This window comes from Hydra vulgaris, chromosome 07 (genome assembly GCF_038396675.1).
Source record: "Hydra vulgaris chromosome 07, alternate assembly HydraT2T_AEP".
In the NCBI taxonomy this organism is placed as follows: Eukaryota; Metazoa; Cnidaria; class Hydrozoa; order Anthoathecata; family Hydridae; genus Hydra; species Hydra vulgaris.
Genome location: NC_088926.1, coordinates 33,855,183 through 33,927,271, shown reverse-complemented (window position 1 = coordinate 33,927,271; position 72,089 = coordinate 33,855,183). Strand labels below are relative to the sequence as shown.

General features: G+C 26.9%; 1 protein-coding gene and 1 long non-coding RNA gene across 3 annotated transcripts; both read left to right on the top strand.

Moving 5' to 3' along the window:
- The first annotated feature begins 14,572 nt into the window (after window positions 1-14,572).
- Window positions 14,573-22,851, top strand: LOC136082165 (uncharacterized). 2 transcript variants are annotated; one of them, XR_010639451.1, is made up of 5 exons: window positions 14,573-14,639; window positions 21,826-22,015; window positions 22,136-22,393; window positions 22,501-22,572; window positions 22,713-22,851. It is a non-coding gene; the product is annotated as an uncharacterized LOC136082165 (long non-coding RNA). The 2 variants fall into 2 exon arrangements; XR_010639452.1 differs by having other exon boundaries at window positions 22,136-22,402.
- Window positions 22,852-26,055: 3,204 nt separating this feature from the next.
- LOC136082712 (uncharacterized) lies at window positions 26,056-27,095 on the top strand. The gene is made up of 2 exons (XM_065802132.1): window positions 26,056-26,505; window positions 26,580-27,095. Exons 1-2 carry the CDS (start codon window positions 26,056-26,058, stop codon window positions 27,093-27,095), a joined length of 966 nt encoding a protein of 321 aa, XP_065658204.1.
- Window positions 27,096-72,089: the final 44,994 nt, after the last annotated feature.

The following is a 72,089-nucleotide window of genomic DNA, read 5'->3' as shown; positions in this document are numbered from 1 at the left end:
TAGAAAACAATACGTTCTAAGTAAGGAATGCTTAAAATCCAGTGCGGTATACCATAAGGATCAATATTTGGACCTCTGTTATGCTTAATTAATAAAAATGACGTAAGTAAACTTAATCCAATTATGTTTGCAGAACAACAAACCTATATAAAATTAGAAATCTATATTTTTCAACAATAGTGCTAAACAATTTTATAAAGACATGAATTTCAAATAAAGATAAATGATTGGTCTATGGCTTATTAAGCGTTAGAAAAACAAGATAGGGGAAGGCAGAGAAAGATGGCGAATGTTTTGAAAGCCCTAAGTTATTAATTGAAATAAAAAGTTCATGAATATGTTGTGTGGTCACGTGACCAGGGCAAGATGACTAATTATGCAATTTCTGACTCCAATTTTATAAAAATTTAAAAACTACCAACTAATCTGACTAAATAAACACAAAATAAACACGCTTTGCATGAAAATATTTCTAAAAAGGTTACACTCGAAGGCAAGGTATATACCTTGCTTTTGGTTAAAAATATGTATATACTTTTTTTTAAGCGCAAAAAGTGAACTTGTGCGTATAAAAATGCGTTAATAATATTTAAAAAAACCAATAGAGGTTTTAAAACACAAGATGGAAATACAGTTTCGATTTCAAAACCTTATCTAAATACTATACATAAACTAAACACAATTAAAAGCTAGATTTAAACACGGACGCAATGGAACGTCTTTCTGACGTTTAAACGTTTTGTATATTTACAAAATAAGTACCTTTATCATATCTATTTATCATATCAAAATAAAAATGGCTAAACATGTATGTATCTATAAAAATGATGAAAGAAATAATGCACAAACAAAGTGAAACAATTATGGTTTTTTTTTTTGTCAAATCGCAAGTAGTTTAAATATCAAGAATAAAACTTGGAATTTCAAATGGTGTTAGGACTGAACGTGCCCATCAAGTTGGTAATAGTGGTTCTAAACGAGAGCGAAAAATTGTGCTAAAGTTGCATGACTCCGAAGATTAAGCGTTAATAATGCAAAAGGCAAAGGAACTGATATATATACATTATTAAGGATTTCAGTGAAACAAAAATGAGAATTAATAAAGAACTATTTGAATAAGCAAAAAGTCATAGACAAAGTGGCTATATTGCAAAAGTTCTATATAATAAATTGATAGTACACGAAATTAGACAAATAGTTTTAAAGCAATTGAAAATTTGCCAACTATTTAGAATTTAGTAATTTTTTTTTTTAATGAGTTCTGGATAAAACTTTTTTTTTATCTTTTATGAAATGGCTAAAACTAATTTTGCAAACGAAGAATTTAAAAGTTTAAACTTTGATACTTTAAAGGATTTTCTAACTTTCTGACTTAATAAATTTAATGAAAACTTCATATTTTGATCCTCTTTATTTTAAAATTAAAAAGATTTAATTCTTTTTCTATATTACATTTAAACATAAGTACCATGCGTCAAAATTTAGACAAATTTAAACAATCTTTAGATATTATAAATTACTTCTTCGACGTCATAGTTACGTCAGAGACTTGGCATGAAGCAGATTGAATTCTAACTCTAATCATAGATTGCCAAATTACAAAGTAATTAGCCAGTCACGTGGAAATCATAAAAAAGGTGGAGTGCTAAGAGTCAACATACTTTAAATATATATATTTAATATAAAAAAACAAATATGTTTAGTCAATGAAAAATATAAAACTCTTTTTATTAAAATAAAGAACACAAATGTTATAAATGCTATGATTAGATGTTTTTGCAGTTCACCCTGTTGAAAAAATCAGATAATTTAAAACTTTATTCAAAAATATGCTAAGTTTAAACGCGCTTAATTATCACAACTTTCCAAAATTGTTTTTTGATTTGTTGTGCAAATACAACGTTTTTCAAGTTATTAAACCTACATGAGTGAATGAAACATCAAAACTGCAATAGATAATAAACTTATTAACCATTACTTAGAATGTCATATCAGTCAGGCATTTTTAAAACAGATATAAGCGATCTACATTAACATTAAAGTATTTCTTAAGTACAAATCAATCAAGTTTCCTCAAACTACCAAGGAAATTAAAAAATAATACAGAATTTTCAATAAGTTTTAAAAATCAAAATTATGGAATTCTTTTTAATAAGAAATACTTAAGTTTCAAGCGAAAAAAACACAATTTTTGCTCGATACACATTATTATGATTATCAATTCTAAGAAAACATATCTTGCGGAATATTAATTTAAAAACGTAAATTTAATTAAATAAATTTTATTATATTAAATGTAAGGTAAATTTAGCTTTTAATTTATTAAATTATATATGTATCAATTTCAGGTATATGAAGCCCTATGGATTTTTAGAGACTGTTATTCCGGATATCGAGGTCAAAAAAGGAGGGACTTTCTTCTATTTAAATAACTTTCTTGAGTTAATTAAACGGAGTTTTTAGGAATGAAACATGTTCTGAAATGCTAGATTTTCAATTTATTGTCGCTACAACAAAAAGCTGCTATTATGCAAAATTAATAAGTTAACGATGAAAATTCGAGCTTTCTTCAACATGTTAGGAGGGCAACTTTTGTTTGAACTTAAAAAAAAATGCTTTTCTAAAGAATTCAAATTCACCAATAATTAAAATGCATACTTCAAATTTTATTGTTTCAACTATATCCATTCTATTTCTAACTTCGTTTCCTTTTATCACTCACAATATGCATACTTTGAATATGTTTTGATTGTTAATGCAAAAGTTTAGCGTTTGTGTACTGATTTGTGGGCTCTAGATACTTACGTTCACAAGATAACATGACGTGTTTTTATTTATTTATTGTAAATATGGGTTTCGAATGATTTTTTGTTCATGTCCATTTTAGATTGCATAATGACCTCAAAGAAAAAGTTTATCTAAACCAGAAAAGAACACAGAACACTTAAAGCCGACGTGAAGGAGGTGTGTAACCCCCTCTTCCCCCATCAATGAATTTTTAGTCGGCAAATTTGACCGTTTTTGACAAGTCAGTCAGTCACTTTGTCAAACGAAGACCAAAAAATTGCAATGGCACCGTAATTGGCCAATCTGGTAAACTTCTAGAAAGACAATTGCCGACAAGAGCAAAAGTCCTTTTGCATAATCTATACATCAGACATGCAAAAACTTTCTCACAATCCTTAGACTGTGTAGAACCATCAATCAGAGTCATACATAAGATAGTAGCAGATGATTTGGTTAAAACATGGTCAAGGCGGGATTATCAACAATTTCATATAACAGCATTCTGAAATGCTTGAATAAATTGGTTACAAATACAAAATGATCAAAAAAATATGTTGATGAAAAGAGAAATTCATCTACGTTTCATTGCCAACTTGGTTCATTCCATGAAGTATTTGATCTCTGATAGCAGTCTTCATTAGGATGTTATGAACAGTACAGGATGCACTTTTTTTTTTTTTTAATCAACAATTACCTTATAAATAAATATTAAAAGTTTTTTTTTTTTATGTTTTCAATTTTATAATTTAGAGTAAAAAAAAGGTGTTTTTCTTAAATCACAAAAAAAGTACCAAGTAGTTTAACTGTATAAAAAGTCGTCTTATTTGCAATTTTTGAACCTTCTATGTTAAAGAGATGTTATTCTTCAATCTTTTGGAGTTTCGTTTATAAAAATATTTGCTAAATTTTGATAAAACATGCATAATTTGCATCAAATGCTGGCTTAACAATTAGGGAACGTCCATATATTAAGCTACGCTAATTTAGGTAGTAAACAAAATGGAGAATATCAAAAGTTTTCCCTTCTTATTTAATCAAACCAAATTTTTGTTTGTTTGTTTTAACCTAATGTTCATAATCATAACAGAATGGAAATACAACTCGTTTAGTTTAAATCACACAGTTTATTTAACACAATTTCTAAGCGAGCATTATCAGTGTTGAAGTGCCTTAAAGAAGTTCGTGACTCTAGGCTCGTCTTTAAATTATCCTGGCTAACCCAGCAAAACAACGACTGCGGCCTCTTCAGCTTCCAATTCTCTCATCCATCCGCTCTTCTCCTCAAAAAAACAAGATCAGTACTTCAGCACAATTTTTTTGATATGGCTTACTTAATAAATATTATTGTATTAGATCAAAAATCAGCTGGTACTAGATAAATATAATACGGTAATCCAAACAATAATGAAGCAACTGTCGAATCTTTTCTTTGTTATTTATATTATTTGTATTTTATTTGTATTTTACATATATTTAAAACAATTCTGTTTTCTAAATAGAAATAGAGCCATTTTTAAAGAATACATGGTTTCCATCTTGGTTACATTATTACATTATCAAGTAGAGAAACTATTTTTATATCTTAGGGTGGGTTTTTAAATCAGAAAAATAATGACACCTCCCACGTTACTTTTTTTTAGTGGGACACTAAAAAAAGTTTTTTTTAGTCAATTTAAAGAACGGTTACAGTTTACATATATTTTTATCCATTTTTAGAAATGTAGAAATTTTTCACCGTTTTTAGGAATGAAAAGTATCCTTCTCGCTATTCATTAAACACTTTTATGACATTATTCCTTTTTCTATTTGCGACACTATTATTTTTTTTTTGTTTTCATTTGCGGCATTATTTCTTTTTTTACTTGTGACACTATTCATTAAATTAATTTGCGACATTATTCCTTATTCTGTTTTTCAAAAATTAATAATGCGACAATTTGCGACACTATTCTTTCTTTACATTTTCGACCATCAAATTCGCCACAATGAAAAATTTGCCACAATCAAAACTTTGCGACACCATTCTGCCAATCCTTTGTAACGCAGCATAGAAAATGAACAGCGATTTGTTGGAGCAGCATAGAGAATGAACAGCAATTTGTAAGAGCAGCATAGAGAGTGAACAGATATTTGTAACAGTAGCATAGAGAAGGAACATTAAGAAATTTAATCCTTAAAGTAGCATGAACATTAAGGAATTTGGAATCAAGTTTCTTTTATCAAATAAATAGAAGCATATCTACATAACTTGATTTCTAGTTTCGCTGGAACCTAATTCAATTGAAGTGGAAACGAAGCACTTAAAATGCAGACATAAGTTTAGAAAATATGTCCACATTTTCTGGGAAGATTTATAAATGTTTATAGGCGTGTGATATAACTGCAACAGAATCCAAATCTGAAATGTGAATAAGGATTCCAAAACAAGAGAGAAGTAGAGCATAAACCATAATTGTCTTTGAACTTTAGTTGAAAGTTGATACACAATGGCTCACTCCCAGTGAAGTCTGATACATCATTAGACATCAACTCATTATGTTGGTGTTTGCGTCTGCGTCTAATTTTTTCATAGGCCAACTACTATAGACTTACTACAAGGATCTTTTTTATTTCTAATCACCAGAGGGTTTTGTTCACTTTGTTGAACCTTTCTGTAAATGTGCTCCAGATGATTATGATAGCAGTCTAGTGCTAATCTATTTTTTTAAACAGCGTAGTAACTTCTACTAACGTGTTTGACTGATGCGTTTTTTCATTATTCAACTCTTTCAAAGCTATCTTGAAGCTTAAAAGCATTTTTCAAATATAAAATTGTATAAACACTATTGACCTCAAGGAACTTAAAAAACTATTTCCGATACATGTACCTTGTAATTAGGAAAGCCCATTTAAAAAGCAGAACTTTTTTTCTGAATTATCATATCTGTGAGACATGATAACTCAGAGGTAATCATGTCTGTGAGAAACCTTCTAAAACCTTCACTCCTATTTCGAGTTTTAATTTCACTTTCCAGCAATATCTTTAAGTAGAAAAAATGCTACATTGTCGTTGAAGATAAATAAAGAAAGACGCAGCAGTCATACAAAACTCAACTGCTGCAATACTAACCAGATTCAAAAAATGCTGAGCTTATAAATGGTACAAAATCCAAAAAAGTGGTAAGATAATAAGTAAACACCGCCACTTTTAGTAGGGTTTGCTAATGGCGATCTTTCCTGTCTTTACTTACAGTTTTTTTTTAAACAGCTAATTTTAGGCGCATTGTAAAGTTTCAACGTTTTTACGAGTTTCGGACTGTGAAGAATCAGTGGCGCTGGGGTCTCTTTTTTGCTGATTCGCTGTGATGACCTCAATCAATCCGTTATTTTGAGGTATCTAGTTGGCAGGGTTGGTAAAAATATCTTGATGATTCTGAACCAATTTTTTACTAATAATACTAATGGAATGCAAGGTTGCTGCCTTTTTATTAAAATCTTCATCATCAATCAACAAATCTGGAGGATAGCAGCTAATTGGGAGCCCATTGCTGCTTGTGATAATGCAGATAGAATTTTTGCGAAAAATATTGTCAACATCGGTTAAAACGCAACAATATGTATTACGCAAACTAGTATTTATTTAATGCTGATTATGCTGATAAAAACCTTTTATTACCCAAACTTTTCAATGAAACGTTAAGACACAATATAACATTATTGTATAAACACAATATAGCATAAGTGAAAATCACTTGAAAGAACTTTCTTTTTTTTTTTTTTTAACCCTTTAAATATTATTACCTTGGGTATTAAATAAATTTAAATAAGAAAAACAAATAACTTTCACGTTTATAACCAAAAAATTTCGCTAGTGAAATTAAATGCATCTGACGAATTTTCTTTCTCTGACATGCATAAAAATTTCTTTTTTTTTCCTAAAAAAATCGAGATATCAAATCAGAATTAAAAGAGTACAATTTTTATAAGAACATTAACAATTTATTTTGTCAGAATTAATAATAGTCACTTAATGATAATATATAATTGTCGAAGCACAGTAAATATTATAGAGGTTGATAACAAAAAAGACTTTCCACTTATTTACACTAACATGATATCTATCAAGTTTGTAAAATACTGAACTTTCTTTTGCATTTTCCTCAGAAAAATGTTCCAAAATGTATAATTCAGATGTTTACTAAAAACTCTGTAAATCTGTAATTTATGAAGATATCAAGATAATTTTTTTTTTATTTTAAAGATTTTTTTTATCTATTTATGTCTGATAATAACAAAGACTAGTTACCTTTTTCTGCAAGGTGCCTCAATTATTTAGTTAATCATCTGATAATGAGACCGTCCAGCAGACTGAAAAATATTACTAATAATTAAACAATATAATTGCTTTAAAAACCTCCATAATACATACATATACATACGTACATACATATATATTTATATATATATACATACATACATATATATATATATATATATATATATATATATATATATATGTACATATATATATATACATATATATATATATATATATATATATATATATATATATATATATATATATATATATATATATATATGTATATATTTATATACATGCATTCATACATACATACATACATACATACAGACATACATATATTCATACATATACATATACATACATATATTCACACTTACATGTGTATATATATACATATAAATATATATATATATATATATATATATATATATATATATATATATATGTATATATATGTATATGTATATATATATATATATATATATATATATATATATATATATATATATATATATATATATATATATATATGGACGGTAGTTATATATACCTTTTTTTATACAACTACTGTCCATAAATATTTAAATGGTCATACTTTTCAATATGAGATATCAAAGTTTTACTTTATTTATTGTGAGAAAAACTGAAAACAAAATTTCACACCTTTTCCATCATTAGAAATAAATTTTTGACATTATTTTTAATTCATCCCATAAAATTCCGATAGGCGAAAGCTCTAGTGGTTAGGGAGGTCCAACCATTCTATTCAATATTAAGCAGCCGCACGCAGTGGTTAGCGCGCTTGCATCAGAAGAATTCCGTGGTTCAACGCCACCTCTGGGCAAGTTTTATAACATCGGTAAGGAAGGAGTCGTGAACTTTGTAACAAATGCTCTTCCGCGGTGCTCTGTGATAAGACTGGAAGGATTTCTTGGGGCACCTAAAATAAATAAATCAAAAAAATATATATTAGAATATTCTCTAACTCACCCAAATAATTTATACATTTACAGAACATATTTTGGGTTTAAAAAAATAATTACCATTAACCCAACTTCAAAATTTATAGAATAACATGTCTAAATAAACTACTTTTGTCGTTATCCCTCTATTTTTGCAATGTCACTTGTGGCATTCCGATTGAACCAGCTCCACACCTTAACACTAAATTTACCATGTTTCACAGTTAATACTACACTATTTTATCATATGTTCAACGATTTTTTTTTGGAGCTAACAATCTTCTCTTGAAACCAAGGATTTAAAACTTCGATATATTGATTCACGTTTTAATTCATTTATAGTCCATTTTTTCTTTACTTTTTTCTACTTTAGCAATTTTATTATTTTTATCAAAGTATTTTAATCAAAATATTACTATATTTATTAAATTATCTAATAATGCAAAAATAAACATTGAAAATTTATTAAACTAAAGGATTTTTCCAAACAGTTTATTTCATCGAACAAATCGAATGAAATAAACGGTATTGAATATATATATATATATATATATATATATATATATATATATATATTATATATATATATATATATATATATATATATATATATCTATATATATACATATATACATATATATATTTATATACACACACATATATTTATATTTGCATATGTATATATATACGTATGTATACATACAGTAAATAAATGTTTTGAAGTTTTTTTTTATTTTTTTATTTCGTGTTTTATATAAACATATATATACATATAAAGTTTTATGTATTAAGTCCCTAAAATATACGTTGTATAAGTTTTATACATACTAGAAATTTTGTACATGTAACAAGTTTTGTACATATTTTAACATATTACAGTTCATAAAATATACATAAGTTATAAGATGCATACATACGCGTTAATAAATCAATATATAAGTGTTTTTAAAAATACAAAAGAATGTTTTTATTATTTAAATTTAATAAATATTGTTTAACTGTTCTTTTACATACTTCAATTGAAGTTATGTTTTTCATATCTTTATTCAGGATATAATTCCACAAACGTGGTCCTCGACATGTAATTGAGAAGTCTGATTTTTTAAGGGATGTTGTAGGGATAAGAAAATTGCCAATGGAATGTCTTAAGGTGAAATTAAGGTGAAATGAGGCTGAAGATATGTTGGAAGCATGTTGTTATGAATTTTAAACATAAATATTAGACTTTGATAGATGTTTAGCTCATAAATATTTAAAACATTAATTTTGTTAAGTTAAGACTCGGCGCATGCATACCTACCTGTATTCAAAATTGCTTTTGTTTTCTAATAATTATTTTTAAAGAAGATGAATAAGTCCACACCTTATTGCAATAACTAATGTGGCTATGAATAAATAAAAAATACAATCTTTTTTAAGCACATTATATTCAAAAGATGCTTCATTTTAAAAAGGATTCCAAGAGCTTCTGAAAAGTTGTTTTCCATTAATTGGATATGATTTTTCCAATTTAAATGATCGTCAAATATTATACCTAGGATTTTCATAGAATGAACTTTTTTACTTTAATGTTGTTTATAAGTAAATTAGGAAGTTTCAAGGGTATATTATTAGATTTCGAAGCTTTTGTGTACAGAATGTATTTAGTTTTATCAATATTAACGGACAGTTTATTGGCTTTAAACCAGTCAGTGAGATTTATTAGCTTTGTTTTTACAGTAGAAAAAGCACATTTTAAATTAGACCCCAAAAAAAATATTAGAATCATCACCAAAATAAACAAAATTAAGGAATTTAGAGGAAAGTGGATGACATTAATATATAAGAGAAACAGCAGAGGACCAAGTTTTGAACCCTGAGGGACACCACTAATAACTTCTAACCGCGTACAAGTTAAATCATACGTCACACATTATTTACGATTTTGTAGGTAAGACTGTAGCTATTTTATATTAGAACTTTAAACTCCATAAGTTTTTAATTTAAAGAGGAGGATTTTGTGATTGACAGTGTCAAATGCCTTCGATAACTCAACAAAAACTTCAAGTGTATAAATATTGTCATCAAATCCTTTCAAAATATTGCTAGCCAAATCTTTCGCTGCATGCTCAGTGCAATGATTTCTCCGAAACCTAAACTTTTTAGGATATAAAGTGTTGCTTTTATCAATGAAAATATATATTCTATTATACATAATACGTTCGAGAATCTTTGAAAAACAGGAAAGAATTGACATGGATCTGTAATTTGATTCTAAAGAATCGTCACCGTTTTTATAAATTGGAACTATTTTAGCAAGTCTTAATTGATCAGGGAAGTCCCTGTTTTTTAATGAAAGTTTAAAAATAATGAAAAGAGGCGATTCAATGATATCAAAGACACTTTCCAATTTGTCTGAAGCAAGCCAAAAGGTGAACGAATTCTTAAATGAAAAGTTCCGAATTGTCCATAATAAAATCTGATTTTTTCACTGGAATGAAGACTGAAATGTTATGCTACTTGGGGAGATATCTTTGGCTAAATTTTCCCCAACATTTATAAAAAAAAGTTATTCAGTCTCTCAGTAATTCTTTTTTAATTAAAAATTTCACCTTTATCAGTTTTCAGTCGATTAGGGATGTTGCTAGACGTAATTTTTGTTTTCCCTGTTATTTCTTCTATTATAGTCCAAGTTTTTTAAGCTTTTCCAAATGATTTCTGGAGAAGACCAGAATAGAACTTTTTTTTAGATTGCTTTTTTATTTTTCCGAAATAGTTTTTATATTTTTATATTTAGCTTCGTTTTCATAGTTTTTTTTTTTTTAATTTTCGTATAGCGATTTTTTTTTTTTTTTGATGATTCTATAAGATCTTTAGTCATCCACGGGCTATGCACACTTTTTATTTTATAATATTCTGAATTTTAGGAAAAACTTTATCATATTGCCCTGTAAAGACGCGGATAAATAAAACGTATGCGCTACGTGTGTCATTGCAATCATTCAATAATTCCCAATAGGTTTCATGCAAAAGCTATCTAAAGATCGCAATCGATCTTTAGACAGTCTTTGTTTACACGCCTTATGTATACTGTAATGGGTTTTTTATTTATACAGCAATTAGTATTTGTCGTTAAAAAAACAGAAAAATGGTTTCTGATATCCGTTTTTATTATAGTACAGTTGATTGTCGAGTTACTATAATTATTAGTGAAAATATTATCTATGATAGATGACGTTTTTCGAGTTCGGCTTCGCGTCGGCTCGTTAATCATAGTGTAAGCACTAAATCGAGAAAGAGTATTTATAAAAATTTTCTCGTCATTGTCAGTGTTTAAATTTATCAATTTTAAATTAAAGTCTCCGAGTAAGTAAAGATATTTTTGAGATTTGAATTAATATTCGCCTTAAAAGGCGAAAATCAGAGACTATTTTCCTGTTTTTTTAACAACAAATACTAATTGCTGTATAAATAAAATTGCTGTATAAATAAAATTGCTGTATAAATAAAATTGCTGTATAAATAAAATTGCTGTATAAATAAAATTGCTGTATAAATAAAATTGCTGTATAAATAAAATTGCTGTATAAATAAAATTGCTGTATAAATAAAATTGCTGTATAAATAAAATTGCTGTATAAATAAAATTGCTGTATAAATAAAATTGCTGTATAAATAAAATTGCTGTATAAATAAAATTGCTGTATAAATAAAATTGCTGTATAAATAAAATTGCTGTATAAATAAAATTGCTGTATAAATAAAATTGCTGTATAAATAAAATTGCTGTATAAATAAAATTGCTGTATAAATAAAATTGCTGTATAAATAAAATTGCTGTATAAATAAAATTGCTGTATAAATAAAATTGCTGTATAAATAAAATTGCTGTATAAATAAAATTGCTGTATAAATAAAATTGCTGTATAAATAAAATTGCTGTATAAATAAAATTGCTGTATAAATAAAATTGCTGTATAAATAAAATTGCTGTATAAATAAAATTGCTGTATAAATAAAATTGCTGTATAAATAAAATTGCTGTATAAATAAAATTGCTGTATAAATAAAATTGCTGTATAAATAAAATTGCTGTATAAATAAAATTGCTGTATAAATAAAATTGCTGTATAAATAAAATTGCTGTATAAATAAAATTGCTGTATAAATAAAATTGCTGTATAAATAAAATTGCTGTATAAATAAAATTGCTGTATAAATAAAATTGCTGTATAAATAAAATTGCTGTATAAATAAAATTGCTGTATAAATAAAATTGCTGTATAAATAAAATTGCTGTATAAATAAAATTGCTGTATAAATAAAATTGCTGTATAAATAAAATTGCTGTATAAATAAAATTGCTGTATAAATAAAATTGCTGTATAAATAAAATTGCTGTATAAATAAAATTGCTGTATAAATAAAATTGCTGTATAAATAAAATTGCTGTATAAATAAAATTGCTGTATAAATAAAATTGCTGTATAAATAAAATTGCTGTATAAATAAAATTGCTGTATAAATAAAATTGCTGTATAAATAAAATTGCTGTATAAATAAAATTGCTGTATAAATAAAATTGCTGTATAAATAAAATTGCTGTATAAATAAAATTGCTGTATAAATAAAATTGCTGTATAAATAAAATTGCTGTATAAATAAAAAACGACTTATTAGTCGTTTTCAAATTGATTTTTACAATTTGATTTTTTACATTGAAATGTTATAAGGGTTCGGTGTCGTTAAAGCGAAACTTTTAAGAGCGAAAATTTTTAAAAGCGAAGGTCGGGAAAGCGTTTAAGTTAAAAGCGAATGGAATGGGTTAAGCAAGAAAAAAATTTTGATAACATTGGTAACGCCATTATTTTTATATAAAGGCCGTGGATAGAGTGCCGAAAGTCGGCACTCAAACGAAATTTGCTTATAGTGCCAGAAGCCCGTTCATTGGTTAAAAGAGTCACGTGTCAAAACTAATTCCGATTTTATATATTTTAATTTCCAATCATTGGGAAAATATTTGAAATATTTAATTTCATTCATACTTAAAAGATGTAAACTAGTTTTGCATGCAAAGAAATCAGTGAAATATGAAGATTTTTATTTTGTGCAGTTATGGATTCGTGACGCCAAAACAATTGAAGCTGCAAGAAAAACCATTCCAAGAAAAGCTGCTATAATAGCTCCACTGATAAAGTATTACTATATAAAATTTTGTTGCATACATGGTGGAAAGAAATTTACAAATAAAGGCAATGGAAAACGTCAAACTTCGTAAGTACTTTTTTTATTTTATAACTTTGTTATTATTAATAAAGAATTTGTTATAAATAAAGGTTTAAAAAATAAATTGATAACTTATTTATGCATAGAAAATAAACAATTTTCTAATTTAAATGCCTTATTTCATCAAAGGATAGCATATTTATTTCATGAAAAAATAACCGATTTTGAACATATTTATTATAGAACTTATAAGAAAGAGTGTCCATTCTTCTTAAGTTTTAAAGCATCAAAAGATGGGCAAACATTAGTTTTGCAAGATTTAAACAATGAACGAAATCATGAAGTATCTGAAGTGAGTTATAATTACTTATAACATTTATGACAAAATATCCTAAAATATGTGAATTAAATTCTTGAAATATCCTGCAAGTTGTTTGAAAAATTTTTGTGACTGACATTTTCTGGAAAGGTATTGTGGTAAGAAACCATATTAGATTATATGTTGTAGGTATTTTTCGATTATAACGAATAAAATAATTGCTTTTAAAAATAGATTTTGTATAAGCGCTAACCAAAACAAAGAAGACTTCCTAATTATGCTATTGCAAAAGCAGAAAACTTGTTACGCTTAAAAGCTAACAAAAAGCTGCTTCAACGTGAATTGTCAAAGGAAACTGGAAAAATGATAACTCTTCGTGACTTATCAAAAATTGCTGCTTCTACACACAAAAGTAATACACGAAATAATTTAACAAGTTTTGTTTCAAGTTTTGTAACAAGACTGTAAAGGAAAAATACAGAAGAAAGTCATAAAACAAAAGTTTTTTTGTAAAGAATTATAGTTATCATTATTTTCATTTTTTAATTTTCATATTGTTATATATATAAATATATATACAGGGGCGTCGCCTTGGGGGGTAGGGGGGAGTCTCCCCCTCCTAAAATCTAGAAAAGAGAAAAGTTGGGAATTTCCTTGCCACGAGTTGGGACAGTTGGGAAATCGGTGATAAAATCAAAAAATATTTTCTAGTTAAATAAAAGTAAAATGTTTGCGAAAATCCATCAAAGATCTAATTTTTTTTTGACTTGGACAAATAAACTTTACGTTTATTGAACGGCTTAAGGCTGTTTTCCACAAGACGAAATAAATTGCGAAGTCATTACGAAACGCCCTTTTGATTTCCACGTTGTTTTTTTTTGCGCAACTTTTTTTTTGTTATTAATAATAAAAATGGCAGCTGCAAGTTTATGCAATAAAAATACCAGCTGCAATTTTATGTTTGACTAAAAGCAGTTATTCATTTTTTTTCATACTTTCTACTTTGAAACGTGAATATTTATTTCCATGAACTGATTTTAACATTTCTGTCTTTGTATAAAAGGTATGATAGCATTCAAAATGATATGATTCATTTTTTAATATAATAATTTTATATAAAGCTTTTTATCAGAAAGTATAATAAAATAAATGCTAAACTCTGATATGAACGTTTTGCGCCTGTTATTATTTTCAATTATCAGTATACTAAAGTAGGATCAGAATTAGGTTTGTAGGAGTCATAGGCCTAATTAGAATATATAATAGGATTGTTAGTCTTATTCTATTATTTTAAGACTCTTATATCTTATCACATTTATTAAAAGTGATAACTTTTATAAACATTAAATTATTTAAAAATTACGGTAAATTATAGTACCGGCGTTTGTTTTCCAGCACTAAATATGAATAGCGAAAGATATAAATTACAATGTTGCGTATGCAAGCAGTATTTAATAACGACTATAAAACCAGTCATCAAAGATCATGGTGGTAGAAAGGTTCATATACAAACAGTGGGAGCCCCAGAGAATCCTTTTGTAGCCTCCTTAGCTTCAAAAAAACGAAAAATGGAACCTCAGAATGCTGGTATTGATGTCGAAGTGGATGATGAAATGCAAAGTAGTGAACATACAAAGTTAGACTTGATAATAATTGAAACATCGACTTCAACATGTGGTATATCCATAGAAGAAGAAACAACATCTTTTAATAAAAAATTTGAAGAGGACGCAAGTTCAAAAATTCAAGATAATGATGCAAAAGGGGAAAACCCAGGTTATGTTGTAGTCCAGGAACAAGCAGAGAAATTTACAGAGTTAAATTCTAAATCAGATCATTTAACCCAGTTTCATGACCGAGATGAAAAGGATGACATGAATATTATTAACTTGGATACTACTGAAGTAAGCAGTGAAACAACAAATTGGACTTCGCTCATGGGGAATTTGGGTGTTTTAATAGATTATCTTAAAGATTGTAATGATATTCATAAAAAATATCGTAAAGAAGAATTAGTAAATGAAAAATTCGCTGCAATTGAAATTGTGAATGCAACAAGTTCTGTGGTGGAAATGTCAAAAAATGCTTTGAAAATGGGAAACGTTTTTATAAAAAAACTCGATACCAAAGCTCAAAATATTATAATTGACAAATCAGATTCGTCAGCATTGATAAGCCATGACCTAGGTTTACGTCCACATACAATTACGAATAATCAAAAATTGTATTTAATCCAGTTAGGGCCACACCAACCAAAACTTGCTAGTTTCCCAAGTGACGGTAAAAATAGATTTAATCCTCAGTGGTACAAAGAGTTTGAACATTTAGAATACAGCACCCAGAAGGATGCCACATTTTGTTTTGTCTGCCGCTTTTTCCCCAAGGGTGTTGGAAAGAAGGGAAAAACTGAAGATGCTTGGATAAATGTTGGGGTGAGATCTTGGTCTAAGATGAAAAGCTATTGGAAAGACAAACTTGGAAAGCTTCAGGCGCACTTTACCTCTCAAGCACATAAAGTTGCATTAAGTGAATATTGTTACTTTCTAATGAGAAAAAGGGCATATAGATCACCTTATTGATAAATCCATTAAACTTGCTCTAATAGAAGAGCAAAAAATGGAGGTGCAGAATAGAAAAACTGTCGAAATTCTTATCGATACATGCAGGACTTTGGAAAGCCAAGGGCTAACGTTTAGAGAATCGGACAGTGCTAATCAAGGTAACTTTGTTGCAGTTGTTAATCTTATCTCTCACCACAAAACCACACTAAAAGCCTGGATTGAAGATAGAGCCCTTCGTCCATATAGAGTTACATACACGAGTCCGTCGTCTCAAAATGAAATGATTAGTTTAATTGCAACTGAATTAAAGAGTATTGCAACTGAATTAAAGATCATTGATGAAATTAACAGCTACAATTTTTTTTCCGTGATGGCCGACACTAGTCCCGATATGTCACATAAGGACATAATGAGTATAGTTGTGAGAACAGCCAGTGAAAACGGTGAGATTCGGGAAAGGCTTTTGAAATCCGTCGAATGCACTGATAAGACTGGAAAAGAGATGGGTGAGCTAATTTTATCTTCTTTACTTAAAGAAGGCGTTGACACATCAAAGATAGCTTTTTAGTCGTATGACTACGCGAGTTCAATGTCTGGACAATTTAAAGGAGTACAAAAGTATAGAAGAAGTTGGCCATAATGTACCTTACATACCTTGTCAAGACCACAGAACAAACAAAACAAAATATTAACAGAAATCTTAGAAAGTCCAAACTTCAATGTCATTGACAGTATTAATGTAATTGAAAGTACTGCCAAGAACATACAAAATATCAGTAACAATACAGATGCTATGAACAATTTGATTGAAAGTGCAGTAATATTTTCTAGGAAATTACACATTGATGCAGAAAACGATTACAAACGACACCATAGATTAATAGCAATGGAGGTGAAAGCTTTTTACCATAAAGAATTCAAAGAGGTCATTGACTCTCTAGCCATGGGTTTAACCAAAAACTCGGCAGCATTAAAGGAAATATTTGCCCCAATCACCAAAATTTTTAGTTTTCCGTTCAATAAGGATAATTTGAGTATTGAAAACTTAACAAAAGCAAACAAACTTTTTCCTCCTGGATACAAGGATCATATTCCAGAAGTTCATGTGCTGAAAGGCCAGATGGAAATTTTGATAGATATCTGTTTAGAAGAAGGTGATGAAGATTTTAAGTCATCAAGAACACCAGCCAAGACGCTGCAATAAATTTTGTACCATGTTGTGAAGTTAAAGAATATACTAAAACAAGCCCGTAAACTATGCATTTTTGTAATGACAGCTGCTTATGGTGTAGCATCAAATGAGCGTTCTTTCAGTCAACTCAAGATTGTAAAATCACATCTGAGAACAACAATGAGTGCCGAGAGATTGGATAGTCTCATGCTACTGAAGTGCGAAAAAGAACTTTGTAAAGGAGTTAACCCCGAACATCTTGTTAAACGATGGGTTCAGTTGAAGAAACGTCATATTAAAATCAAACAGTAGACAAAAAATGATAGACTGATGATAAAATATTGTGCGTATAAGTTTTGTAATAAAATAATATTTTCCGCATTCCTTTGTACTAACTCATTTCCGTTAAATTTTAAACTGCTATATATGCTGCCAGAATGGTTTGTAAAGTTTATTGGGTTTGTAAATTGTAACATTTCACTATAAATGGGTAAAACTTTTAGACGTTTTTTGAATTGAATATTTTGTATATATGTAAAGGAAGCTATGTTTTGTTAATAAAAGTTAATATATATATATATCTATATCTATCTATCTATCTATCTATCTATCTATCTATCTATCTATCTATCTATATATATATATATATATATATATATATATATATATATATATATATATATATATATATATATATATATATATATATAAATATATATATATATATATATGTATATATATATATATATATATATATATATATATATATATTATATATATATATATATATATATATCTATCTATCTATCTATATATATATATATATATATATATATATATATATATATATATATATATATATATATATATATATATATATATATATATATATATATATATATATATATATCTATCTATCTATCTATCTATATATATATATATATATATATATATATATATATATATATATATATATATATATATATATATATATATATATATATATATATATATATATATATATATATATATAAATATATATAAATATATATATATGTATATATATATATATATATATATATATATATATATATATATATATATATATCTATCTATCTATCTATCTATATATATATATATATATATATATATATATATATATATATATATATATATATATATATATATATATATATATATATATATATATATCTATATATATAAATATATATATATATATATATAGGGTTTTCCAGGTTTTCCTTGTCTAAATGCCACGGATTCCGGAAATAATATGGAAAACTCAGGAAAAACGTCGGTAATATAAAAAGCTAAACTCAGGACAAAACGTTATTTACTCAGGGAATAATCTGGGAAAAACTTTTAAAATTATAGTGGCAACCCTGTGCAAAGTTTTAAACCTAAAAGATCAATTTCTGATCTGTGTTTATTTAACAAGCTTTTAAAAAAAGTTAAAAAGTATGAATCCATAAAGCTGTTCAAAAAAATATATTTTTGACTAAAAGACATAAATAAAATTTTCTTCATTTTAATAAAGTTTTTCTATTGCATTCACTTTTAGACAATTAATGACAAAAAATGAGATGGTACAAGAGTTATATTAAACAATTTGATTGCATTAATGTACCCATTTAAATTTAATAATATATCATAAGTTCACAATATATTCAAGGACTGAATTTTTGCGCAGTTATTATAAGCATAAGTTCTTTGCACACCGCCAGTTAGGCATTTATATTTCAAGGGTTGTTTATTGTAAACACTTTTATTTTTTTCTATGCTCAATTTATTTTTTGTATAAAGCTAATTTAAAAAAAGGGTTGATAAGTTTTGAAGCTTTTATACAATATAATAAGTTGTGACACTTCCATTCTCAACAAAAATAATTTATTACACCTCATATAAATTAAAAATATCAAATAGTTTCTTAACATCTTATTCTTTACCTAAGAGTTGGCTTAAATGTAGAAATAAACACAGACCAATAATGACAGTACAGCCATTCAAACCGCATTATTACTGAGTGTAAGGAATCTTAAAATTAAGTGCAAAATAAAGCAGATTTACTTAAGAACTTTAAAATCTATAAACATTTGTTCAAAAACTGCCCTTAAAAAAAAAAATAGAACTTCAAAAACATAGATCTACAATATATTTGTAAAAAATTAGGAAAGAACAATATGTAACCCAACCAATCCGCAAATATATCAAATAGTAGGTACGTGCGTATCTGGGTTTTTACGGCACCGATTTTAAAGACAAAGACTGTGACCTTTTTTTTTCACAGCGTGCTCGAAGTCGGTTTAGTAAGGATGTATTTATTTGTCTTCTTATTTTAGAATTTTATATCAGCTTAGATTTTATTAAAAAATTAGAATGTTTTATGTTGAATAAATTATGGTGTTTTTTTACGTGTAATAAATTTTTCAGTTTTTTTATTGCTATTCAAAATTTTGTACCTGTTCTGGAACTGCATTGATATTGAAGGCATGTTAGTACATATTTGAAATTTTTCAGTCAACTGTATAGATCTATTTTCTATGTGCTTGCCAAATTTTATTAAAAAAATATTCCTGACCACATACCCTATTGTTCCGCGCAGTGGAGGTACGTATTTCCACTTCCGTTTCATAGTCTTAGGGGAAGGGGGCAGTTTTTGACGGTGAGCATTCAGTATATTTGATTTTTTATTCATAATAATGATATATTTTTTAGAACTGTTATACAAACTAAGAATATTTGGGTTTTCTTTTTTCATAACTGTAAAATCATTTACACAAAAACTAACAAGTATAATTAATTAAGGTGGTTATATAATAATTCTTTTTTGATTGGTTACTCTTTTCACACACCAAAAATAGTTTAAAGGCAAAACTCTGTAAAATAAAATTTAAAATGCTGAAATTAAAATTATATGACACTTTTTTATGATGATTCTGTATAAAAATCATTAAAAACAAAAACAGCATTTTCTCAGCTTTTTTCCATACCCATAATTTACCATATAGCCACATAAATTACCATATCGCCATAATTTACCATATAGCCACCTTAAGCTATACATGTAATATATAAAAATTACACATACATTTAAAAAATTTATATAGGTTGATGATAATTCTTAAAATTATTTAATTATGATTAACAGCCGACCCAAATAAATAGTAGTATTATGATTGTTGAGTTTAAATTAGTCCATCATGCGACCTCAAAAGAAAACATATCTGTTTTATGGTAAAGCTAAAACTTTTTTAGCTTGTAAGTTTCCAATACCAGCTCATTTAAATACTGGGTGTAGAAACGGACATACACCAACCAACAACGATTCATATAAAGTAACTGTAGAACTAACTGGTAAGTATTTTAACATAAAAATTTGTATAAGTCAGATTCTGCAACTAGTTAGAGCATCAAAAGTCTTTGTAAACCATTTTTCACAAAATTTAAAACCAATTGATATTGCTACGTGTTCTTCATTTTCTTCTCAACCAATCAGTGTTTTTTGTATCAAATAGTGATCACTTTTCTCCTTTATCTTGTCCTACTTTAAAAACCTCTTCTCATGAACTACTATCCAGTTTGAGAGCTTACCAGTTGAGTCCCAAAAAAAAGATTATGAGAAAGAGATTAACCATTTTGGCAAACCAAATGGCAATTAAGAAGAGAAAGCATAAAGAGGATATTAAAGGTTTAAGAGATAAAGCAAAGGTTAGAGCATACAGATTTAAATATCTAAATCAAGTTATTACTCGTAAAGAAAAGATAAATTCTCAACTTAGAAAAAATTTAAAAGAAAAGTTTTTAAATTTAGAGTTGAAAAAACTTTAAAATCAAATTTTTTGTTAAAAACAACAAAAAGTTTGATTTTCAAGTTTTCTTGTACTGCAAAATGACATACTTATTTTACAAGAAAAGTTGGAGGAAAATCAGCAAATAATTCGAAACATTAAAAATAAAAAATGCTACTCAGCAGATATTAGGACACTTATATATGAAATGTTTATGTACCAAGTTCCTACACATAGTGTGCCATCTCTGTTCCGTTGAAAGAAGTATTTTCCACATGTGGTTCGATAATGCCAGTAACACTCAGGATGTATATTACGGCAGAATTGTTAGCATTAAAAAGAAGAAATGTGATGTGTATAGTTTCTTATTGGAAACCAAAACAGAATGAAGATGATGATGGTGTTGAGTATGATGTGAGCAAATATCAACTTTCTGCAGACATAATAAGTGGTGATATGGTGATAACATAATAGAAATGTGTAATAATAAGTTATATGTTATTTTAAATAATAGTATATCTTATAAACTTGCATTAACAGATGTTATTTACAGATAGTAGGTTATTCTTTTTTTTTTGTAATAAATTTTACAGTGCCTAATGTGTATCATATTCTCTACCCTCTCCTTTTATTAAGATTATGAAAAAATTTATGATTATTTAATTTGATTTTATGTATACATATATGTATATGGAAATGTAATTTTAGGTAGACGGTTAGTTACCGATATCCAACAACCAGGGTTGACCTGGTTGCAACGTGCTATGGAAAGCCAAAGCTCATTTACTGTATGACATAAGCAAATTGTGTGGCTCATGACAATTAATGTTAACCATAATGATGGCTATGCATTGTTTTTACCCACAAAGGAAGAGTTTTGCTTGCATGATTGAGAGATGTTAGTGTTTAATTAAAATAAATCAGTACGCTCTAGACAAATAGACAAGACAGACAGTTACGCTAACGCAATATAAATATCTTTTCATTATAATTTATAATCTAATCTATTATATTTCAGGTTAAAAAGTAGTGAAGGGTCAAGTTCTATCGATTTTTCTGTTTGGTAATGGGAAATGTGCTGTGTATTAGGAGTTAAGTGGCATAAATTTTTTTTTAAGTTAGGAAACCATTCTCATCTGTAATTTGTAATGGGTTTTTCAGTTATTGTGCTAAATATCTAATATATTTTCATTTATCTTTTATTGCAAGGTTTTAACTATGATGGCAGTTTGCTACAGTAGATCTTAAAAACCTCAAGATTATATTTATTAATTCAGTAATAAAAGTTAGATGTTAATTTATTATACAATAGTTAATTGTTAGCTCTAATTTTTTATTTTATTTTATATAACCGATATATTTAATCTTATCTATCATTGCAAGGTTACACAACATGATGAAAACCACACGATTGCTTCAATGGATGTTGATCTTTTTCATATCAAGATTAAACCGGTTAGATCATATTTTTTTAGAGATTGATCTTGTTTATTAACGCAATAATAGCAGTTATATATTTATTTATTATCCGGGACATAAGGCATCCTTATTAAACAGGTATGGCGATATTAATTTAGGGGTTAACTTTATTTTAGATATCATTGGATGTGGTTTCCTTTGCGTACTAAAGAATCGACTCTTTCTAGCTATGGATGTCACAGTTTTGTTTGCTTCAAAAACTAGGATTTCTTCAAAGTCACAATTCTGTTAAAAACATTACTAAGCAAAAAAAAAATTATTATTTTAGTCTAAATTTTTTGTTAAAGAAGTATGTTTGTAAAAAATTATTTTTATTTTTTGTGGTTTGTTGGAATTTATATATAGTTAGATAGATAGGTATATGGACTCCGGAAGGAAAAATGAAGGAGAGCTGTGGTGGACATGCTCCCCCCCCCCCCCATTGTTTTAGATGGATATTTTGTTTTGTAGGTTTTTAGTTGAACTATATGTCCGGAACATTAAAAGTCGAATGCGGAGTTCCGCAGGGATCAATCCTTGGTCCGCTCCTATTCCTTATTTATGTTAATGACTTTTGTAATGCATCATTAAAACTAAATTCCATAATGTTTGCAGATAATACAAATCTATTTCTTACCAATAATAATATTAAACATCTCTATTCAGATATGAATATGGAATTACATAAAGTTAATATTTGGTTTAGGGCAAACAAACTGTCACTTAATGTTGAGAAAACAAATTATACTCTATTTCATAAAAAAAAAACAAGAATTAAACATTCCACTTAAGTTGCCTGAACTTTATTTAAATAATAAATTAATTAAAAAGCAAACAAGTATAAAGTTCCTAGGAATTCTTGTCGATGAAAGTTTATCCTGGCTTCCCCAGATAAACTATATTCAATCAATATTCACCAGAACTATTGGCGTAATGTATTAAGTCCGCCCATACGTGAATATTTCAAATCTCAAATTGATATATAATGGGCTGATTCACTGTTTCATTAACTATGCTAATATATCATGGGCAAGTACGCATAAAACAAAACTTGAAAAAATTTATAAGCTACAAAAACACGCTCGCCGAATCATATACTCTAAATTTAAACGTGAGTATGCAAAACCTCTTATGAAAGATATGAAAATGATGGATATATTTGAAATAAATATCTATCAGCATCTAATTTTTATGTATAGGTACTGCAACAATCTTTTAACTGTAAATTTTAATGATAAGTTCGAAATAAAGCTAAATGATAAATATAATCTAAGATCAAATAGAAACATTAACTATAAATTGCCTCGGAAATGTAACAAACTCTCAGAATATTGTATAACTTATCGAGGACCTAAATTATGGAATGAATGTCAAAATGATTTTAAGTTTACGGTGAAGTCCTTAAGTTCATTTAAGTTTTAAGCAAAAATGAAATTTTTAAAATGTAATGATCTTAATAATTAAAAAATTATTTTTATTTTAACTAATTAATTTTTAGTTTGTTTGACTACTTTATCGGTAACTTTGCAACTTATTTGCTTCTTAATACGAGCTTTATATTATACGTGTTATATACTTCTTAATACAATCTCTTTAGTATATTTATTATGAGTTTTATATTTATATTATACTCGATATTAATGCTGTATATTTACGATTTGTTAAAACGATTTATTACTCTTCTTATTTATTATATAAATCTACGATTTATTATTCTTTTAAAAGGGACTCTATGAAAAGATTGCGATAACGTAATGTTATCCTTATCTTCTTTGAGTTCCTATCTGCTTTAACCTTATTTTATTGTAATACTAGTGTATACTCTTGTAACAGAATTTATTTTATATATATTTAAACGAGCATTGTAAAAATTATTATACTATGTTAAACAAAAAAAAAAAAGGTGTTTTATGATTATTTTTTTGTACTTCGGCCCCCACTAAAATGTCACGCCTTTTTCGAAGTTATATTCCGATGTAATATTTTTTGTATATATATCTTTCATTGAAATTTATTAGTAACGATAAAAATAAGGCGAAAACGCTAAGGCTTTTAATGTATTTAAAGTTCACCTATACGCTATAGAAAACCTAGCCTTGGAGCATATTTAGTAAAATAAATATATATATTCCCTTACCCATATATATATATATATATATATATATATATATATATATATATATATATATATATATATATATATATATATATATATATATATATATATATATATATATATATATATATATATATATATATATATATATATATATATATATATATATATATATACAATTATTGTAAATATCGCAAAAATACGCAGTATCTTTTTTACGCATGTTTTATAAAATTTTGTTATAAATTTTACTATTACGTTTTAATCATTCAAAACATTTTGTTATTTTAATTCGAAACTTTTTTAATAACGTTTTTAAATCATTTTGCACATTTCACTATGCAAATTCATGCGCAAATTAACAATGGTTCTATTACAAAGCTGCCGTTAGCCGAACACGAGTTTTATACGTAAGTTGCATTTTTCTTAGGCAATGCTTCATAAAAAATAATGTTACTTAAATGAGCATAACTTTTTTTGAAATTATTGTTTTTTCATAAAGTTTTCACCATTTTATTACAAATTCAAAGCTCTTTCGAACCATATGTAAAATTTAAGTAAATAAATGGTTTGAAGTTTTTACGCACGTAGGGGAGATGGGGGCGCATTGATCGCCGGGGCAGTATGATCTTTTGGCTTTTACTCGTTCATTTTTGCCTTACTAGAAGTGAGGTTGCAATTTAATTAACCATTATGCTTCCCTAATTGATTATTCGTAATATTTTTTCATAAGGTTATCAGCGTCAAAAAAAATAAAGAAAATATTGTTTTTCGTCATAAAAAGTGATTTTTTTAAATCGTACTATAATTCAAATATATTTTTATTTAGATGTCTGTATGGGTTAACAACAATTTTATTTTAAATTTGTAAGTGTTAGGTGTATAATATAATATATAATTTTTATTTGGCTGCAATTTATACAGTAGATATTGCTATCAATATGTTACCTATACCTATTGGGGTACATTGATCTTTGACTATGCGGGGCCCATTGATCGGAGGATCAAAGTGCCCCATAGAAGACGAAGTGCCCCATGTTTTTTTTTATAAGCAATACAGTTAAACGAATGGAATTGTATTTTTAATTTAAAAAAAAACTATATATAAACAAACAATAGCTTTTAGCATTTCATTTTTTAAATCTACTTATGTTATAAGCTAGTAATAATAACACTATTATTTTATAATATCAAAAGAATAATATTTAATATAATAATTAAAAAATATTTAACATAATATTATTATGTTAAATATTAGCATTTATTAAAAACATATGTTTTTATTGATATATTTTTTTACAGATCTTAAAATAGTTAGAAATAGAATTAAAAAAACAAATAAAGTATCTATACCAAGTGAAACAATGAAAGTAGCTGTTAATAAAGTTTTAGAAGGAACACAACTGAATGTTGTTGCACGTCAGTTTAACATAGATAGAATGACTTTAAAAAGATATTGTCGTAAAAAGAGGCTTAATCCAAATGAAGCTTTCAAGCCTAACGACAACAATAGACAAGTTTTTACAGCAGAAGATGAAAAAAGTTTATCAAGTTATTTACTAATTGCATCAAAAATGAACTATGGCTTTTCAACTAGGTCAACGCGATTATTGGCATATAAATTTGCTTTAAAAAACAATAAGATATGCCCATCATCATGGATCAAAAATAAAATTGCAGGCATTAATTGGTTGCAAGGTTTTATGAAAAGACAACCAGAGTTGTCTCTACGAACACCTGAAGCAACGAGCTTCGCTCGATCAACAGCTTTTAACAAACACACTGTAAGAGAGTTTTTTCAAAATCTTAAAACGGTAAGAAATCGATATAAATATAATCCTAACTGTATATATAATGTTGATGAAAAGGTTTAACAACCGTTCAAAAGCCGGTAAAGGTTTTAGCTGGTAGAGGAAGCAAACAAGTTGGAAGAATCACATCTGCAGAACGAGGAACATTGGTAACTGCATGTTGTGCCTCTAATGCTATTGGAAATTCCATTCCTCCATTATTTATTTTTCCTAGGGTAAAGTTTCATGATTACATGATTAAGGAAGGACCTCCTGGATGTGTGGGATTTGCAAATCCTTCTGGTTGGATGAACTCAGAAATTTTCATAGAACGGATTAAACATTTTGTTAAATATTCAAACTGTTCTCAGGAATCTCCAGTTTTGTTACTTCTCGACAGTCATGAAAGTCATATTTCTGTTAAAGGCTTGGAGCTTGCAATTCAACACGGAATTACAATGATAAGTTTTCCTCCCCATTGCAGCCATAAATTGCAGCCATTAGATAGAACTGTTTTTGGACCATTAAAAAGGTTTTACAATTCTGCATGTGATAATTGGATGGTTTCAAACCCAAGACCAATGACCATTTATGATATTGTTTCAATAGTCTGAAATAACTATAGTACATATTGAAACAAGTATTTTAAACAAAGTGTCAACAAGTGTTGCTTCTATAATCTCATCTGAGGTTTTAAAACCTTACCCAAAAGCATCTGCCAGAAAAAAAAATGTTCAAAGTAGGCAGTTAAAAACAAGGATCTTGACTGATACTCCTGTCAGAAATGAAATTCGTTTGTCAAAAGAAAAGAAAATTTTGAAGCAAACCAAAAATCAACAAAAAGTCTCCACAAAAGATAAGAAAGAAACTAAGAATTACTTGCTTAGGAATAAAAAACAATGTAAACCAAAAGCTGCTTCACAACTTGACTTTCACAAATGATGAAATATTCTTAATCAAAATATTGTACTTTTAACAAGTTTTGTAAACTTAAAAGTTGTATTCTTATTTCAGTCTTTATATTTCAGTTCTTATAAATTTCAAGTTGTTGTAAAGTTTTAAACGTATATAAAGCGGGTAGCTTATAGCTGCTGTGATTTATACATTTTTTAATTAAAAATTAGACTAGTGGGTTTAACTGCTATATTTAAAAAATAATTAAAAAATTTAGATGTATTATATGTTATACAATATTACCCTTTGACTAAATTATTTACAAGATTTAGTTATAGAAGTGTTAAACGTTTAGATAATATTACGCATATAAGATCAATGTGCCCCAAGTCGGAGATCATAGTACCCCATAGTTTGGGGTACATTGATCTTTTGAGAGGGTTGTTTAAAAGTTAAAATTATTCATGTTTATCATTTTTTTAAATCAAAATATTTATATATTCCAAAAGCCAGATAGTTCTACATGTGTTTCGTAGTTAATAAGTTTTTACATCTCTTTCAGGTTCTGCGCAATTTTCAAAACACTGCTACGGCGATCAATGCGCCCCCATCTCCCCTACGTACATTATTAATTGGCATCTTTTTAATTTTATGAATAACTTTAATTTAAACAAACAAACAATCTTTTGCTTGAAATGTAAAGTATATATATCAAAAAAGAAATTAAAATGAAATAATATCAATAAGAAATTATGCAAGTCTATTTTTTTATCAGATAACTTGTAGTGCAAAAATAACTTTTATGGAAGATTTTATACCTTTTTGTCACCCTGTAACTATTACTCTCAGCTAGAATACCAAATGAATAAATAATTCTAAACTATAACTAACTATAATAAAAAATATAAACAATTAAAAAAAAAATTAAATCCAAACGCCAAATAATCTATAATATAACATTGAAATAATAATAAAATAACAAAAAATTATCTCCATACTAACATTGTTGGTGTTGTTGTTGAACTTATCACGATACTCGATTTCCCGGTTTTCGCTTTTGAACTTTTCGCTTTAACGTTCTTTCGCTTTTAAACTTTTCGCTCTGACGTCCCACTACCGTTATAAACGCAAAAACATAAGTTACGCATTCTTTTAAGGGTTTGCCTATCTAACCAATAAATTAATAGAAACGCTTTTAAAAGTTTACCCATTGTGGGAAATTGGCAAGCGATATTGGTTACGATAAAGGCAGCGGTTTGGCCACGAAAATCACTTGCTAGAAAAGCTTGCAATTACATAGCAAAAATTTTTAACGATATATTGTTGATAATAGCTTTTAAGCTGTGAAATCTAGATAGCGCCATGTTGTAGTAAAACTCCTTTGTTAAAAGTTCAATTACTAGCATTATTATATTAGATCTAATACGTAAAAAAAAAAAAAAAAAAAAAAAGACGGGAGAGGCAAAATTAAACAATAATGTGAGAAAAAAAAATCGCTTCAAAGCTAACTTGTCGCTCATTTTCCACTAGGCAATAACTTTATCTACAATTAAGCTGTAGATAAAATTATTAAAATTTTGAACTGACAGTTGACATGAAATTTATAAAAATATAAATTAACTAAATTATTTATATAAATCATTTTAGTAAATGATCTTGCTTTCAAAAAAACAAACAGGTGAAATAATAAAATTTAAGTATTAAATGTGCAACGCAAAATAGACTGTATGCTGCATAAATAAAAAAATAACCTTTGGCTGGTACAAAGAAAATGTGTAAACTTAACATGCTTGCAAAATATTAAAAAACTTCAAAAATGATTACATGAAGTAAAATTGAGATTTTGTCACTAACAAATTCTAAAATCTTAAAGATGATTCTGAAAGAAAGAAAAAATTTCATTGTAATCAAAAGATTAAGACTATTAAATTTTAATTATACTAAGTTTAAAAAAAATCTCTATATCAACATATAAAATTAAAAAAAAAAATTTATAATGCATTTTTTTTTCGAATTATTTGTCATGTAATCTAAAAAGACTTTTTTAAATATATTACTATTACAATGTTATAATATGTATCTTAGTCACTGGCAAAAAGCAAACTTCAAAGAGTGCGGCGTAGAATCTTCCACAAATATATTAGTTAAGGTGAGTTTCCATTCATCCGTGTTTCTACGGGAACGGGATGGGAAAGGAAAAACATCAGTCACGTGAGATGCGTAGTTTTACTTTAGACAAATTATAACTTATAATGCGCATGCCCACGTGATTATTTTTACCTTCCTTTTCCCGTTCCCGTGAAAAAACGGATGAGTGGGAAACTCGCCTTTATGTAAAACATGGAGTTTTACGTACCAAATAAATGTCAAAACAACTATTAAATATAATTAAATACCTTTAATTAATGCAGATTATTATTAGATGAAACTTTTACTGAGTTTTAAGGTTTCATAAAGTAGAATAACTTTATAAACTTAATAAACTTAAGCTCAATAAAATTCAAACGCCGCACTATGCGTCGCTCAGCTGAAATAAGGTTTTGTACATATATTTTAGTGACTTTTTATACTTAAACTTTTTAAGTTTTTTTTTTTTTTTGCATTCAGTTTTTAGTTCTCTATAAAAAACTCGTTTTTTTGTTAAAATCCTTTCAAAGCATATAAGTGTTTAAATTCTATATTATTTTTGTGCCAAATTAAAATAATCATATAGTTAAATGAATGTAAAATAGAAATAGAAAAAAAAGGTTTTTGCCTAGCATTTATATGCTGATTTTTTGATTTCTTAATCATTGGTTGAATTGAGCATGTGGTCACAGAGGTCGCCTCATTTTTTTTTAACAAAATAAAGCTACTGCGAATTGACTTTACTGCCAAGCAAAAATATTCAGGCGACCTCTGTGACCTCATGCTTCAAATTCATTTTTACTACTGTGAGTTTTATTCGAGAACCGACTAAATTCTGTGAAGTAAATGAAAATTCCGTAGTTCAATAACATACAGTTTTACCTTGCGATGCTTTTTATAAATTATCAAAATGGCTGCATTCACTCTTCGTCAACTTTTAAAACATGCATTTCCTCCAAAACATATATTCTTCAGAAAAAATTTTATAGTCTGTGCTAAATTTTTGCAGTCTTAGTTTATTGCACTAAAAAATGCTGGCTGTAATGGTTAGTTTCAAAACTTTTCGAAGACTGGCTTTTGAGCTGATAAAAAACTTTAACAAATGTGAAAAAAAACAGTTTGTTCTTCTCTAAATGCAAAGAATTTCGGGATAAAAAAATAGAATAGAAATCATATGTTTCGTAAAGTTTTTATTATTTTTAAAGTAAAATGTTATATATATATATATATATATATATATATATATATATATATATATATATATATATATATATATATATATGTATATATATATATATATGTATAAATATATATATATATATATTCATATATATATATGCATGGATATATATACAACCCTTAGATGTTGTCCGAAAGTTTTTTCGATATTTTGTTGACAAAAAGTAAAAATTAAAATGCAAGACCGGAATTTTTTTTTTTTAATAATGATAGACTGCCTGCCCCAACCAAACCCTCAGTCGATGTAGCAGCACTCCCTTGCGGGTCAGGCTATTTGTCAGTCGATGTAGCAGCACTCCCTTGCGAGTCAGGCTATTTGTCAGTCGATGTAGCAGCACTCCCTTGCGAGTCAGGCTATTTGTCAGTCGATGTAGCAGCACTCCCTTGCGAGTCAGGCTATAAGATAGTCGATGTAGCATCACTCCGCGCATGATTTACAGTAAAAAAAATAAAAATAAAAACATTTTATTAAAAAAAATAAAAATAAAAACATTTTATTAAAAAAAATAAAAATAAAAACATTGTTTATATTGTTAAAAACATTCAAAACGTTTTAAAAACATTCCGGTCAATAAAATTTGCGTTTTTGTGGTTTTTTTAAAAAACGATTAATTTGTAATTAAATTAATGGTTTTTACTTTCGTCCAACACGGAAATTTTGGACGAAAGTCAAAAGTAATTAAAAGTGAATTATCTGTTGGCGTAAGAATCACTTTTTTCCTTCCGCTCATCCCACACCCAACAAACTATATATCTTTGTGTATATATATATATATATATATATATATATATTTATATATATACATTTATATATACATATATATATATATATATATAAATATATATATATATATATATATATATATATATATATATATATATATATATATATATATATATATATATATATATATATATATGTATATATATATATATATATATATATATAGATATATATATATATATATATATATATATATATATATATATATATATATATATATATATATATATATATATATATATATATATATATATATATATATATATATATATATATATATATATATATATATGAAGACCACACGGGTAAAACCACAGATGTCCACTTTTTGAAAATTTCAAGTTTTATATATTTTTATGATATTTTAGTACTAAGCTATTTTAGTTTGAAAATTCATAACAAAAAAACTATGTTTTAAGGTTCTACGGTCATTTAAAAAAAAGGGCGACTTTGGAACAACCACTGATGTCCAATGTTTACCGCGTAAAAAACACAGTTGTCCAAATTAATTATAACTAAACCAATAATAATAAAAGCGTAAGTCACATGACTAATTTTTATCCTTAAGAAAATTACGTCGGATAAAGTAAACAACATTACGTTTACAGAAAAACATTAAAAAAAAAAACTATATATATATGTTTATATATATATATATATATATATATATATATATATATATATATATATATATATATATATATATATATATATATATGTTAATATATATATATATATATATATGTATATATATATATGTATATATATATATATATTTATTTATATATATATATAAATAAATAAATATATATATATATATATATATATATATATATATATATATAAGTATATATACAAATATATTTATATATACATATATATATACACATATATGTTTATATATACATACACATGTATATATAAATATATGTATATGTACAAACATATATATATATATATATATACACATATATATATAAATATATATACTGTTCCTATGAATTCAAAAAAAAGTTTTCATGTTACATTTTCTAAAAGTGGGCTTGCAGTATTTAATAGACAATTTTACCTTTGCCCCAGATGATAATAAAAACAATTGGTAAAATGGACATGTTTTGTAATTGTATATGTAACAATCCACGTCGACTTTAAAAACTACCAAAAGCATTTGTAAAAGTTTTGATTTTCATCCAACTCACAACCAGATACATAATTTGGTTAAGAAATACAATAAAGTGTATATACTTAAGTCATCTAACAAAAGAAAACTTGAAGAATTATGCAATATTGTTTTTACTTTTTGCCATCAACAGTGGCAAAAAGTAGTTTATGTGAATCATCTACTTTACTTTCAGCATCTATTCAAACAAAACTGCATGAACCTTTTACTTCTGATGTGTATCAAAAACCAATTAAAGACCTGGATTTTTTCAATACTTCTAGAAATCGGTTGTTAAAAAAGAGACTATACTTTATGTATAAATATAATGCAAAAAATATATCCGATCATAAAGATAAACTGCGTAACCTTTAAGGAGGATATAAATCAGATCCTTATGTAATCAAAGAATTAAATCAAATTGTTTAAAGGAAAAATATGATATTTTAATTTTAGGACAAAAATTAGCTGAAGTTTCAGCAAAAAGTTTGATACTTAAAGAAAACAATTATTTAAAAAAACATACAAAGATAATAAAGCCTAAAAAGAAAGAAAAACAAAATAACTGGAATCATAACACTTGATTATAGAAAACTGGATAAAGGGTCTAGAACTTGAAAATATGAACTTGCTATACAAATTAGATAAGTTAAAGAATTCTGCTTATGATCATTTGCCATTCAAAAAAGATAAAAAACATTTACATGGTATCTACGATTAATGATATATGATGCCATTGTTAACCAGGTACCAATAAAAAGTCTACCGATTTTATTTTCAAATAATTTCAAACAATTAGGTATTGCACAAATAGAAAATTTCACACATCGTAGCGGAGTTGAAGAGATAGTTTGTGAATTTGGTATAATCAGTAACCTTGATGCTTCTTAAATAGCGATTTCTACAGCCAAAATTACTCTTGGGTTTGTCGCAACAACTCAAAAAGGAGTACATAAAAACTCTATTCGTTTCGCAACCAAAACACAGTGTCATGTTATAGCATTAGATCAGTTGTCAGGTAGTACTACACACGATTATCAAACTCATGTTGTATCTTCAATAGATCAACTTACCTTTTTGTATTCTGATTTGCATTATTATGACTATCAAAAGAGCCGCTCAACAAATAATGAAAACTTTACAAACTCTGGGACTGACTGCGTTGCAACTAATCATGCGACTGTTCAGCTAGAAAATTCTTGATGGGGAAAAGAATTCAAAGAACTTAATTTTCACTTACATCCCTTTGAAACAATATCCAGCTCTTGCGGGTCTGCATTAAAAATGATTGAAACGCATAATGGAGTGCTGTTTGGGAAAGATTTTTTTGCTGGTAATATAGTTTTACCATTGAATAAGATGCGATACAAAGATGGTAAAGAAGATCCTAAAGTTTTTAAAATCTTTTAAGATGAGATGAGACTTCCCAAAAGACTCGTTCTCTTTTACAGAGGGAACAGATTGCTTATTTTGTTTTATATATGTGGTATATTCATTCAGCACTACAACATAATCATTAACTTTTAAGTACCAGTATAATTTTATGTGGAGGGCTACAAAGTAGTTTAAAAATAGGATTTGTTAATGAAACAGCTAAAATAGAAATGTGCACCTTAGGGCTATTCGGAAAGACTTGAACAGGACCATGAATGACATTATCTTATATGTCAGCTACAGTAAGTTTAAGTCATATTGAAGGGATAAAATTCGTTACAGATGTTTTAAAACATATTTATTATGTAAGAAAATCCTGTATTGTTAGTTAGCACAAAAAACCTGTTCAGAAATTTAATTGAAAACGATAAGATCTTTAAAGAAATAGCTTTGGTGTGCCCAAAAGACAAGGAAGTTGAACAACTGATTGTATCCGGTTTATCAGCTATTATTGCTGTTTTGGAAAGACAGTATAAAATATATTTTAGGTTAGCACTATAAGAATAACTATAAAAGAGACGCAGACAGCCAGGCTTCACAATATTGATGCAGAAAAAGTCATGGCTTTATTCAGTGCTGCTAAACATTGTGCTCCTAACTCTACTTTATGTTTTTGTCATCAAAATTAGGAGCAATAAAAACTAATGTAAGTATTTACATTGATCAAGTAGATGAGAAAATGAAAGTTTTCTACCGGGCAATAAACAAAGCCTGAAAAAAGAAAGACTTAAATAAAGAAAATTTAGATGAAACAAAGAATAAAAGTAGAAAAGCATCGGCCATTCAAATTCAAAACGACAGTTTGTCAGATATTCCAACAAATTTTCAAGAACTAATATTTAAGCAATTATCAGACGTCACCGATATATGCTATCAGATACAGTAGTTAGTAGAAACATTTGCCATTTACGGTTTAATTCACAAATGCAAGAAGAAGATCTTTATTTTAGTAAACTTGAAAAAATGAGCGTAAAAATTGGTAAGCAAGTTTATGTTGTAGCGTACTGGAAATATGATAAATCTTATAATAATGATGCAGTGGATTGTGACATTTCAAAATACAAACTTGCTGCTGATATAATCTATGGAGACCTTATATTCTCCTGTAAACTATGCGTTGGGTTATATTTAAAAAAGGCTAATTTCATAGCCACATATTTTTTAAAAACATTATGCGGCTTTGAAGTTTATGTAGTTTTAACTATTATGAAATAAATGAATACAACAATCAGTTAGTGTTGACACCTTGATTTTTTCTATTACTGCATTTCTTTTTTAACATATTTTATTTTACCTAAAAACATAAACTTTTGAAAATTATTTACTTGCACCACCAACCTTAACTACCTACCGCAAACCAACTCCCCTGCCACCTATATACACAACTAAATATACCAATTAATCTTGCTACCCAGAGACAATAGATTCTTTTTTTAACTTTCTGTTGATCACTATTTTATCAACAAATAAATTGTGAATCTTGTTGACTTATGTTGTTAATTACAAAAACCTGATCCACATTTGGGTCGGTGACAGTGTAAGAGGCACTAACCCCCTTCACCCTCCGCACCCGATCATTGGTATTTCCTTTAACTACTTACAAAATGTTTCTTCTTTTTTTCAGCTTTCAACTGATAGCAAATTCATGTAAATTGGATCACTTTTGCGGAAGTTATGATTAATTTAAGTTGATAATTACAAATTGTAGTCACAACATTGTTCAACTTTCTCTATAAAAAATTTAGTGCCTTAAAAAACTCAGAACTTTCTAAAATGACATCAAAAAAGAAAAAATTTGGTATCGTTTTTTTAGTGTTTAAAAACTATATACATACATATATATATATATATATATTATATATATATATATATATATATATATATATATATATATATATATATATATATATATATATATATATATATATATATATATAGATATAGATATATATGTATCTCGCTTTTTTTCATAATTATATAACTAAGTAAGAAACTTAGTAAGAACTTATAAATGTTTAATTTAAAAAAACTTTCTTTACAGTCGTAAAAATTTATTGAAAAATTCGAAAACACTTTAAATTTCAAGACAATACTCCGTATTTTCAAATAAAGTTTCACAAGCGCAGTTTACCGTTTTTAGCTTTAAAAAAAGTTTTTGTAAAGGTTTTTTTAAGGTCCCGTAGGGTATTTAATCAATTGATAAAAAATTCCTTTTAGAACGTTTTTGAACGTTTTACTTTTACAAACGTAGCTTAAGCGACCAATCCCGTTTACGAAACGTTTGAAAAACGTACTTGTGCCCACTGGGTGGGATGCTTTAATGCAAAATGTAATAAATACGGATATGCATCTGAATGAACATTTTGTAATATTAAGAAAAAAAAAATAAGTTCATAAGATTTTAATATTAGCCCTAGTTATGTTTTTTCCACTGATATCTATAATTAAGTTATTATAGAGATCAGTGGTTTTTTCCCATTGTTTTTGCTCTAATATTTCCCTATATTGTTTACCTTTACATATGTAATACTTTACATTTGTTGTCTTTTATGCATTTTAAGCATAGAATCTTTTAAAATACGTCAAAAACTCAATATAAAGAGGCTAAGTACAAATATAGCAATTTTGTTGCTTTGATTTTGCAATTAAATTTTAGTAACTTTTCATATCACCTGGTAAACTTATTTACTGCCTTGAAGAAACAAGAAAATATTATTGTTAACTAATATTAAGTTATTTAAAATGCTAATAACATTTTTAATTTACGTGCTATTGGTGAGTAAATTATTTTTTACTTTTATTGTATTTTCCTTCAAAATGTTTAAATAAAAAAAAAAAAGTTACCTCTTGTTTTTACTTAAAACATTTATAAAAGTTGTTTTAATTTATATTCAAAGTCTGAAATAAATTTACTAAACAGTCGTTATAGTAACTATTAGTAACTATAAGTTAGCAGTTAAAACTATAGAACAGAGAAATATTATCAAGAAAAATATTTCAAATTTTTCTTTTTGTTTATTTCAAATTTTAACAATTGTTATTAAAATAATGTTTATTTGCAACAAAAAATAATTCTTTAGCAAAACAACAATTCGAAAAAAAGGCATACTACATTAAAATCTAAAACAAGCAAAGGATTAAAATGTGTGGCCGTATTTAAAATAAGCAAAGTAATTATCTGTGTGGGGATTGGAATTGCAAAAAAAAAAGTAAATAAATAAATAAAATGATAGCTTTGATGACACATACCACACCTAAAATATCGTTTCAATATCGTTTCTTATAGACAACTTAGTACATGGCCTACTGTAATTATACAGCCTGATTTGTTGCATTTTCCGTAAAAAATTAAGAGGCCAGTTTTTTTACGGCTTTAAAATTTTAAATTATGTATGAAAGGTTTTATTTACAACAACAACAATAACAATATATTTACCAGTGATTATTATACAAAGATGTTGAATAAAATATTGAATTATAATATTGTAACTATATAAATAATGTATAAAATTACTATATAAATATTTGCTTGCATGCTTTTATAGTCATTTAATATGTCATGTATTCTGAACTGATTAATATATAAATGCATTCTGAATGATTGCCTGTTTCATTATATTCCATTAGAGAGTGGAATAATGAAAAAGACACACAGACAGTCTATTATTATTACTGTATATAGTCGAACTGCTTTTTTATGCAATGTTATTTAAGTGGAGATAATTCCAATAATAAATGTAAGTAAACTTTATATTTAAATATAACTGTTACATTTTTTTGATTCGTTTTAGTAATAAAATAGTTAATAAATGTGTTGTTACAAACTGTAAAACTGGTTACTCTAATGGTCCAAAAAAGTCAACATTTCATTTTCCTGAAGAATTTGATTTGCGAGAATGATGGATATACTTTGTTAATAGATTAGATTGGGTTCCATCAAAATATTCAGCTATTTGTGTGAATCATTTTGATGACAAATTTATTAATTACGGAAAAAGATGCACCTTGAAATGGAATCTTCTTCCAGTTCCAACTATTCAAACCAATGAAATAAGTGGATCGTTGACTCTAAGGGTTCCAAAGTTGCCCCAAAAAGAACCAATTTTGATATATTTAGGAAAAGTTGAGTTTGAAGATTTTCAAAGTGTTGATAAAATTATTAATCTTGATTCTTTGACAGAACAACATTCTCTGCCAGGCTTTACATTTAAAAAAAATTCCTTATAGTGTTGTTTATTATAAACAATGTTTTGATGAAAAATCAGACATACCAACTGTTTTTGAGTCAATAACTGTAAATAATGATCTTTATGTTTCATTGTCATATAAAGGCTATCATATTTCTTTACCTGAATGGTTTCGTAGTGGTCATAGTTGCAAATTAGCAAACTGTAGTATGATAGAAATTTTTCTTGCCTATATTAGAAATAAAGCCAATGGTATGAATTAAATTTTGACAGAGTTAAATAAAATTAGATACTATTCTCCTTGAGGCAGACCTCCATATTCTGCATCTATTATACGTTATGCACTAATTTTATGTCACACTTCAGCACAGTCTTATAAGTTATTGTTAGAACAACTACCCTAAAATATAAATGATATAAGTGCGTACAAAGCTATAACAGTGTCGTTACAAAAACATTGTGTATCAAGTGATTGTGTGCTTCTTATGGATGAAATTTATCTGCAAAAAGCAACCCAATATCAAAGTGGGAAATATATTGGTGAAGAAAATATATATTGGAGTTTTAAAAACATATCTATTGTATGATATAATCCATTTAATAAAAAATGTTAGAAATAACTTGTTGAATGGAAAAAATTTGTTTTTTCTTTTTTTTCGTTTGATTTCTTCAGACAAAGTTAAAGCTCCAATTTCCTTAATTCAAAGCAAATGTTTAATTCATCCAATCAGCTTGGCAATGCTGCTGTAAAAGGAGATAAAAAACCCACATTTTATAGAGAAATTGCAAATTGGATTGAAATTTGGTCAACATGTGAATATTTTACTTTAACCAAACAAACTTCTTATGCTTTTATCACAACATTATGTGCAACTGCATCTCTTATTGATGATTGGCTTGAAGAAAGCTATACATTTGTTCTTACTTCCAGGCTACAAAGTGATCCTTTGGAGCTACGCTTTAGTAAGTATAGACAAATGAGCGGTGGTCGATTTCTTGTAAGTCTTTTAGAAGTTTGCAACAGTGAAAAGATTTTAGCAGTAAGAAGTCTTCTAAAGGAAGATATTAATTTCTGGGATAAAAACATTTATCAAACATTTGAATACTCTACTTTAGAAAACATTATGCAAGATATTGCATTGTTGTCTTCAGAGATATTAGTGTCAGCTTTATGAAGATAGCAGGAAGTTGCTGTTACTATAGCAGACTACATTGCTAAAAAAAAAAAAAAAAAGATATAAATGTTTATCTTGTGGTCAAAAAATGTTTCTACAGACCAAGATGTTCTTAATAACGAATATCTGGAAATATTATCCAGAGGTAAACTTATATGTCCAAGTCAATCTTTGTCTGATTTTATTTGTCATTCTTTTAGTATTCAAGATATTATTTCTCCTATTCTAATCAAACATTGCAGTTATTCTTTATCAATCAAAAGTTTTGCAGAACAAATTTTTAAGATTTATTATAGCAGTGTTGATTTTACTTGCGAGATTCACCAAGGATGGGGAATTTAATATGGATCTCGAATTGTCATTAATATTTTTTATAATAATTTACAAAAAGAAACTACAGATTCTGTAAGAAAAAATCAGGTAAAAGAGTTTTAAAAAAGACAAAGAACTGATAGCTAGTGCTAATAAAAGTTTATTTCTCAAATCCTTAATACATATAAAATTACAAACCTTTATTTTTATTTCCTCATAAGAGTTGTAAGTAGTCTTTGCAATATGTAAGTTTGTTTTAGTAGCATTTTGATGCATAGCTATTTGAAAGCCTATTTCAGTATTTCATATGTTATTGGAGTATACTGAAACAGGGAATCAGTTAGCGAAAAATATTGTATAGCATAATGTAATTACATGATGATAATCTCAGGTATTCCTCGACCATTTTAATAAAATAAACATTTGCCGTAAAAAAACTGGCCTCCTAATTTTTTACGGAAAATGCAACAAATCAGGCCGTATAATAACAGTAGGCCATGCTTAGTATTATTATCAAATAAATCTAATTTGAAGTGTAGACAACTTTATAAGTAGATCTCTGTTTACTCGCGAATATTTTTGTGTACCAACATTTGAGCAACTTACGACGCATGCGCATAATAAATGACTATATTAAACCACCATGGTGATGTGCTAAGTTCACCATGGTGATGTGCTAAGTAATCACCATGGTGATTTAGCTAAGTTACTTGGTTTAAGTTATTAAAACTTAGACTATAAGTTTTAAAATTGTTTATAAAGTAAATAGAATAAAAAAAAAAGCGATTGGTTGATGGACTCTTCAAACTTTTCACTTTCTTTTTTTATCAGTGCATATCTCCTAATAGTAAAAACGTGTCCTAAAACAGACATTTATAAAAATCTTGTTTTTCATAGTTTGTTTGAAATTCTTCTTTTATATCTAAGTTACAATTGTTTATAAATACTATTTATTTGCTATATATGTTTAGTGGTACCTTATATAAAAAAATAATCCAATATTTTGTAAAGTGTATATCTTATACAACATATACAATCAATTTTGAACCAAGAAAACAGAACTGTTTTTACTGTTTCTCTAAAACATTTTTAACATGAAAACTTTTAAGTAAGCAAATTATTTATTAATATTGTTGTTAGTATTGTTATTATTAGTGTTAGCATTTAAGTTATTAAGACTCTAAACTTTCGTTTATTAGCATTTCTATTCATAATTTTACTTTTTCATTAATGTCCGCTTTAAGTTCATTTTTTACTCATTACTTTTTGAGTAAAGTACTCTTATTGTTTGCAATTATATATGCAAATTTATTATAAGAAAACAATACGAAATATTGTGCTTTGTTTTTGTTATTTAACTTTGTTATAATAAACTTTTTAAAATTAAGAGAAAAGATAAGATCGTTTTTATTTTGTTGTTGTGGCTTTCCATCAAAGACTGTTTTACGTTTGTTTTTAACGCACTTAATTTTTATATATACTTATCTATACTTATTCAATAAACCGAAAATTATTTTTACGTCAAAAAAAAGTCTGCGTATTCATTTAGTTAATTAATTTTTTTTATTTATGTGTGTAAATATTTTTTGAATATTTTTATGAAAAGAAAAAAGAAAAAACACAAGGTATATTTTATATAAATATATGTCCGTTTTACGTTGAATTTTAACATAAAACTAATTAATTGAACATAATGAACATTGAATATACTAAATAACTTATATAGCTTTATTTTTTTAAATTATAACCTTTTATGAAACAAAAAGTAAAATCTTTCATTGATTATATATTTTTTAGCATTTCTTCCGAACACCGCTTTACGTTTGTTTTTAACGCACTTGCATGATTTTAAAATATACTTTTATATACTTATTCAATAAACCAAAATTTACTTAGGTAAGGTATTTAATTTATTTATTTTAATTATGTGTGTAAATATTTGTAAAATAATTATATAAAACAGAAAAGAAAAAATTTATATTTTACATATGTATATGTCCATTTTAGGTTGAATTTTATCATGAAACTGATCGAATATATTGAATGACTTTTATAGCTTTTTATTTTTCATTCATTCCAATTACAAAGATTTTGCTTTTCGAATATTTTCGAACTTTTTTTTAACCTTTTATAAAGTTGAAAGCAACCGCTATTAAAATTGGAGGTTAGTCGAAGAAACATGAAGAAGTTTATAGAACGAAGTTAGAGCAGCTCCAGTGACGGATCCAGAAAGTGAAAGGGTGTGATGAGTTAGGGGATGATGCATCCTCTCCCCCTCAATACCAGAATCTGAAAGTCCTAAAATATATTAGAAATGGAGGACTTTTTTTTTGACGCAAATGGGATACAAAATACAAAAATGTTTCAGTACCCCTCTCTCTTCCTCAACAAAATTCCTGTATCCGTCACTGAGCAGCTCAAACATACTGTCAATTAAACAAATCTTTTAGTCTATATTAATAAACAGCCTAATACTTCTGATACCTCAAATAGTGTTTTAATTTGGAAATCATCGACGTTGTCGCTTTTTCGACAACGATTACGAAAATTCATTACCAAGTTTGAAAAAATAGAGCTAAATAGAGGACATTTGAATTGAACTTATTCAAATAATATATTTAAAATTAATTCAGTAAAGTTTGGAAGACGGTCAATTTTTATTTGAACCTCAATTGATTTTTAAAATTGGTAGTTTAAGTTCTTTCATTTTTCTATAGAAAAACATAATCTAAAGATTATGTTTTTTCAATATTTTCAAAATTTAATCAAATTATTTTATATAACAAAAAATTTATTTAAGTTTTGCGTTAGGTGAAACTATTTTTTTACTCGTGAGAGAGTCCATGGCGCAAAACTTCAATGTTGAAATATTTTTTTAACGGGTAGTATAGAGTGACGGATACAGAAATATTTTTTGAATATACACAATTAGTATTTTTTCTTTTTTTTTAAACAAAAATATTGTATCAATAAACAAAGTAGATGTTCATAAACAATGTAGATGTTCATAAACAAAAGCTGGTTTATGCTTTAAAGCTATAGAGAATGAAAAATAATGGAGTTATTCATTACCAAAAATAATAAATCCTAATACATCAAATAATATTCTAAACCGATACAGCGCAGCAATAAAATATGAAATAAGAAAGTCAAGAAACAATTGTTGCGCTACTCAATTCCAAAATATATTTTTATAACAGTATTTTATATTATAGTATTTAAAATATCTTATATTATGATATTTAAAATATAACAGTTATTTTTTAACAGCAGACGCACAAAAATCACTTAAATATAAATAATTGTATTCAAAAAGTTCAATACTAGATACATTTTTAAAACCAGATTCTAAAAGAGGATAAAAAAATATAATGTTAAAGAAACTTTCACTTTTTATTTGTAAAACAAATTACCATTTGTACAAGATACTTTTTGTCACTGTATCGTATAAGAAAATACAAAAATTTAGTTTTTCGCGAACTCGCTAATGCGTTTACTTTAAAGGCATTTTGGTATTTAAAGAAAAGTTCGTAATAATTTTTTGTTCATTTTCATAATGAAAAAAAAAAGTTTAAAATTTTTTATCAAAAAAATTTAAAATTTTTTTAAACAAATTGTAAAAAAAGAAATTATCAGCTGAGATATAAAGCTTCATGTATAACTGTGCCGCAATGCCCCACTGTCCGAAAATATCGTGCTCTACCTACACTCCACGATGTTTTTTCTAATTTGATAATTGCATATTTACCGTTGTTGGCTTAGTTAAGTTAACGTGACGTCACGCTATTTTCAAATAAACCAGTTATACTAAAAGAGTTCTAATTACACTAAACTTGATGCTATAACTAGCTCATTGCAAGCTCACTGGTAGGCTAGCAGATAGTTTAATATAATGTTTTATATTTCAGCAGTAATGCATGCATGCATCAAATGAAAACACATTAGTTTATGTACCTAACTAAAAAGTTTTAACCTTTTATCACAATATAAATATCACATGAAATATAAAACAAAAGAAAAACTTTTGAAACTCAAAAAGCTAAAATAAAATTTTTTCTTAAATAAGATTTAAATATCTTTTTTTTTAATTTTTTTTTTTTAATTTGGTGATGAACTTTAGTCATTTTTTGTTACCCCTAACCCCTCTTAATTTAAATTTAAATGTGTCTATTCCATCGAATTTATTCTGGTTATTTAAAGAATTATTACCAACAGAACTGAATTGACGTAGATAAATCATGGCATTGTTCTTTCAAATTTTGAAGAAATAAGGAAGGTTGTTAAATTGTGTTTCCAATGATCGTGAAATTTTTACTTAAAATTATCTAAATTTATATAAAAACCAGCGCATATGTAGTATAAATTTTTTTTGTTTGTTTTAAGAAGTCCTTCCAGGATTTGCTGTCACCTATATCAACTTAGAGCACCGCAATTGAGCATTTAATAAGAAGTACACGCCTCTTTTCCTTTTATTTTTTTATTTTATTTGTTTATTTTGTGTTCCCCAAGAATTCCTTGCGGACTTATCACACAGCACCGCGAAAGAGCATCTGGATGGAAGTTCACGCCTCCTTCCTTTACCGATGTAATAAAACTTGCCCAGAGGTGGGGTTCAAACAAGGGATCTTCTTTTTCTGAGTCAAGTGCACTACTACAACACCACAGCTTCCCAATAAACAAATAAAAACTCAGTAAGTCAGTGCTCATTAAATAAAAACTTAAAAAAAAAGTTATTGTATATTATGTTATATAAAAGTTATTGCAATATTAAAAGTCTAAACTGTTATTAATTCTACTTCTCTGCTGTTGCAATTTTAATTGAATCGAGTTGAATCGATAATTGAATTGATAATCGAGATAATAATGACTTTGGGGTTTCACTGTTTATTCTAGAAAACATGCTAGACGCTTGGTTATCACAGTAATTGCAATCAAAAACTTTTTTTGTTGAATAAAATGAAAAAAGTTGATTGAGTTTTCTTTAGTTTTTTTAAAACTATGTGTTGTTAAATTTTTTTTTTACTTTGTTATAAAACTATTTTACTTTTAAATCGCTGTTAATCTTTAACGTATAGGGAAAAGACGCCTATGGTGACATGGCGCCTGTAACGGTATAGTGGTCATATTTCCATAAAAATTGGTTTTGGTGAAAAAGTGATTAGATCTACATGACTGTACTGATTTTACATTAAATTTAGAGAAAATACGTCACTTGTGAACAAATTTTGCTTTTATCATCAACAAAAATCGATTTTGAAATGTGCTGTTGTAGTTTTGTTCCCTTCATATGTTTAAGATTGTGGTTTTATTGTTAACTTTGCAGGGAGGGAATTTTTATGCATATTATATTTATATTTTGTGCATTTAGTGGAATATTTACTTTAATTTTATCTTTTGAACAAGGCAGATACAGCTTGTTTTAATGAAATTAATGACTTCTTCCCATGATGGCATACTGACGAGTTGGGTGTGTTGCAATATTGATGAGTTAATAAAACCTTTTTTTTTAAGAAAAACTTATTTTCAATTAAAGTAAAAAGAAAGCGATGCTTCAAAAGTTTTTTTTTTTGTCCAAAAAATACATACAACGCATTATATCCAATGCGCATGCGCAAAACTTTAAAATGCTGCTGTGTAGAATGATATTCTAAGTTAAGATAGTTGCGAGTAATTTCTGGCTTTTTTGAGGGAAGACTCTAAAGTTATATGAAATCATCAAGTTACCCTTAATCCTAACCAGCCCCCATCCTCCCCTATGCCATCATAAGAGCAGTGGTTGCCTATGAATGCATACTTTTTCTGTTTTTTTTTTTTAAATGAGAAAAAAACTGATAAAAACTTCCGAGAATTATTATTGTTCTAGATGTAACAAGGTATGTATCCATATCAAAACTTTCATTATTGGTCTTCGGGATACTGAATAATGAAGCTTCAAAGTTAAGTACGCCATCAAAGGCGCCTTTCCTCTAGCGTTATATTTCAACATGTACAATTAGACGTGTTTTTGTATTTTTATTAAAAAAAATATTACTTTTATTACTGTATACATACTGACAATTTTATGTAAATTTAATGTAAACGAGACTTGGTTAAAAAGACACCTTATATCTTCTTCTGTTCCAGTTCTTTTAGATATATTCCTTTATAAATGTTCCAGTTCCTTTATATAATCGCTGGGTCAATTTAACAGTGGCGCTATCCCCCCCCCCCCTCCTCAAAGAAAAATAATTTTCAACCTTTAGTTGTTTTCTTGTTGAATATGGTCGGCTAGTCAATAGATTAAAGTTTTGGGGACCTATTTTTTTGGGAAGTTAGACAGTACTTTTTAGGAATTTCTCCCCCTCCGCCTTCTCCCCATCATTTATAACAACCATAATATCACTCATTTTTCGTGATATTATTGTTGTTATTTTAGCTTTGCCACTTTAATTTATAAAATTTTTATCTGAGCATTCTCTGACGAAAGAACGTTTTCCTGAGCTTTTTAAATTCACAATGTTTTCCATGACCTTTATATTTTTTTTAAGTTTATCAACGAGATCACCATTTTCCTTGTTTAAACACACTTTTTATATTTGACAAACTAAATCTTTTACACCTACATCTCGCAAACTTATTAATATATGCAAAATATTTGTACAAAATTAAAAAAAAAAATTTTAAATGAACTTTATAAAAGTGTAAAAAAATTGCTGAGTTTTTCTTGATTTTTCTGGGATTCATGTTATTTCAAGTGTCGACCTTTCGAAAACCTTCGATACGGTTGATCATCACATCCAACTTGAAAAAAGGAAATACTAGGGAGTAAACGAAAACAGTTAGTTGTTGGTAATGACAACTATCTCAGTAATTGTTTAAATATAACCTGTGGAGTTCCACAAGGTTTAATCCTCGGATCCCTCCTTTTTTTAATCTATATAAACGATTTAAGTAAAGCTGCTAATCTGATAAGCATCATGTTTGCTGATGATACTAATATATTTATCTCTAAGAGTGATATTAGCGAACTTTTTCCCACCGTAAATACAGACGTTAAACTTTTATTCCACAGGTTCAAATCCAATAAATTAACATTAAATACTGACAAAACTTAATGGACCCTCTTTCATTCGCAAAAAAATTTTTGCCCTCAAACTTGCCTCAAATCTTGATTATTATATAATCAGTTAATCTTCATTATCCTTATTGCTTGTATACGCTTGGTAAAAAAGTTAAATCAGTAACATTTTATCAGTGTGTTTTATCTCTACTGTGTCATATATTTCTAAACTATTTTCTATCCTTTAAACTATTTCAAACAAGTCAAACAAATGCTAACCAATAAAAAAAAAAAATTTTAACGAATCTATTTGTCAAACGAATTTCAATCAATTTTGTCTTGTCTATCGTGCACCGTACATATATAATAAACTTGTTTTGTCAAATTTTGATTTTGATCGACCAAAATCTTTTCAAAAATAAAATGACAAATTTAATTCTTTCTATCAATATGACTTTACAGTATTGTTAATTATTTTATCTATTATTTAACTTTATTTTGCAATTTTTATTATTTTTTTCTAAAGTTTTGTAGTTATGTTGTTTACAACCATTTATATTGTTTTTATATTTATATATGTCGTTTATATTGTTTACAGTTTTTCTTATGTAAGAAGTTTTTTTATATATATATATATATATTTTTTTTTTTCAAGGTTCCGATGATAAGATTTTAGTGGTCTTCTTTCAAAAACCTATTTTACACTGTTTTCACGCTTTTTGTATATATATTTATTTGCAAAGGACTTTTAACAGTTTATTTTATTGTATCACGACTAACATTGTAAACTGAAAAAAAAAAAATGTTTGTAATTTATAACTTTTGAATTTATAAATTAAAAAAGATATTTCTAATTTATAACTTGTAACTTACTAAATACTCTATTGCGATATTTTGAATAGAAAATAGAAAAAAAGCGCAAGGAAGAACGTGATAAAAAAAAAGCGCTGAGGAAAACGAGCTATACCTCGCTTACCCTGGCCTACAAGCCAGCAAACTAAACAAAATTATAAAAAGGAAGTCTATAAATTACGTCACTTTAGAGGAAGGTCAAAATTTGTTACAATTTGTGATAAAGGGGAGGGGATTTGATAAATATAACATAAAAAAAATTTTAGCAAGTCAACTTTATTACTACTTGTTTAGTCATTCAAATAGGAAAGTGTTTTAGTTTGTCGTATTTTATCAGATTTTTATCAGAAACGCAACTATTTACATTTAAATATTTTATAATATTTTTGGCGCAAAAAAAGCATAGAAAATTATAGTTTTGAAGACCTTAAAGCGCAGCGATTCGAAATATTTTATTTCATTAAATTGAGAACGTAAATTTTTATTTTATATATAAATTTAATATAAATCAGGGGCGCATCTAGGGTACGTCTAGTACGTCTGAAAAAGTACCCAAGAATAAAATTGAATCTAAAAATAAATAAAATTAATATAATATTTTAATATTGCATATAATAACAATTTTTTCTTAACCCCAAAGTGAATTAGATTTAAGTTTTATTATCGGATTTAAGTTGTAAAAAAACTTATAATAAAAAAAAATTGCTTCTTATTTAGAACGGTTTTTAAAGTTTATATAAAAAACATATTTCTTAACTAGATGTTAAAGTAATATTATATAAATAATATGTAATTAGAAATAGACCAGTTGCATAAAGTAACTATTGGAGTTCATTGTATTTTTAAGTTGGGTTCAGATATATCGCTGTTTTTGACACCAATAACACCAATTTGCTGTTATCATTCTTTATATTAAAATGCTGTTGTAGTTACTACATTGGTAAATGCTTTTGTTTTTTGAATTGATTTTTTTAGAATTCATGTATTTATTAGCCAGATTTAATAAAAAAAAGTTTTAAAGTTTTCTTTTTTTTAACAAAACGGGGCATTAAGATTGTGTATTTAAATATCTCTTTACATAATTTAAAAATTGTATATTTTAATATAACAATATTTTATTATAATTTGTGTTATTTTATAATATAATTGTTTCTTGAGAATGTACTTATATGGATAAAGTACATCACAGTAATTTTTCCTATTAACTAAATCAAAACAATCAGTTAAGTTACACAACTATTAAATTTACATAATATGGTCAAAAACATTTACTTGCAAAAGTAAATTATACCAATGTTTCTATTTATATTTTATATGTTCTTAACACTCCATAAATTTTAAATAGAATATGAATAAAATACAATGCCATTATTTCATATTTCATAATAATAGGGAGTTTTTTAGATAAGGTAAACAACTTTTATTTTAAATGCATTGGATTCTTTAATATATTTCATTTCCAAATGGTTCAACTATTTCTGTAGCTTATTTAGTTCCAAACGGTTTCAATAGAGTATGCTCAAAAGAGAATTAATAAAATAAGTGAAGTCATTATAATGCAAAAAAAAAAAAGTCTGTTTTATTGAAAACAGGAAAAGTTTAGTTAGCCTGGTTGTTTGGTAATGCGCCTTTTCAAGGGGGAAAAACTAATAAAGGCTAATAATCAATTTACACCAAGTTTTTATGTTTTTGTTTAAAACAAAGATAAGTATCGTTTAAAACAAAAATAAGAATTCTCCAGAAATGTTTAAAAAAAATAGTTTATGAATACCCGATAAAAATAAAATCTTTATTTTCTTAAATACAACATAACAGTCTTAAACAGGTGAAATCTAAAATATTATTAAAATTTATATTGACTAAAACATAGACTAAAAGATTTTCTGATTTTTTGATTATCTCAATTGTAAAGAATTCGTTGTCAACATAGAACTTTTCCTAGTTTATTCGCTTGATCATTTCGGATATTCCTCTTGCAATTGTTTTTTTTTTTTTTCTTTCAGAAGTTATGGGTATATAATCTGCAATTTGAACCTTGGTAGAGGCGATTTATCGGAGCGCCATGTTTATTTTAGGAAAATCATATAAATAAGTAGTTGCATTGTATTACGAACTGTTTTAGTTTGTCAAACAATTTATTTATACTTCTAATATTTATGTGTATTGCACTGAAACTCTTTTTTAAAGTTTCAAGTTCAGTTTTAAACGAATCTGTTTCATATTATTGCTAGTCAAGGTTGTTTATTTGAAAAATTATGCGCTTTTTTTATGCGTTTATGCGTTTTTTATGCGTTTATGCCTTAAATTATGCGTTTATTTAAAAAATTATGCGCTTATACGTTTGAAAAGTCTTTTAGTAAAATATTATTCATTTCTATTTATTTAACCATAAAATTAAAAACCTAATTATACTTTATAAAATTAAGTTCGATGTTAATCATATTGTTAAAAACTTGTCAATGGACTAGAACTAATATAACTCCAAACTAACTAGAATAATTCCGTTATTTCTTTGTCTTAATATTTTTTTATTTTATAAACATATAAAATAAGAAAATATTAAGACAAAGAAATAACGGAGTAAACTGCAGTAACACATTTAATAAAAAAAAATTAATAGGAACAATAAAATTTTAAAAAATCAGAATCAGAAAAAAAATATTAAAGAAGTAAAACTGATAAAACGAAAAAATTTTAGGGAAATATAGAAACCCTTGTTATCAAGTATAGCACAAATATAAAACAAAACAAAAAAAAAAAAAAAAACTGACTCTTTATTAGCAGTTTCGAAGACATTAAAACGCATTTTGAAACATTGCGTTTTATTGTCATTGAAACTGCTATCAAGCTAATAACTGGTTAGTTGGCTATTTTAATTATAAAGCTATAAAGCACTTATTAAAATCTTGACAAAAAATATTTTTTTATATTTCGTAACTGTGCATTTATCTTCGCTTCGATGTCTTTTTTGAAACCTTCTCTCATAACTTCTTTTGCTGTTCTATTGTCTTGTTTATTGTCTTGTCTATTCTTAAAGTCTTTGTATATATATATATAGTCCAGTTCCACATATACAGAGTTCATTGCATAAATTTACGGCGTAGGTATGCACAGATAGGTTAATTAAATGCATGCATAGTATGCATTCATTTAAAGAAACCTAAAACGCGCATATATACGATACATTTAAATAACCTATACGCCCATATATACATAGAGGGTTGGGATAAAAAATTATTTTAATTTAATCTTATCAAACTGAAAAAGTTCAACAAAAGATCCCGACTTTCACGATATGTTAACTTTGTAAATGATTTTTGAACATTGTTTTTATCAATATCCTAACGAAAATATTTAAAATGGTACAAATAAAATTCCTTCACAATAATAATCAAAGTGATGAAAACATGGAGGTGGGGGAAATTGGAGTATGGCATATTTTTTGTATCAACATTCTCTCTCACCACCCCACTAAATATTTAGTCCGTAACTAAATATTTAAAGTCTTAGTAAGAGTTTTTAAAAAATTTTCGACATTTTGTAGAAGAAACTGGAAATAATTTCAATAAAATTTGCTTACAAGCAAGTTATATCTATAAAAAAAACTTTAATTCTGATTTCAGGGCCGACAAAGCCAGGGGTGCGTGCCCTCGACTTTTTTCCAAGACAGCTTTTTTTATTATTTTTTTTTAGTTTCTAGATATATAGGATATTTCTTTAGAGACTGACAATAGTGCCTTCCTATTTCAAAAACCGTCGCACAGTGGAGTATTTCACTTGAAAAGTTGAACAAAATTATTTTATGTTTATTGTCGATGTGATATGAAGTAAAAAGAAGTTTAGGGTCATTGTATTGTATTAAAAACGATTATTCACTCATGAAATGTAAAAAATTTCATATATTAAAACAAAAATTACATATTTTTATTCACATTATATACTTTACAAATATCTACAACTTTAAAACTATTTAACATAATAACAAATAACTAAATTTATAATAATAAAAAGGATAATCACACTTGAAAGATACATTTAAACCTATACTGGTTTTCTTAATCACTGAACTTAATCTTTAGGTTATACCTGTTGTTACGAATTATTTTTTGTTAAAGGATTAAATCCTATGGTTATCCGCTACAAGGGGCTAATGATTTGACAACCAAACAATTTGAAATTAATAATTTAAATTTATTATCATAGCCCTATATTTAATCCAAAATAAAATAAAATAATATTGTACTTGTCAATGAAATCATTTTCAATCGGAATCATTATCTGATATGTCGTCAACCATCATCGCTTGCGAGTCTTCTAATAATTCCGGCATCAAGAGTCCTATTGTTTCACTGGAGAACGGTTTTCTTTTTTTCTGGGGTCTTTTTCTCATGCTACTTAGCAAAGGATCCGAAGTTAGCAAAAGTCTGTTTAAAATATCTCTATTACAGTTTTCTCGCGAAGACTTCCTTGCATAATTCTGCCGATAAAGACGGAAATGTTTGTTTCTCGCTTCAGCTGCTTCTTCTGATAGCTGGCCAATAGGCAGTATAGCCTGTTCAATTATTGTGGGGCCATGTATTAAAACTTTATGCATAGTTGGCGTCATTGGGTGCCACCCATATAAATCAACATAAAGTTTGGCCGTCTCATTTGCAAAATTTTCAAACTCTTTTACATTAATTTGATGCCCACTCGAAATAGCTTCCAAAATGACATTACATTTTTTTATAAGAGTTATATCAACCCCTGTGATGCAGGAAGCGGTTAGGGGATTGGCAAAAAATCTTCTTGATGAATTACCATCATTACTGTTCCCAAATCCAGCCTTAGGAATATCAACCAACAGCCCTAATTCATCTTTAAAGGCATTTTGAATTTTTTGTTTTGTTTCCGCTACTATTTTTTTATCTTCTTCTGTTTTTGCTTGCTATTTTTTAATTGGTATTTTATACGATATATGCAGCAAGGATTCAAAAAATCTGATTCTTGCGTGCAGTATTGATAGCCCAAATTTTAGTGTCTCACGGCTTTCTGTCGTTTTTTTATTCAAGTCATTAAAATTTTTTGAAGTTTGCCCACATATATAACATTTCATCGTTGATGTTGTATTTGTAGCAGCATTGCAAACTTTTCCATCAATCATAGTAAAAAGAAATATATGCTTTATTTGCAAATTACCACCAAAATCGTTTATTATTTCACTTTTTCTTAAGCCTTTTATTTGGTTCTCTAAGTATTCAATTTCATCATTCTTCATCATCGTCTTTGCTCTCCCGAATAAAACGAATTCTTATTGGTCGACAATACCTTGTAGATGATGGTGCTGGGTTTTGCCAGAGCACCTTCTTTTGGTTACCAATATGGCATATGAACCGTAGGGGCGCAAAAGAACTTTGAAATATGTTTGCGTCGCTATCGTCGCTGTTTTGAAATTTTTGTTTAAAAGTTTGTTGTTGCGAGCCATCACAACCCCATTTAGAAATCAATTCTAAATTATTTCTTTCTTTTTCATTTAAAGTTTTAACAACTTCATTCAAATAACAACATAATCGCTTAGACGTGTGATCCAGAAGATCTTGTAATTTAATTTCTGAACAATTTTCTGTAACTGTTATCGATTCTTCTGATGGATAACATTCCTCTTTGGCTTTTTTTACAAGTGAATAACATGGATAGATATTCTTGTTGGCTGCATAAATAATTTCATATTGTTTTTTTGTCATATCAGCTTCCACAAAAATTGACAACGCTTCTGATGGTGTGTGCTTTTTAATGATATCTTTAGTAGATGTGTCACTTTTTCTATATTGTTTGGCTTTTGTAGGTGTAAATAAAATTTCCTTTATAACGTTAGACGCGTCACTGTTCCCTGCAGCACGTTGACTCATTTGAGCAGCATACATCAACTGCTCACAAGGTACATGTTCTCTTAAAACCCTTGTTTTTCGCCTTCTCGTTGGTGAGCTCGATTCACAAAATTCTTTTGACGGTCGGCCGGGCTTTGCTTCCGTCCAAGTTGGTAGTGCTATGGTGGTATTAAGCCATTGTTCGTTATTTTTTAAAAAACGCTCTCTTTTACGGCTAGCATTTTCCCATTTTTGTTTAAATTGGAACTTAAAAGGTGAAAAAATGGTTTTTAGTGCACTTTCTTCATTTGCAGGGCATTTGGTTATGTTTTTAAGGTGCTCTAATAAAAACACGAATTTGTCGTCAATTTTTTCCTCGGAACTTTGCTCCAAGACTTCATAAAACGATCGTCTAGTCTTCTCTATTGTGATAGCTTGAGGTTCTACAATAAAAATATGAATTATAAATAAAAATATGAATTATAAATAAAAGTTCACAAAAAAATGTTTTTGCCTTATTGACTAAAAATATTAAGAAAATTTTAGGGCGCGTACATGCGCAACATTTTAAAAAAAAAATGGTAAATAGAATATCAAAGCTTTACGTGAAGCACAAGCTCGTAGCTTAATAAGGCTTAATTGACATTCAAAAACACTTTTTAATATCGTGATAAAAAAAAAACGTTAAACTTTTTACATCAAATATAATTGATGAGAAATATGACAGTAACATATAAAATAGAGAAAATAAATATACCAAAAGTATGAGCTTACCTTCTTTTTCAATATCCATTATGATTTTTAAAATTTTTTACTAACCACAAACAAAAAACGATTTGTAATAATGCTCGTCAACAGAAACGTTGAAAAACAATTAAATTCATTATCATGATTACTCGATTTTTAAAGCTGCCCAAATAAGGTGAGGAAGAGAGGAGTAACCGAAATGACCATTTAGGGATGTAACCTTTATTAAGCTTTAACAATGCACCAATAAAACCATATTTTGACAAAATTTTGAAAATCGACTTTTGATCAACTTTTCCGTATAAATACTCCACTGTGCGTCGGCCTTGGATACATGTAAAGGAAAACATTGTATATATAGAATGAAATGAGTATTTCTGACATCCGTTGAGAAAACATAATATTGAAATTTTAATTTCTTTGTAGTTTAAAATATTAATATTTTTTTGCTTTTTTCAAGTTAGCAATTTTTGGTTAAATTTTTTTAAACAAAATTTATATCTAATATTCATTTTTATCTAATATTCATTTTTTAGTTTTACTACTATTTTTTATTCAGTTAAAAAAAATATGAACTTTGATAATTTATATAATGTATTTTTTTGATAAAACACAGTTTTTTTTTAGATGGTAAAGCCAAATACATGTAAAACTATATGTAAATTTGTGATACTTTGAGTTTTAATATTTCAATAAATTACTCTGAGAAACAATTTGAATAAAACTTTTTGTTGAATTTGAATCGGGGCCTATTTTGATTAAAATTGACAAGCTGATTCCAAAGCTGAAATCTTTTTTTTCTAAGAAATCAACTTTTTTCTCCACCCCTTGGACTTTAGTTAAACAAATTTCACCGTAAAAGAGTTACCCGCTGATTACGATTGGTTCGTCTGCCCTAGAATCTACAAAAATAATTTGTCTGGGCTACAAGCTATTTTTTGTTTGAATTTTTAATTTTGCTAAAAATTTTTGTTGTTTTCAAAACATGTGAGTTTTACGTTTAAATGTTCCTGATGAAATTTGGTGATCAAGACAAGTCATGAGCCAAGTTAGCATTCAGTATTCCTAAGGTTTGGAGTGAGGAAAAAGATCATTCAACAGGCTGTTACTTTTGTCTAATGACAAAGGCTTTAACCAAAAAATTTGAAAAGAAAATAGTTTATCCTAATTTACCATCAGCTTTAAGACCAAGGTGTCATTCAAATAAAATTCCAGAGCAAGTATTCAAACAACAACCTTCTCAAGAAGAAATTAGTGATGTTCAAGAAGACAGTGACAGGAATGATTTTGAACACCACAATTCAGCTTAAGAGATGTGATCAGCTAGAGTGATTTTGAGAGATATTGTGAGATATTGATTTTGAGAGATATTGATTTTGAGAGATATTGATTTGAGAGATATTGTGATCAGTTGAATGATTTGGCAAAGGATTTGGGCTCCAGAAATTCTAGCGTCAAGACTAAATGAGAAAAATACAGTTGAAAAAGGAGAAAAAGTACATTACTTTCATACTAGAGAAAATAAATTTCTGCAGTAGTTTCAAATTGAAATGGTTTTGTTTTTTTCCGTAACATTTCTGTTTTACTTAAGGAATTAGGATTTTCAGATTATAACTAAATTGAATGGCGAATGTTCATTGATTATTCAAAGAAGAGCTTCAAGTGCGTCCTGCCACATAATAGCGATTTATTTAGTGCAGTGTATACTGGGCATTCTGTCTGTCTTCGTGATGAATATTGTGATTTAAAGAGAGATATTGAGTTATTACAATATAAGAAGCATCATTGGACAAAACGCGTTGACCCTAAAATGATGTGTTTCCTTCTTGGTTAGCAACGTTTTTACACAAAGTATCTTTGCTTTCTCTATATATTACATAGAAGAGCTCGAGGTAAGCATTGAGTTAAAACAAACGGGCCTCCAAGGTCTGATCTTAAGCCTGGAGATCCAAACATTTTACATGAAACACTTGTTGACAGAAAGAAAATAAAATTTCCACCTTTGATCATAAAACTAGGTTTCATGAAGCAACTTGTGATAGCACTGGTAACTAATGACGACTATTTTAAATGCATTGTTATTGCATTTCCTAGACTGCCAATTAAAAAAATTAAAACGGTGTCTTTGATTGTGCACGAATTCGACAGCTTATCAAAGATAAATATTTTACCAGAACTATGTCGGATATTGAGAAGAACGCTTTAATATCATTTAAAGTCACCGTTAAGAACTTTCTTGGAAATACTTACACACATAATTACAAAGAAATTGTTTAGCAACTTTTGGAAAATTATAAAGTTGCTAAACAATTTCTTTGTAATTTTCTGCATTTTCTGCATTGTCATCTCGCCAATTTCGTGAAAATCTTAGTGCTGTCAGTGATGAGAACAATTTCATCAAGACTTGAAGGTTATAAAAGAATGTTATCAAGGTAGATGGGATGTACATATGATAGCCGGATTTTTTTGGAGCATAAAACGCCATAGTCCTCAATCTGAACATTCCGGAAAGAGCTACAAACGTACATTTTTACCTTAACTATTTTTAAAATTGATGTATTCAGTAGCCGTATTATTTGTAAAAATATCATTTGTGTTACATAAACATTGCAGTCTAGCCCAATTGTTTATTTTCATTTGTACGGTAATATTTGGATAAAATAAGCTTATATCGGCTAAGTACTTTACATTTTAAGTAATTTACATTTTATCACATTTTTAAAAAAATTAAAAACTCTATAATTTAAAAACTTGACGTGATAAAGAAAAATTAAAATCATTTTTTAATTTAGCACCTATAAATTAATCAATAACTTATTTCAGATTCTATTCAAAAACACTTTGGGTTCTCCTGTGTTTATTACTATTATTATTACTATTATTATTATTGTTAATATTATTATTTTTGTTTTTGTTAATTTTTTTTTTAACTTTTATTTTAAAAAAATATGAGTTTTTATAAGAAACTCAAAATACTTTTTAATGTTTTGTATAAACGAGTTTAAATATATTAGTTTGTCTTCTTATTACAAAGAATATTCAATACTTATATTTATGTATATTTGTAATATTTTAACACTAATGGACATTTTTACAAAAAGCATTAAATAGAAAAAACACTGCATTAGTATCGTTTTTAAGATTGCTTAAAAACGCATCCTGGTTTCTTAAATTTCTCAAGTTTTTTAAAACATATTCAATATTTCTGAGACCTCTCTAGCGTTTTAGTTTGTTGAAAAACAAATATTAATTATGTTGTATTCCATTTTATTGTTCCTTGGTAGAACTTTTTATGATTAAATATTTTAGAGGAACCACATTTTCAATCTTAACTTATTTTTCATGATAAAGTATTCTTGATAAAATTTAAAGCTGTTTTACCTAAATAAGGTTTTCCGCAGCTTAATAAATAATAATAATAAATAAATAAATAAATAATAATAAATAAAAAATAATAATAAATAAAAAATAATAATTAATAAAAAATAATAATAAATAAAAATAAACTTAATAAACCGACTTAATAAACACCTGGTTTGCTAAAACTTTGTAGTTTAGATTTATTCCTAGTTGTTGAAAATGACTATAAATAGACCACAATTTAAAAACGGTTTTATAAAAAGCATTTAGATAATTTTTCTAAACTTAAAACCTTAAAAATATTGGAAGTATGAATTTATTAATTATAAAGTATTAACATATGTGTATTGATACCTCCAAAGCATTCTTTTTTTGATATAGTATAGAAATTTTGAATATGTCGCTTTTAAAACTTTATAATTTTGCATCTAGATTAATGGGTATTGGACATCTCAAGACATCCGACAAACCATGATTGGACGTCTATACTCGTACTTATCAACAATCATGTCGACAATTATATCGACATGTCGCATTGTTATAACTATCTTGTTCTATCTCCACTTTTTGAAAAATTTGAGTTATTGAAAGTGTTGCCTACCTCAGAATAATGTTTTTCCATTGTATTAAAACCTAAGTTATAAGTAAAAGTTGCGGAAAAAACATTAGTTATAAAAAAAATTATATACCGTCTCCTGAAGTCTTTCCTTTTAATCGTTTTATTTCAAAAGTCAAAAATGTGGAAATAGAATAAGATAATTCTAACGTCGCGATGTATTAAACTTATAAATATAATTTATACTGAAAAAATTATGTGACTTTATATTGTTTAAGCACTTTTGACTATATATGTTTATAAATAAGATTTTATTTTATTATTTAAAGTTAAGCCTGTCAAAAATTGCAAAAATAACTTTTTTTGTAACTTTTTTTGGAATAGTAACTTTACCAGTATGATAGAGCACTTCAATTGATTTTGACTCACACAGTGGTACTTTATTTGAAAATTTATGTAAGTTATATGAGTTTTTTTACGATGCTCTTGATTGTAAATAGTTTTAGAAATCTGTACTGTAGTTGAATTAGCAACAATATAGCCTTCAAGTAATGTTTTTAATGTTTTTAATGCTTTCAAGTTATGTTTTTATCCTACACGCATATGATCGTTATGTTCGCGGACGATATACGGTTGATAGACAAGTGGTGCTGTTTCTAACATAACAACCTAAAAACAAAGTAATAAAAATATAAAAGATACAAAAAAAAAAAAAAAAAAAATTTCTAGATAATTCTTAACCTAGACTTTTCAGAAGTTCTTAATTTTTATCACGTATTACAATAAACCTACTAATAAAAATTCTTAAATTTTTAAAATAAAATTTATATACATTATATTATTATTATTATTATTATTACTTTCTTGATCACCTACTGTAAATATTTTTGCAAGGTAAATACCGTAAGGTCGCCTTTTTTTCCTAAACAATTTTTTTTTCCTGAAACCTAAAGATTATTATATTGCTAATTGGTATTGTAAAATTACAAAATAAAAATTTAAAAACAAGTACTCAATATATAATTTTTAAATTAGAACATCTCCGCCATCATGACCAAACTTTCAATACTATCTCATTAGTTCGATCGTTATATATATCCTAATAACGTTTCACATCACCATGGTGGTTTAATATAGACATTTATTATGCGCATGCGTCGTAAGTTGCTCAAATGTTGGTACACAAAAATATTCGCGAGTAAACAGAGATCTACTTATAAAGTTGTCTACACTTCAAATTAGATTTATTTGATAATAATACTAAGCATGGCCTACTGTTATTATACGGCCTGATTTGTTGCATTTTCCGTAAAAAATTAGGAGGCCAGTTTTTTTACGGCAAATGTTTATTTTATTAAAATGGTCGAGGAATACCTGAGATTATCATCATGTAATTACATTATGCTATACAATATTTTTCGCTAACTGATTCCCTGTTTCAGTATACTCCAATAACATATGAAATACTGAAATAGGCTTTCAAATAGCTATGCATCAAAATGCTACTAAAACAAACTTACATATTGCAAAGACTACTTACAACTCTTATGAGGAAATAAAAATAAAGGTTTGTAATTTTATATGTATTAAGGATTTGAGAAATAAACTTTTATTAGCACTAGCTATCAGTTCTTTGTCTTTTTTAAAACTCTTTTACCTGATTTTTTCTTACAGAATCTGTAGTTTCTTTTTGTAAATTATTATAAAAAATATTAATGACAATTCGAGATCCATATTAAATTCCCCATCCTTGGTGAATCTCGCAAGTAAAATCAACACTGCTATAATAAATCTTAAAAATTTGTTCTGCAAAACTTTTGATTGATAAAGAATAACTGCAATGTTTGATTAGAATAGGAGAAATAATATCTTGAATACTAAAAGAATGACAAATAAAATCAGACAAAGATTGACTTGGACATATAAGTTTACCTCTGGATAATATTTCCAGATATTCGTTATTAAGAACATCTTGGTCTGTAGAAACATTTTTTGACCACAAGATAAACATTTATATCTTTTTTTTTTTTTTTTTAGCAATGTAGTCTGCTATAGTAACAGCAACTTCCTGCTATCTTCATAAAGCTGACACTAATATCTCTGAAGACAACAATGCAATATCTTGCATAATGTTTTCTAAAGTAGAGTATTCAAATGTTTGATAAATGTTTTTATCCCAGAAATTAATATCTTCCTTTAGAAGACTTCTTACTGCTAAAATCTTTTCACTGTTGCAAACTTCTAAAAGACTTACAAGAAATCGACCACCGCTCATTTGTCTATACTTACTAAAGCGTAGCTCCAAAGGATCACTTTGTAGCCTGGAAGTAAGAACAAATGTATAGCTTTCTTCAAGCCAATCATCAATAAGAGATGCAGTTGCACATAATGTTGTGATAAAAGCATAAGAAGTTTGTTTGGTTAAAGTAAAATATTCACATGTTGACCAAATTTCAATCCAATTTGCAATTTCTCTATAAAATGTGGGTTTTTTATCTCCTTTTACAGCAGCATTGCCAAGCTGATTGGATGAATTAAACATTTGCTTTGAATTAAGGAAATTGGAGCTTTAACTTTGTCTGAAGAAATCAAACGAAAAAAAAGAAAAAACAAATTTTTTCCATTCAACAAGTTATTTCTAACATTTTTTATTAAATGGATTATATCATACAATAGATATGTTTTTAAAACTCCAATATATATTTTCTTCACCAATATATTTCCCACTTTGATATTGGGTTGCTTTTTGCAGATAAATTTCATCCATAAGAAGCACACAATCACTTGATACACAATGTTTTTGTAACGACACTGTTATAGCTTTGTACGCACTTATATCATTTATATTTTAGGGTAGTTGTTCTAACAATAACTTATAAGACTGTGCTGAAGTGTGACATAAAATTAGTGCATAACGTATAATAGATGCAGAATATGGAGGTCTGCCTCAAGGAGAATAGTATCTAATTTTATTTAACTCTGTCAAAATTTAATTCATACCATTGGCTTTATTTCTAATATAGGCAAGAAAAATTTCTATCATACTACAGTTTGCTAATTTGCAACTATGACCACTACGAAACCATTCAGGTAAAGAAATATGATAGCCTTTATATGACAATGAAACATAAAGATCATTATTTACAGTTATTGACTCAAAAACAGTTGGTATGTCTGATTTTTCATCAAAACATTGTTTATAATAAACAACACTATAAGGAATTTTTTTTAAATGTAAAGCCTGGCAGAGAATGTTGTTCTGTCAAAGAATCAAGATTAATAATTTTATCAACACTTTGAAAATCTTCAAACTCAACTTTTCCTAAATATATCAAAATTGGTTCTTTTTGGGGCAACTTTGGAACCCTTAGAGTCAACGATCCACTTATTTCATTGGTTTGAATAGTTGGAACTGGAAGAAGATTCCATTTCAAGGTGCATCTTTTTCCGTAATTAATAAATTTGTCATCAAAATGATTCACACAAATAGCTGAATATTTTGATGGAACCCAATCTAATCTATTAACAAAGTATATCCATCATTCTCGCAAATCAAATTCTTCAGGAAAATGAAATGTTGACTTTTTTGGACCATTAGAGTAACCAGTTTTACAGTTTGTAACAACACATTTATTAACTATTTTATTACTAAAACGAATCAAAAAAATGTAACAGTTATATTTAAATATAAAGTTTACTTACATTTATTATTGGAATTATCTCCACTTAAATAACATTGCATAAAAAAGCAGTTCGACTATATACAGTAATAATAATAGACTGTCTGTGTGTCTTTTTCATTATTCCACTCTCTAATGGAATATAATGAAACAGGCAATCATTCAGAATGCATTTATATATTAATCAGTTCAGAATACATGACATATTAAATGACTATAAAAGCATGCAAGCAAATATTTATATAGTAATTTTATACATTATTTATATAGTTACAATATTATAATTCAATATTTTATTCAACATCTTTGTATAATAATCACTGGTAAATATATTGTTATTGTTGTTGTTGTAAATAAAACCTTTCATACATAATTTAAAATTTTAAAGCCGTAAAAAAACTGGCCTCTTAATTTTTTACGGAAAATGCAACAAATCAGGCTGTATAATTACAGTAGGCCATGTACTAAGTTGTCTATAAGAAACGATATTGAAACGATATTTTAGGTGTGGTATGTGTCATCAAAGCTATCATTTTATTTATTTATTTACTTTTTTTTTTGCAATTCCAATCCCCACACAGATAATTACTTTGCTTATTTTAAATACGGCCACACATTTTAATCCTTTGCTTGTTTTAGATTTTAATGTAGTATGCCTTTTTTTCGAATTGTTGTTTTGCTAAAGAATTATTTTTTGTTGCAAATAAACATTATTTTAATAACAATTGTTAAAATTTGAAATAAACAAAAAGAAAAATTTGAAATATTTTTCTTGATAATATTTCTCTGTTCTATAGTTTTAACTGCTAACTTATAGTTACTAATAGTTACTATAACGACTGTTTAGTAAATTTATTTCAGACTTTGAATATAAATTAAAACAACTTTTATAAATGTTTTAAGTAAAAACAAGAGGTAACTTTTTTTTTTTTATTTAAACATTTTGAAGGAAAATACAATAAAAGTAAAAAATAATTTACTCACCAATAGCACGTAAATTAAAAATGTTATTAGCATTTTAAATAACTTAATATTAGTTAACAATAATATTTTCTTGTTTCTTCAAGGCAGTAAATAAGTTTACCAGGTGATATGAAAAGTTACTAAAATTTAATTGCAAAATCAAAGCAACAAAATTGCTATATTTGTACTTAGCCTCTTTATATTGAGTTTTTGACGTATTTTAAAAGATTCTATGCTTAAAATGCATAAAAGACAACAAATGTAAAGTATTACATATGTAAAGGTAAACAATATAGGGAAATATTAGAGCAAAAACAATGGGAAAAAACCACTGATCTCTATAATAACTTAATTATAGATATCAGTGGAAAAAACATAACTAGGGCTAATATTAAAATCTTATGAACTTATTTTTTTTTTCTTAATATTACAAAATGTTCATTCAGATGCATATCCGTATTTATTACATTTTGCATTAAAGCATCCCACCCAGTGGGCACAAGTACGTTTTTCAAACGTTTCGTAAACGGGATTGGTCGCTTAAGCTACGTTTGTAAAAGTAAAACGTTCAAAAACGTTCTAAAAGGAATTTTTTATCAATTGATTAAATACCCTACGGGACCTTAAAAAAACCTTTACAAAAACTTTTTTTAAAGCTAAAAACGGTAAACTGCGCTTGTGAAACTTTATTTGAAAATACGGAGTATTGTCTTGAAATTTAAAGTGTTTTCGAATTTTTCAATAAATTTTTACGACTGTAAAGAAAGTTTTTTTAAATTAAACATTTATAAGTTCTTACTAAGTTTCTTACTTAGTTATATAATTATGAAAAAAAGCGAGATACATATATATCTATATATATATATATATATATATATATATATATATATATATATATATATATATATATATATATATATATATATATATATATATATATATATATATATATATATATATATATATATATATATATATGTATGTATATAGTTTTTAAACACTAAAAAAACGATACCAAATTTTTTCTTTTTTGATGTCATTTTAGAAAGTTCTGAGTTTTTTAAGGCACTAAATTTTTTATAGAGAAAGTTGAACAATGTTGTGACTACAATTTGTAATTATCAACTTAAATTAATCATAACTTCCGCAAAAGTGATCCAATTTACATGAATTTGCTATCAGTTGAAAGCTGAAAAAAAGAAGAAACATTTTGTAAGTAGTTAAAGGAAATACCAATGATCGGGTGCGGAGGGTGAAGGGGGTTAGTGCCTCTTACACTGTCACCGACCCAAATGTGGATCAGGTTTTTGTAATTAACAACATAAGTCAACAAGATTCACAATTTATTTGTTGATAAAATAGTGATCAACAGAAAGTTAAAAAAAGAATCTATTGTCTCTGGGTAGCAAGATTAATTGGTATATTTAGTTGTGTATATAGGTGGCAGGGGAGTTGGTTTGCGGTAGGTAGTTAAGGTTGGTGGTGCAAGTAAATAATTTTCAAAAGTTTATGTTTTTAGGTAAAATAAAATATGTTAAAAAAGAAATGCAGTAATAGAAAAAATCAAGGTGTCAACACTAACTGATTGTTGTATTCATTTATTTCATAATAGTTAAAACTACATAAACTTCAAAGCCGCATAATGTTTTTAAAAAATATGTGGCTATGAAATTAGCCTTTTTTAAATATAACCCAACGCATAGTTTACAGGAGAATATAAGGTCTCCATAGATTATATCAGCAGCAAGTTTGTATTTTGAAATGTCACAATCCACTGCATCATTATTATAAGATTTATCATATTTCCAGTACGCTACAACATAAACTTGCTTACCAATTTTTACGCTCATTTTTTCAAGTTTACTAAAATAAAGATCTTCTTCTTGCATTTGTGAATTAAACCGTAAATGGCAAATGTTTCTACTAACTACTGTATCTGATAGCATATATCGGTGACGTCTGATAATTGCTTAAATATTAGTTCTTGAAAATTTGTTGGAATATCTGACAAACTGTCGTTTTGAATTTGAATGGCCGATGCTTTTCTACTTTTATTCTTTGTTTCATCTAAATTTTCTTTATTTAAGTCTTTCTTTTTTCAGGCTTTGTTTATTGCCCGGTAGAAAACTTTCATTTTCTCATCTACTTGATCAATGTAAATACTTACATTAGTTTTTATTGCTCCTAATTTTGATGACAAAAACATAAAGTAGAGTTAGGAGCACAATGTTTAGCAGCACTGAATAAAGCCATGACTTTTTCTGCATCAATATTGTGAAGCCTGGCTGTCTGCGTCTCTTTTATAGTTATTCTTATAGTGCTAACCTAAAATATATTTTATACTGTCTTTCCAAAACAGCAATAATAGCTGATAAACCGGATACAATCAGTTGTTCAACTTCCTTGTCTTTTGGGCACACCAAAGCTATTTCTTTAAAGATCTTATCGTTTTCAATTAAATTTCTGAACAGGTTTTTTGTGCTAACTAACAATACAGGATTTTCTTACATAATAAATATGTTTTAAAACATCTGTAACGAATTTTATCCCTTCAATATGACTTAAACTTACTGTAGCTGACATATAAGATAATGTCATTCATGGTCCTGTTCAAGTCTTTCCGAATAGCCCTAAGGTGCACATTTCTATTTTAGCTGTTTCATTAACAAATCCTATTTTTAAACTACTTTGTAGCCCTCCACATAAAATTATACTGGTACTTAAAAGTTAATGATTATGTTGTAGTGCTGAATGAATATACCACATATATAAAACAAAATAAGCAATCTGTTCCCTCTGTAAAAGAGAACGAGTCTTTTGGGAAGTCTCATCTCATCTTAAAAGATTTTAAAAACTTTAGGATCTTCTTTACCATCTTTGTATCGCATCTTATTCAATGGTAAAACTATATTACCAGCAAAAAAATCTTTCCCAAACAGCACTCCATTATGCGTTTCAATCATTTTTAATGCAGACCCGCAAGAGCTGGATATTGTTTCAAAGGGATGTAAGTGAAAATTAAGTTCTTTGAATTCTTTTCCCCATCAAGAATTTTCTAGCTGAACAGTCGCATGATTAGTTGCAACGCAGTCAGTCCCAGAGTTTGTAAAGTTTTCATTATTTGTTGAGCGGCTCTTTTGATAGTCATAATAATGCAAATCAGAATACAAAAAGGTAAGTTGATCTATTGAAGATACAACATGAGTTTGATAATCGTGTGTAGTACTACCTGACAACTGATCTAATGCTATAACATGACACTGTGTTTTGGTTGCGAAACGAATAGAGTTTTTATGTACTCCTTTTTGAGTTGTTGCGACAAACCCAAGAGTAATTTTGGCTGTAGAAATCGCTATTTAAGAAGCATCAAGGTTACTGATTATACCAAATTCACAAACTATCTCTTCAACTCCGCTACGATGTGTGAAATTTTCTATTTGTGCAATACCTAATTGTTTGAAATTATTTGAAAATAAAATCGGTAGACTTTTTATTGGTACCTGGTTAACAATGGCATCATATATCATTAATCGTAGATACCATGTAAATGTTTTTTATCTTTTTTGAATGGCAAATGATCATAAGCAGAATTCTTTAACTTATCTAATTTGTATAGCAAGTTCATATTTTCAAGTTCTAGACCCTTTATCCAGTTTTCTATAATCAAGTGTTATGATTCCAGTTATTTTGTTTTTCTTTCTTTTTAGGCTTTATTATCTTTGTATGTTTTTTTAAATAATTGTTTTCTTTAAGTATCAAACTTTTTGCTGAAACTTCAGCTAATTTTTGTCCTAAAATTAAAATATCATATTTTTCCTTTAAACAATTTGATTTAATTCTTTGATTACATAAGGATCTGATTTATATCCTCCTTAAAGGTTACGCAGTTTATCTTTATGATCGGATATATTTTTTGCATTATATTTATACATAAAGTATAGTCTCTTTTTTAACAACCGATTTCTAGAAGTATTGAAAAAATCCAGGTCTTTAATTGGTTTTTGATACACATCAGAAGTAAAAGGTTCATGCAGTTTTGTTTGAATAGATGCTGAAAGTAAAGTAGATGATTCACATAAACTACTTTTTGCCACTGTTGATGGCAAAAAGTAAAAACAATATTGCATAATTCTTCAAGTTTTCTTTTGTTAGATGACTTAAGTATATACACTTTATTGTATTTCTTAACCAAATTATGTATCTGGTTGTGAGTTGGATGAAAATCAAAACTTTTACAAATGCTTTTGGTAGTTTTTAAAGTCGACGTGGATTGTTACATATACAATTACAAAACATGTCCATTTTACCAATTGTTTTTATTATCATCTGGGGCAAAGGTAAAATTGTCTATTAAATACTGCAAGCCCACTTTTAGAAAATGTAACATGAAAACTTTTTTTTGAATTCATAGGAACAGTATATATATTTATATATATGTGTATATATATATATATATATATGTTTGTACATATACATATATTTATATATACATGTGTATGTATATATAAACATATATGTGTATATATATATGTATATATAAATATATTTGTATATATACTTATATATATACATATATATTTATGTGTGTATATATATATATATATATATATATATATATATATATATATATTTAGTTTTGTAAAAATGTAATAATCAAATTTATATTCACAACCGATAAGTTAAAAAACAATTTTTGCATAAAAGATCCACTTCCTAAGATGCTTAAATCTAACGTTGTCTACAAATTTTCTTGTGCTTGCTGTAACGCCAGTTATATTGGAGAAACCTCCAGATATTTGACAACACGGATAAATGAGCACCTTACGAGTGACAAGCAATTGCATATTTTTAAACATTTAAATTCATCCATTAATTGTAAAACACTAACTAATTATGATTGCTTTCAGATTTTAGATACTGCCTCTACCATTAACAAATTAAAAATAAAAGAAGCACTTCATATTAAATGGGAAAATCCTTCTTTAAATAAACAAACATCTCATTATATTATAAATCTATCTAACTTACCTTATTATTATTATTATTATTATTATTTTAGTATTAGGAAGTTTATTTTGTCATAATTTGTAATATAATTTTTAATTGGTTTGTAACAAGTTTATTTGTCCGTTAATTTTTTCTCTGTATTGTCTTCAGGTTTAAATTTATTTACCAGAGTTTTAATTGTAAATTAAATCTTTTGAAAATGTAAAATGACTACGAAACATGTCAAGAATAAAAAATATTGTGATTTTTATTAAATTTTATATATATATATATATATATATATATATATATATATATATATATGTATATATATATATATGTTTTTATATTCTTTAACTTTAATGATGTCTTTAATGAAAAATCTCATTAGATACACAGTGTTAATGAATCACAGTTTAAAATGTAAAAAATTTGATAAGTGATGCGCTCTTCTTAGGGAAGACTTTTCATACATAATAAAGATATATTGACTTTAGTGCATACGTAATACAAAGTATGGCTGAGTTGGAAACTAATTATTTATATAATCAATGGTTGTTACTTCTTACTTCAGTGGAAACAATAACTGATTATAAAATCATGAAAAACATGTCGGTATAATAATTAGATGAATACGGAATCATTTACTTATTTTATGCAAAACTTTTTTTTGTGTCAATATAAATTATACAAGCAAATATGATATATATTTAGAAAACTATATCTTGTCTAATTTATAGTAGAAATATGAGAGACATGCATAAAGTTTGTTTCAAAACTTTAGAGTCTTCGAGTATTACATATTCAAAAAACTTCAAATTCGGAAAACCTTTTATTTATTTTATATTCAGTTTACATATATCCATTATTGAAAAGTTATATGAATGTTTATTTATGTGTGTTTGTGTGTGTATATATATATATATTTGTATATACAATATAATATATATATATATATATATATATATATATTTATATATATATATATATATAAATATATTTATATATATATATATATATATATATATATATATATAAATTTTTATACATTTAGTAGTAATAACCATATATTATACAAAAATTAGAAATGCAGCAGTACGTAAAAAAATAGAAAAATAATTATTTCATCTTATATAGAATGGCAACTATAAGTATAGCCAGCCTAAATCTTGACTAATGAACTAAAAAGATATAAGATGAACGCATAAAGTGATTCAAAGATTTTAGGTTTTAAACTAAAAAAGGTTATTTTTTTTTATTTTACCTTATGCATGTAAACCTCATAATAACTTTTTAAAATTGGCATTACATCTAATATTCCTAACTTAATACTTCAATGTTAGTCTAAATAAAAGATTGGAATGTGCAATCTTTTGTATTTGTTTTTAATATCAATTTTAGAACAAAAAATGTAACGTTTCACAATTGTTTGCGCTAATAGAGAAGCTAATCCTGATATTATAGTGCAAAAAGTTGCCAAACCTAAGTTCATCTGTTTTTATTTAAGGGCGATTCCACGTATAAACATCTAGGGCATAAAACCCTAAGTCTCATATTTTGCTGAGTTTTGAACAGCTTAAAGATTTTAGTAAATTATGAATATCCTGAAAGTTTTATCATCTAATATTAATGAGTTCAAAAGAAGTAACTTTTAAGAGTGCCTCCTGCCAACCAATATCCTTTTTTTAAAATAGTTTAGACCTAGTTTCTGCTATATGTGTGCTGGAAAGCTGAAAATTTGTACCTTTAAATATTTTTGGCTAACTAACTCAATAAAACAACAATAAATATTTAAAAACGAACATAACACTAAAAAGTTATTTCTTTTACCACACTTTTACTGGGGTAAGTCTAACCACAAAAATGCCAATATTGCTTGATTTTTTTTTTAAGTTTGTTTTAAATTGGTAAGTTATAGTTATAACAAGGAATTGGATAGTGGTTTTTTCTAAAGCAGATTTAAAAATATGGTCAAATTTACCTTAATTTGGTGCTAAAAAACAGGTATTTTGATAAACTAAACGAGAAAAAAAAGATGTAATTTTACAGTTTTGTAACTGAAAAATGTTTTGGCAATATCAAACTGTTTATTTAGTTGTTGATGACTAGGTGTTTCTATTTTCATTGTAATTTTAATCTGATTTAAAAAAATTAGATTGAAAAAAATCTGATTTAAAAAAATTAGAGTTTTAAAAGTAATAGAAAAATTGAAAACACCTTCAAATATACTTAAATTTATTACATATAAAACATTAGTTTCATATTTATCAAACTAAGACAAATAAACTTAAAAAAAAAAAGGCTCCAAAATAAATACAGCACTCGGAAAGAAGTTCAAGAAACAAAAGTAATAATCAAAATTTAAAAAATAAAAACACAAGGAAAATTAAATTTTATTAGTTATAGTGTTATAATCATTTACTTCAATGTAATATGTTCGCCCTGATTTTGCTGTTGAGACTTTGATTACTGCAATTAAACTCGACAATGGTACAGGAAGGACCGTGACGGTGCATAAACTTAATTTAAATATTTTTTTTTGTATTATCTATCTCTGTAACTCTGCCTATCCTTTAAAAGAAATCGTACTTGTATGTAGCAGAATCATTTAGGTGTGGTACAATTAAAACCTCAGTCGTTACTGCTTTTAACAGTATAAATCTGTTGACACATAGATGTTCCCTTATTATTTTAAACTAATTTCAAATTTTAAAATGGGTATATAATGATGATAAGTTCTGGTACCTGGAACAGTTTTTTCTGTTTCAAAATGCTCCTTTAGTTAACCGTTTCTTTGGTATTTTTATAAAATATCATTGTGTTTATATTGGTGATGCAAAACTCAAGCATATCATCAACTGTCAATGATTGGTTTTCGAATGACATTTGCAAACTTTTTCTTGCTGTTATTCTTTTAACCGTACCACCTATGCCATTACAAGTGGATTTTCCATTGCTGGTAGCAAAAAACACCCATTCAGCTATAATCTTTAAATCTTCCCAATGGTGGAATCGATTTTAAAGTTTTTTAGAGTTTTTATAACGAGAAGATTATCTATTAGAAAAATAATAAGTTTTATTGATTTTAACTAAATATTCTTTAATGTACTCTACAATTTTCTTTTGAAATTCATACACAAAGCATTTATCATGATTATTGTCATCACTTCAAAAAGCAGAATGACTTATGCTGAATATTTGATGATATATGAATGCTGTAAAGTGTTTCCCGACGGTTTCCCGACGGACATCATTGCGCCACTGCAGCATATTGCTATTAAATATCGCCCTTAGCATCAACTAGCGTGATCAAAAGTATATAAAGATTGAAAAACAAAAAATAAACTTCAACTATGTAATCTTTTTTTTAAAAAAATATTTTTTACAAAAGTCTTGTTTTAAATGTCATTGTAATCGTTCATATGTTTTCTAAAAGATGGATATTCCAATTTTACTATAGCGGATGTTTTAGAAGGATCCAATTTTTTTCCTAGTTCGCAAAAATGATGGTAGATGAGTATTTTATCGAAAAAACTCTTTTGATACTTTTTGGCGTGCTCTAATTCGAATAAGATTTATTCAACTGTTAGTTCAATCTTTGTACCACATAAACAATTGTTACATGAGCAATTTTCAGACATTGTATCTGTTTATTAAAAAATTATCTTTAATAAATATGAAAAAATATTTAAAAAAAAATTTCAATTTTTTATTACAATTTTTTATTAGCAAATTTTATTTTAATAAATCCATTTATAGAAGTGTAAATCTTCGTGAACGTCTTCATATTCATTTATTAGTGAGCACGCATTAAAGTTCATGCCTTGCTTATTAAATTTTCTTTCTTGTTTCTTCTCTCTTTTGTTTTTCTTTTTTTAATTGATCAATAAATTTTAAAAACTTGGATCCCTCTTGAACACTCGCTATAGTGAAATTGGAATATTTATCTTTTAGAAATTAATAAATCAAAGGTATTTCTTTCATCGCAAATCCATATATCCTCATTGTTAATATTGTTTAAACTATTTATTTCTGCATAAGTTATTAAAAATTGTAATATAAAATAGTAATATAAAAGATATCATAGTTAATATAATAGATAAAAAAAGAGACAAGATTTAACAAAATAATATATTCTATATAAAAAATTACGAAGGAGTTAATTGTTTTTAAGCATTATACACGCTTGACACAATCCACCTTGTTTTATGCAAAAATATCTTTTATTTAACAATTTTGCCTTTTTTATATTTTGTTTATTCATTTCA

Excerpts from the sequence above, each read along its gene's own strand:
- LOC136082712 (XM_065802132.1), top strand. The coding sequence starts at position 26,056 with ATGAAAGTAGCTGTTAATAAAGTTTTAGAAGGAACACAACTGAATGTT. Across the intron at positions 26,506-26,579 it reads TTTTTCAAAATCTTAAAACG|CCGGTAAAGGTTTTAGCTGG; the intron begins GTAAGAAATCGA and ends ACCGTTCAAAAG.